General features: G+C 46.6%; 1 protein-coding gene and 1 pseudogene across 7 annotated transcripts; one reads left to right on the top strand and one right to left on the bottom strand.

The window, feature by feature from the left end:
- Positions 1-13,091: 13,091 nt before the first annotated feature.
- LOC311526066 lies at positions 13,092-20,293 on the bottom strand (annotated as a pseudogene). Its single transcript, XR_014714713.1, has 2 exons — positions 20,156-20,293; positions 13,092-16,746 (listed from the first exon to the last, which is right to left on the bottom strand). The product of XR_014714713.1 is annotated as an uncharacterized misc_RNA (transcript).
- On the top strand, positions 20,180-46,451 carry SCLY (selenocysteine lyase). 6 transcript variants are annotated; one of them, XM_084638727.1, is made up of 14 exons: positions 20,180-20,430; positions 26,905-27,022; positions 27,457-27,568; positions 28,069-28,181; positions 30,277-30,377; positions 32,522-32,705; positions 33,528-33,655; positions 34,367-34,531; positions 35,711-35,817; positions 38,006-38,042; positions 39,732-39,815; positions 40,897-40,999; positions 42,972-43,047; positions 43,983-46,451. In XM_084638727.1, the coding sequence occupies exons 3-14, from the start codon at positions 27,468-27,470 to the stop codon at positions 44,167-44,169; spliced, it is 1,386 nt and encodes a 461-aa protein (XP_084494853.1). In that variant the 5' UTR covers positions 20,180-20,430; positions 26,905-27,022; positions 27,457-27,467; the 3' UTR covers positions 44,170-46,451. The 6 variants fall into 6 exon arrangements, with proteins under 6 accessions (XP_084494853.1, XP_084494855.1, XP_084494856.1 ...); XM_084638729.1 differs by lacking the exon at positions 26,905-27,022 and having other exon boundaries at positions 20,181-20,430; positions 33,528-33,646; XM_084638726.1 differs by lacking the exon at positions 26,905-27,022 and having other exon boundaries at positions 20,183-20,430.
- The last annotated feature ends 25,138 nt before the right edge of the window (positions 46,452-71,589 follow it).

Raw genomic sequence — 71,589 nt, 5'->3', positions numbered from 1 at the left:
GCAAAAATTGGGGATTGGTCCTGCTTTGAGCAAGGGGTTGGACTAGATGACCTCCTGAAGTCCCTTCCAACTCTGATATTCTATGATTAGTGTCAGCTAATTGCTAGCTGTAGATAATTTTGTTTCAATATTAACCTTGATGAAAGAAATTCAGAGATTGCAGTTTATGCAAGGCAAAAGTAACCCAACCCTCAATATATTGGAGTTACTCACAATACGTTTCTTTGTTCTTGTAACGAACTAAGACTCACCTCAGAATTTATGTACTTTCCAGGGCATCTGTTTTTTTTCATCCAGAAACTCTCCTATGTAATTGTATCACTAGTGATTTGTCTCTTAACACTTGCTCCTGTTCTCAGTGAAGTCATTGGAGTCTTGCCATTGACTTCAGTGATGGTTGGATCAGGCCTGTATTGCACACAGCATGTAGTGCTAGAAGATGATGGCAGAGAAATTCAGCTCTGAGTTGAAAATCTAAGCAGCCCATGTTGGCTGAAATAAACTGACATCACATGTAGAGACACAATCTAGGAAGAAAAAGAAAACTGTTGCTTACTTAGGGCTACAGATTATCACAGGGTTGTACTGTAATTCACTGTAAAGCACTGTAATTCAAGGCTGAATATAGTCACTTGTTTATGACCTCTCTTGCCCCTTTAACAGTTGAAATGTGTTTACTTACCAACATTTTTTGTTCTTCTCCCATCCCCAGCTCTTCCTTACACTTCCTTTATACTGTAAGGCTGGTCATTATGTGTGTGCTGAGTTGTTGGCCTCTTCTGAGGAGTAGAAAATATTGTAGGATGCAATTCAGTAACCTAAATTTATAAAGTAAATTGCCTTTTCACAAAGTTTGTAGGCGTACAACATGACCCTTTAGTCTCCCCACCTCATACCTGCTCCACAATCCCTCTGAGCCCTGTCCTTGGCTAAGGACTCAGAAGACTCCCACAAAGTTTCTGGGAACAAGCTAGGCCCAGCTCCAGTTCTTTGGTGAAGGGTTTCAGGAAAAGGTTGTAAATGTTTATGGCAGCTCTGCTGATGAGTGCAATATGACAGTGGTGCTACTGCACCACTAGAGTTAAGGCTGCATCCTGACTTCTGTTTAAAGATTGCCCATTCAAAGTCCTCTAACATTAACATTCAGTCAGATTCCTTTGCAAATCTGTGTTGCTCAGGAGAGTGCAGGGCTTAGGCTTCAGGCCCCAGATTTGGGGTCACTTGAGTTTCTAGGTGGTTTTTATTTGTGTGGAGCTAGAGATCAAACTATTGATATGATGTGGGTCACAGTGGGCTCACTCTGGGCACATTTCCTCAGGTAATGCATAGTATACACTAAACCTTTGGAGATCTATGTTGAGAATGGTTCTAAGACAATGTGCATACTCAAAAAAAAAAAAAAAGGCAGCTAGAGGGTTTCCATTCCTGTTTTATATGCTTTAAAGCTTGACTCTTGTCAGTGCTCTAACATCCAAATGGTTAACCAGATTGCTTCCAAATTTGGTGTGCCTCATGCAGTCAGGGGGCAGCATTAGTGATCCAAAATTTGGGGCTATTTGCCCAAAGTATTCCAAGTTATAGGCCCCTACCAAAAATCAGTTCCCTTCTGCTGCCTTGTACTGTTAAACTGAGAGGTACAAATGACTATATCAGTGGTTCTCAGCCTATTTACCATTATGGGCCACATATGCAGCTCTCAAGCATTATGTGGGCCATATCCACACTATATATATTATACCTTTATGGCCTTGAGGATATCATATGGGCTGCAAGCAGTCCATGGGTTGAGAACCATTGGATTAGATGAATCACAGAGCTCACTGAGAATGCTGGTTATGAACTCGCCCTTCAATTAACAGAACTAAGGATAAGTTTCTCACAAGCCCCCACCTAAGACAAAAGGAGTTTTGCATAAAGTGGCTAAAAGATACTAGCATTTGTGAGTCTTGGGGGGCAGTTTTATTTTGAGGGGAATGTAATCAAAGTATTTGGGGAAGAAAAATTAGACACATGAATGCTTCCCCATAGGGGAGGAATATTAGGGGGTAGAACAGTAGCAGAATAAGGGAAGAGAGGAGGGAGTTATGGGGAGGGGAATCAATGGGAATGGATTGTAGGGAAAAGAACATAAGAATGGCCATACTGAGTCAGACCAAAAGTCCATCTAGCCCAGTATCCAGTCTTCTGACAGTGGCCAATGCCAGGTACCCCAGAGGGAATGAACAGAACAGGTAACCATCAAGTGATCCATTCTCTGTTGCTCATTCCCAGCTTCTGACAGAGGCTAGGGACACCATCCCTGCCCATCCTGGCTAATAACTATTGATGGACCTATCCTCCATGAATTCATCTAGTTCTTTTTTGACCTCTGTTATAATCTTGACCTTCAAAACATCCCCGGGCAAAGAGTTCCACAGCTTGACTGTGTATTGTGCGAAGAAATACTTCCTTTTGTTTGTTTTAAACCTGCTGCCAATTAATTTCATTTGGTGACCCCTAGTTCTTGTGTTATGAGAGGGCATAAACAACACTTCCTTATTCAGTTTCTTCACACCAGTCACGATTTTATAGGCCTCAATCATATCCCCACTTAGTCGTCTCTTTTCCAAACTGAAAAATCCCAGTTTTATTAATCTCTCCTCATACAGAAACCATTTCATACCCCTAATCATTTTTGTTGCCCTTCTCTGAACCTTTTCCAAGTCCTATAAATCTTTTTAGAGATGGGGTGACCACATCTGCACGCAACGTTACCATGGATTTACATAGAGGGAATATGATCTTTTCTGTCTTATCTATCCCTTTCCTAATGATTCCCAGCATTCTGTTCGTTTTTTTGACTGCTGCTGCACATTGAGTGAATGTTTTCAGAAAACTATTCACAATGACACCAAGATCTCTTGTGTGGTAACAGTTAATTTAGACCCCATCATTTATGTGTATAGTTGGGATTATGTTTTCAAATGTGCATTACTTCGCATTTATCAGCATTAAATTTCATCTGCCATTTTGTTGCCCAGTCACCTAGTTTTGAGAGATCCTTTAGTAGTTCTTCGCAGTCTGCCTGGGACTTAACTATCTTGAAAAGAAAAGGACCCACAAGTACTCCTTTTCTTTTTGCGAATACAGACTAACACGGCTGCTACTCTTAACTATCTTGAGTAATTTTGTATTGTCTGCAAATTTTGCCACCTGACTGTTTACCCCTTTTTCCAGATCATTTATGAATATGTTGAATAGGACTGGGCCCAGTACAGACCCCTGAGGGACACCACTATTTACCTCTCTCCATTCTGAAAACTGACCATTTATTCCCACCCTTTGTTTCATATCTTTTAACCAGTTACCAATCCATGAGAGGACCTTCCCTCTGATCACATGACAGCTTACTTTGTTGAAGAGCTGTTGGTGAGAGGCCTTGTCAAAGGCTTTCTGAAAATCCACTGGATTCCCCCTTGTCCACGTGCTTGTTGACCCCCTCAAAGAATTCTAATAGATTGGTGAGGCATGATTTTCCTTTACAAAAACCATGTTGACTCTTCCCCAACAAATTATGTTCATCTATGTGTCTGACAATTTTGTTCTTTACTATAGTTTCAACCAGTTTGCCCAGCACAAAAGTTAGGTTTACTGGCCTGTAATTGCTGGGATCACCTCTGGAGCCCTTTTTAAAAATTGGTGTCACATTAGCTATCCTCCAGTCATTTGGTACAGAAGCTAATTTAAATGATAGGTTACAGACTTACAATTAGTAATCCTGCAATTTCACATGTGAGTTCCTTCAAAACTCTTGGGTGAATACCATCTGGTCCTGGTGATTTATTACTGTTTAGTTTATCAGTTTGTTCCAAAACCTCCTCTAATGACACCTCAATCTGGGACAGTTCCTCAGATTTGTCACCTAAAAAGAATGGCTCAGGTTTGGGAATCTCCCTCACATCCTCAGCCATGAAGACCGATGCAAAGAATTCATTTACAGTAGTTTCTCTGCAATGGCCTTATTGTCTTTGAGTACTCCTTTAGCATCTCAATTGTCTAGTGGCCCCACTGGTTGTTTAGCAAGCTTCCTGCTTGTGATGTACTTATTTTTTTTTTATATTTGGCTAGCTGTTCTTCAAATTGTTTTTCGGCCTTCCTAATTATATTTTTACTCCTCATTTGCCAGAGTTTATGCTCCTTTTATTTTCCTCACTAGGATTTAACTTCCACTTTTTAAAGGATGCTTTTTTGCCTCTCACTGCTTGTTTTATTTTGTTGTTTAGCCATGGAGGCACTTTTTTGGTTCTCTTACTATGTTTTTTAATTTGGGGTATACATTTAAGTTGAACCTCTATTATGGTATCTTTAAAAAGTTTCCATGCAACTTACAGGGATTTCACTTCTCGTGCTGTACTTTTTACTTTCTGTTTAACTTCCTCATTTTTGTGTAGTTCCTCTTTCTGAACTTAAATTCTACAGTGTTAGGCTGCTGTGGTGTTTTCCCCGCCACAAGACGGACAAACTTTTCTTGGTGGCCAGTCAAGATTAGATCGTCCTGGGCTTCAGCACAGTATGATTGGCAGGATGTTGAGGTCTGGCAACTCTGATCTTGGGCTGTGTCCTGGAGTTAGGTTTCCAAAGAACTTCCTTTTGGACCCCAGTTTATATATAGTTAAAACCTGGGTCCTACTAAGCTGTACCTTAACCAATCATTTTAAACTGAAGTACTACAAAACCGTATTTTTCACCAATCCTAGACCATTATGAAACAATTCTTTAACCAATTAGACCCCACTAGTTGAATTTAATTTGTTTTTGTCAAAATTTAAGAATAGACAGTGATAACTATAGGTAAACAAATGGAAGTATTACAAATTAAAGAACATACAAAAGCAATCAATGGTATCTTTTCAACCAAAACTTCTGGTAAGTGGTTTTGCCAAACAGACTGTTATCATAGAATCATAGAATATCAGGGTTGGAAGGGACCCCAGAAGGTCATCTAGTCCAACCCCCTGCTCGAAGCAGGACCAATTCCCAGTTAAATCATCCCAGCCAGGGCTTTGTCAAGCCTGACCTTAAAAACCTCTAAGGAAGGAGATTCTACCACCTCCCTAGGTAACGCATTCCAGTGTTTCACCACCCTCTTAGTGAAAAAGTTTTTCCTAATATCCAATCTAAACCTCCCCCACTGCAACTTGAGACCATTACTCCTCGTTCTGTCATCTGCTACCATTGAGAACAGTCTAGAGCCATCCTCTTTGGAACCCCCTTTCAGGTAGTTGAAAGCAGCTATCAAATCCCCCCTCATTCTTCTCTTCTGCAGGCTAAACAATCCCAGTTCCCTCAGCCTCTCCTCATAACTCATGTGTTCCAGTCCCCTAATCATTTTTGTTGCCCTTCGCTGGACTCTCTCCAATTTATCCACATCCTTCTTGAAGTGTGGGGCCCAAAACTGGACACAGTACTCCAGATGAGGCCTCACCAATGTCGAATAGAGGGGAACGATCACGTCCCTCGATCTGCTGGCTATGCCCCTACTTATACCTCCCAAAATGCCATTGGCCTTCTTGGCAACAAGGGTACACTGCTGACTCATATCCAGCTTCTCGTCCACTGTCACCCCTAGGTCCTTTTCCGCAGAACTGCTGCCTAGCCATTCGGTCCCTAGTCTGTAGCTGTGCATTGGGTTCTTCCGTCCTAAGTGCAGGACCCTGCACTTATCCTTATTGAACCTCATCAGATTTCTTTTGGCCCAATCCTCCAATTTGTCTAGGTCCTTCTGTATCCTATCCCTCCCCTCCAGCGTATCTACCACTCCTCCCAGTTTAGTATCATCCGCAAATTTGCTGAGAGTGCAATCCACACCATCCTCCAGATCATTTATGAAGATATTGAACAAAACCGGCCCCAGGACCGACCCTTGGGGCACTCCACTTGATACCAGCTGCCAACTAGACATGGAGCCATTGATCACTACCCGTTGAGCCTGACAATCTAGCCAGCTTTCTACCCACCTTATAGTGCATTCATCCAGCCCATACTTCCTTAACTTGCTGACAAGAATACTGTTGGAGACCATGTCAAAAGCTTTGCTAAAATCAAGAAACAATACATCCACTGCTTTCCCTTCATCCACAGAACCAGTAATCTCATCATAGAAGGCGATTAGATTAGTCAGGCATGACCTTCCCTTGGTGAATCCATGCTGGCTGTTCCTGATCACTTTCCTCTCATGCAAGTGCTTCAGGATTGATTCTTTGAGGACCTGCTCCATGATTTTTCCAGGGACTGAGGTGAGGCTGACTGGCCTGTAGTTCCCAGGATCCTCCTTCTTCCCTTTTTTAAAGATTGGCACTACATTAGCCTTTTTCCAGTCATCCGGGACTTCCCCGGTTCGCCACGAGTTTTCAAAGATAATGGCCAATGGCTCTGCAATCACAGCCGCCAATTCCTTCAGCACTCTCGGATGCAACTCGTCCGGCCCCATGGACTCGTGCACGTCCAGCTTTTCTAAATAGTCCCTAACCACCTCTATCTCCACAGAGGGCTGGCCATCTCTTCCCCATTTTGTGATGCCCAGCGCAGCAGTCTGGGAGCTGACCTTGTTAGTGAAAACAGAGGCAAAAAAAGCATTGAGTACATTAGCTTTTTCCACATCCTCTGTCACTAGGTTGCCTCCCTCATTCAGTAAGGGGCCCACACATTCCTTGGCTTTCTTCTTGTTGCCAACATACCTGAAGAAACCCTTCTTGTTACTCTTGACATCTCTGGCTAGCTGCAGCTCCAGGTGCGATTTGGCCCTCCTGATTTCATTCCTACATGCCCGAGCAATATTTTTATACTCTTCCCTGCTCATATGTCCAACCTTCCACTTCTTGTAAGCTTCTTTTTTATGTTTAAGATCCGCTAGGATTTCACCATTAAGCCAAGCTGGTCGCCTGCCATATTTACTATTCTTTCGACTCATCGGGATGGTTTGTCCCTGTAACCTCAACAGGGATTCCTTGAAATACAGCCAGCTCTCCTGGACTCCTTTCCCCTTCAAGTTAGTCCCCCAGGGGATCCTGGCCATCCGTTCCCTGAGGGAGTCGAAGTCTGCTTTCCTGAAGTCCAGGGTCCGTATCCTGCTGCTTACCTTTCTTCCCTGCGTCAGGATCCTGAACTCAACCAACTCATGGTCACTGCCTCCCAGATTCCCATCCACTTTTGCTTCCCCCACTAATTCTACCCGGTTTGTGAGCAGCAGGTCAAGAAAAGCGCCCCCCCCCCCAGTTGGCTCCTCTAGCACTTGCGCCAGGAAATTGTCCCCTACGCTTTCCAAAAACTTCCTGGATTGTCTATGCACCGCTGTATTGCTCTCCCAGCAGATATCAGGAAAATTAAAGTCACCCATGAGAATCAGGGCATGCGATCTAGTAGCTTCCGTGAGCTGCCGGAAGAAAGCCTCATCTACCTCATCCCCCTGGTCCGGTGGTCTATAGCAGACTCCTACCACTACATCACTCTTGTTGCACACACTTCTAAACTTAATCCAGAGACACTCAGGTTTTTCTGCAGTTTCGTACCGGAGCTCTGAGCAGTCATACTGCTCCCTTACATACAGTGCTACTCCCCCACCTTTTCTGCCCTGCCTGTCCTTCCTGAACAGTTTATAACCATCCATGACAGTACTCCAGTCATGTGAGTTATCCCACCAAGTCTCTGTTATTCCGATCACGTCATAGTTCCTTGACATCACCAGGACCTCCAGTTCTCCCTGCTTGTTTCCAAGGCTTTGTGCATTTGTATATAAGCACTTGAGATAACCTGTTGATGGCCCCTCATTCCCAGTATGAGGCAGGAGCCCTCCCCTCACAGACATTCCTGCCTGTGCTTCCTCCCGGTATCCTGCTTTCCCACTTACCTCAGGGCTTTGGTCTCCTTCCCCCGGTGAACCTAGTTTAAAGCCCTCCTCACTAGGTTAGCCAGCCTGCTGGCAAAGATGCTCTTCCCTCTCTTCGTAAGATGGAGCCCGTCTCTGCCAAGTTCTTCTTACACATTTTAAGATTTGTCTGTTTGGTCACTATTGGTGCTATTAGGGCAGAAATGCTTCTTAAAAACCTAACATATTATTTTGGTGCAGTTTAGATGGGACATCATATGACTCCCTGCCTCTTACCCCTCATGGCTGCTGCTGCTTACTGCAGAAAGCCCTTCGCCTGCAACAATCACTCTATATTTGACCTCTCAGTTCTCATATCAAAGGAAACCTGCAAAACCCCTTGAATAGAGCCTGAGAGCTTAAATTCATAACTTAACTGGACACTAAAAATCATGGACACAATAAAAACACTGGGTTTATGGCTCATTACAACAATTTGTAACCCACTAACCCTCCTCTGTCCTATGACTGCGGAGGTGTTAACTGCACACTTCACATTGAATAGTCTCTTTGCAATGTGTTAACTCCTTATCGGCTCCACCTTGTCTTTAGCTGTGACACTGAAGGCAAGTATACAGTTAAAAGGCTGCATTGGTGCAGCTGCACCACTGTAGCGCTTTAATGAAGACACAGTGGTTTTCAAACTTTTTTTCTGGCAATCCAATTGAAGAAAATTGTTGATGCCCGTGACCCAACAGAGCTGGGGATAAGGGGTGGGAAGGGCTCAGGGCTGAGGCAAAGGGTTGGGGTGCAGGGGTGAGGGCTGTGGGGTGGGGCTAGGGGTCTGAGAGGGAGTCAGGGCTCTGGGGTGGGGCTGGTGATGAGGGGTTTGGGGGAGCTCCAGGCTGGGGCAGGGGATTGGGGCGTGGGCTTACCTCGGGCAGCTCCCGGTCAGCGGGGGTGCTAAGGCAGGCTTCCTGCCTGTCCTGGCACCGCAGACGACGCTACACCCCGGAAGCGGCCAGCAGCAGGTCCGGCTGCTAGGCAGAGGTGCGCAAGAGACTCTCGCTTGCAGGCACACACACACCCCATCTCCCATTGGCTGGGAACTGGCCAATGGGAGTGCCAGAACCAGTGCTCGGGGTGGGGACAGTGTGCAGAGCCCCGTGGCCCCCCTGCCTAGGAGTTGGACCTGCTGCCGGCCGCTTCCGGGGTGCAGCACGGTGTCAGAACAGGTAGGGACTAGCCTGCCTTAGCTGGGCAGTACCGCCAACGGGACTTTTAACGGCCCAGTCAGCAGTGCTGATCAGAGCCACTGCAACCCAATGCCTTACATTCCGCAACCCAGTACTGGGTCACGCCCCACACTTTGAAAACCACTGCTCTAAGCTGACAGGAGAGAGCTCTCCGGTCGGTGTAGTTAATCCACCTCTGCACCAACATAGTGTTGTCTACATGGGGGGGTTAAGTTAGTATAACTATGTCGCTCAGAGGTATGAAAATGTGGATTTTCACACCCCTGAGCAACATATTTATACCGATATAGGTCTGTAGTGTAGACCAGACCTGAGTACCTTTGCCTGACCTGAAGAAGAGCTCTGTATAAGAGCAAAAGCGTGTCTCTTTCACCAACAGAAGCTGGTCCAATAAACAATATTACCTCACCCACCTTGTCCCTCTAATATCCTGGGACCAACATGGCTATAGCAGGCAAATGGTAACTAATTGACATATATAATAATTATTGTGATGTAAGTGGCTAATAAACCAATTAGCAGTGGGACTCCTCAAGAGAAATGGGATTAAAAATACAGATAAGGAAAAGATGTTAAAACCATTAGAAATATGCGTAAGATAAAGTGGGTATTAGCATAACAAAATAGGCATTGAGTGCTCAGAGATGCCATGATAACGAATACATACTGACTCTTGGGTATCTCCTCAAAGGATCATGTAAATAATGCAAGCGCTGGACATCTGGCCTCTGATTTACAAGGGGTTAGATTAGATGATCTAATGGTCCCATCTAGCCTTAACCTCTACAAACTAGGAACATTATCAAAGCACTACACAACAGTGTTAAAAATCATATTCAAACCACGCTGGGTTCCTGTTTAATACATTTCAGTTTACATCACTTGCTGTATGTGTAGTGTGAAGTAGGTCTTACAGCAGGGATTGAAAATCATACTGTTCCAAGATCTAAGACTGGCCACATTTGTTGTTCAAGCAGTGCTGCTGCTGTTAATGCCCAGTGACTGGTTAAAGGTCTAATATATATCTCAGGTCTTGAAGGCAAGAAGTTTAAATGTGGCATGCAATCATTAAATTTAATTTGCTTTTAAACTTTGTTAATGACAGAGTAAAAACTATGTTTACTGAACTGAGTTTGGTTAATATTTTGGAATAAATCCTTAAGGGACTTCAGCAGTTATTTATGTGAAAGTTAACCAAGTAACCAATAAGAAAAGCTAAGTATATTATTCAGAGAGACAGACAGTTACATCCTTTGAGGGAGAGAGATAATGTAGATACATATACTTGAGCCTGAGAGGCAAGGCCATTCACAATACCTCCTTCACAATACCAGCAGTAGTTCTTTATTCCATATGAATCTGAAATGCAACATTAAAACTACTAATTTAAGTAGGTACTCCCTGGGACTGGGATTTCAAAGCAGTCGAAGGACAAAGATAATTAGTCCCAATTCTAAAAGGTACTGAGCATCCTCAATTCCCACTGAAATTAATGGGAGTTGTGACTGCTCAGCATCTGTACTTTAAATTAGCTTTATTAACAATTTTGTATTACTCCCCAGTAGTCAACTGGAGTCCTGTCGACACTATTGGCCCACCATTGTTATCACTGGTAGAGCTGCAATGGTGGGAGTTTTCCCCCCAAAAAGTCTAGTATAGACAGGGCCTTAGATGAAGAGACTTGTTGTGCTCCATAACCGCCAGATCTCTAAGCCTTCATATCATTAGTTAAGGACTTCTTTTTCCTTTGGAGTTCATAATCTTTTAGAGTTTCTCCCAATCTCATTACTTCAATGCTCTTCCCTCCAAGGTGGATATTTCTGAACGTTAGCCCTGGTCTACACTAGGACTTTAGGTCGAATTTAGCAGCATTAAATCGATGTAAACCTGCACCCGTCCACACGATGAAGCCCTTCATTTCGACTTAAAGGGCTCTTAAAATCGATTTCCTTACTCCACCCCTGACAAGTGGATTAGCACTTAAATCGGCCTTGCTGGCTCGAATTTGGGGTACTGTGGACACAATTCGACGGTATTGGCCTCCGGGAGCTATCCCAGAGTGCTCCATTGTGACCGCTCTGGACAGCACTCTCAACTCAGATGCACTGGCCAGGTAGACAGGAAAAGAACCGCAAACTTTTGAATCTCATTTCCTGTTTGGCCAGCGTGGCAAGCTGCAGGTGACCATGCAGAGCTCATCAGCAGAGGTGACCATGATGGAGTCCCAGAATCGCAAAAGAGCTCCAGCATGGACCGAACGGGAGGTACGGGATCTGATCGCTGTATGGGGAGAGGAATCTGTGCTATCAGAACTCCGTTCCAGTTTTCGAAATGCCAAAACCTTTGTCAAAATCTCCCAGGGCATGAAGGACAGAGGCCATAACAGGGACCCGAAGCAGTGCCGCGTGAAACTGAAGGAGCTGAGGCAAGCCTACCAGAAAACCAGAGAGGCGAATGACCGCTCCGGGTCAGAGCCCCAAACATGCCACTTCTATGATGAGCTGCATGCCATTTTAGGGGGTTCAGCCACCACTACCCCAGCTCTGTTGTTTGACTCCTTCAATAGAGATGGAGGCAATACGGAAGCAGGTTTTGGGGACGAAGAAGATGAGGAGGAGGAGGAGGTTGTAGATAGCTCACAGCAAGCAAGCGGAGAAACCGGTTTTCCCAACAGCCAGGAACTGTTTCTCACCCTGGACCTGGAGCCAGTACCCCCCGAATCCACCTAAGGCTGCCTCCTGGATCCAGCAGGCGGAGAAGGGACCTCCGGTGAGTGTACCTTTTAAAATACTATACATGGTTTAAAAGCAAGCATGTGAAAGGATTACTTTGTTCAGGCATTCACGGCTCTCCTGGATGTACTCCCAAAGCCTTTGCAAAAGGTTTCTGGGGAGGGCAGCCTTATTGCGTCCTTCATGGTAGGACACTTTACCACTCCAGGCCAGTAACACGTACTCGGGAATCATTGTACAACAAAGCATTGCAGTGTATGTTTGCTGGCGTTCAAACAACATCCGTTCTTTATCTCTCTGTGTTCTCCTCAGGAGAGTGAGATATAATTCATGGTCATCTGCTTGAAATAGAGTGCTTTTCTTCAGGGGACACTCAAAGGAGCCCATTCCTGCTGGGCTGTTTGCCTGTGGCTAAACAGAAATGTTCCCCGCTGTTAGCCACAGGGAGGGGGGAGGGTTGAGGGGGTAGCCACGTGGTGGGGGGAGGCAAAATGCCACCTTGTAACAAAAGCACATGTGCTATGTATGTAATGTTAACAGCAAGGTTTACCCTGAAAGAGTGTAGCCACTGTTTTATAAAATGTGTCTTTTTAAATACCGCTGTCCCTTTTTTTTTCTCCACCAGCTCCATGTGTTTCAATGATCACAGGATCTTCTTCCCAGAGGCTAGTGAAGCTTAGAAAGAAAAAAAAACGCACTCGAGATGAAATGTTCTCTGAGCTCAAGCTGTCGTCCCACACTGACAGAGCACAGACGAATGCGTGGAGGCAAATAATGTCAGAGTGCAGGAAAGCACAAAATGACCGGGAGGAGAGGTGGCGGGCTGAAGAGAGTAAGCGGTGGGCTGAAGACAGGGCTGAAGCTCAAATGTGACGGCACCGTGATGAGAGCACGCAGGATTCAATGCTGAGGCTGCTGCAGGACCAAACCAGTATGCTCCAGTGTATGGTTGAGCTGCAGCAAAGGCAGCTGGAGCACAGACTGCCACTGCTGCCCCTCTGTAACCAACCGCCCTCCTCCCCAAGTTCCATAGCCTCCACACCCAGACGCCCAAGAACGCGGTGGGGGGGCCTCCGGCCAACCAGCCACTCCACCCCAGAGGATTGCCCAAAAAGAAGAAGGCTGGCATTCAATAAATTTTAAAGTTGTAAACTTTTAAAGTGCTGTGTGGCATTTTCCTTCCCTCCTCCACCACCCCTCCTGGGCTACCTTGGTAGTCATCCCCCTATTTGTGTGATGAATGAATAAAGAATGCATGAATGTGAAGCAACAATGACTTTATTGCCTCTGCAAGCGGTGATTGAAGGGAGGAGGGGAGGGTGGTTAGCTTACAGGGAAGTAGAGTGAACCAAGGGGAGGGGGGTTTCATCAAGGAGAAACAAACAGAACTTTCACACCGTAGCCTGGCCAGTCACAAAACTGGTTTTCAAAGCTTCTCTGATGCATACCGCGCCCTCCTGTGCTCTTCTAACCGCCCTGGTGTCTGGCTGCGCGTAACCAGCAGCCAGGCGATTTGCCTCAACCTCCCACCCTGCCATAAACATCTCCCCCTTACTCTCACAGATATTGTGGAGCACACAGCAAGCAGGAATAACAGTGGGAATATTGGTTTCGCTGAGGTCTAAGCGAGTCAGTAAACTGTGCCAGCGCGCCTTTAAATGTCCAAATGCACATTCTACCACCATTCTGCACTTGCTCAGCCTGTAGCTGAACAGCTCCTGACTACTGTCCAGGCTGCCTGTGTACGGATTCATGAGCCATGGCATTAAGGGGTAGGCTGGGTCCCCAAAGATACATATAGGCATTTCAACATCCCCAACAGTTATTTTCTGGTCTGGGAATAAAGTCCCTTCCTGCAGCTTTTGAAACAGACCAGAGTTCCTGAAGATGCAGCGTCATGTACCTTTCCCGGCCATCCCACGTTGATGTTGGTGAAACGTCCCTTGTGATCCACCAGAGCTTGCAGCACTATTGAAAAGTACCCCTTGCGGTTTATGTACTCAGCGGCTTGGTGCTCCGGTGCCAAGATAGGGATATGGGTTCCGTCTATGGCCCCACCACAGTTAGGGAATCCCATTGCAGCAAAGCCATCCACTATGACCTGCACATTTCCCAGGGTCACTACCCTTGATATCAGCAGATCTTTGATTGCGTGGGCTACTTGCATCACAGCAGCCCCCACAGTAGATTTGCCCACTCCAAATTGATTCCCAACTGACTGGTAGCTGTCTGGCGTTGCAAGCTTCCACAGGCCTATCACAACTCGCTTCTCAACTGTGAGGGCTGCTCTCATCTTGGTATTCATGCACCTCAGGGCAGGGGAAAGCAAGTCACAAAGTTCCATGAAAGTGCCCTTACACATGCGAAAGTTTCGCAGCCACTGGGAATCGTCCCAGACCTGCAACACTATGCAGATCCACCAGTCTGTGCTTGTTTCCCGAGCCCAGAATCGGCATTCCACAGTATGAACCTGCCCCATTAGCACCACGATGCATGCATTGGCAGGGCCCATGCTTTCAGAGAAATCTGTGTCCATGTCCTGATCACTCACGTGACCGCGCTGACGTTGCCTCCTCGCCCGGTATCGCTTTGCCAGGTTCTGGTGCTGCATATAACTGCTGGATAATGCGTGTGGTGTTTAATGTGCTCCTAATTGCCAAAGTGAGCTGAGCGGCCTCCATGCTTGCCTTGGTACGGCGTCCACACAGAAAAAAGGCACGGAACGATTGTCTGCCGTTGCTCTGATGGAGGGAGGGGCGACTGAGGACACAGCTTACAGGGTTGGCTTCAGGGAGCTAAAATCAACAAAGGGGCTGGCTTTACATCAAGGAGTATTTCAGGCAGGACTTCACGGAGGGTTCCAATAAGAAATGGTGCACCTAAGTTATTGTTCTTATTGGAACAAGGAGGTTAGTCTGGCCTCTGATTGATACATGGCTAGATTTACCTCGCTGCACCTTCTCTGTGAGTGACTGCAGTGTGACCTAGAGGAATGAGTCCCCTAGACATGGGAAGGGGGGGAAGCAAATGAGTACAAAACAAATCTGGTCTATTTCTTGTTTTGATCCACTCCATCTATCTTTTACATCTTTGGCTGGCAGCAGACGGTGCAGGAGGACTGCATGCCATCCACATCTCATAGCTGCTCGGCAGAAGATGGTACAGTACGACTGCTAGTCATCCTCATCTCCTGCCTGCCCGGCAGAAGATGGTACAGTACGACTGCTAGCAATCCGTATCGCCTGCCTGCTCACCATAAGACGGTTCAATAGGACTGACTGCAGAACTAAAGAGAATGACCTCGTCAAGTCACTCTAAATTTAGTCCCTGCGCTCATGTCTGCCCAGGCGCTCCCAGCCAACGTGGCCAGGAGCACCTCGGACACGACGAGGACGGCTACCAGTCGTACTGCACCGTCTGCTGCCAGAAGGCAATGGGTTGCTGCTACTGTGTAGCAATGCCGTACCGCGTCTTCCAGCACCCAGGAGACATACGGTGACGGTTACCTGAGCGGGCTCCATGCTTGCCGTGGTATGGCATCTGCACAGGTAACTCAGGAAAAAAGGCGCGAAACGATTGTCTGCCCTTGCTTTCACGGAGGGAGGGAGGGAAGGGGGGCCTGATGATATGTACCCAGAACTACGCGCGACAATGTTTTAGCCCTATCAGGCATTGGGATCTCAACCCAGAATTCCAATGGGCAGCGGAGACTGCGGGAACTGTGGGATATGTATCCACAGTGCAACGCTCCGGAAGTCGACTCTAGCCTCGGTACTGTGGATGCACTCCACCGAGTTAATGCACTTAGAGCATTTTCTGTGGGGACACACACACTCGAATATATAAAACCGATTTCTAAAAAACCGACTTCTATAAATTCGACCTTATTCCGTAGTGTAGACATAATATTAGAGTATCTACATCAGTGACTTCCAAATGATCATGGTATTTCAAGATCTCCTACACATTTTGTTGCTAACTTCTACTACAGTAGCCTCGGCTTGAGACAGACATGTACTAGCAGTTTTTAAACTTGTCAACTGTCTCATAGAACCCAGGCCTAACTCTCCTGATGCTTATACGTATATGTTGACACTCAAGAGGCATACTATCACCAGCTGATGTTGGTGAGCTGGCAGTCCACGTGGAATACAGATGCTTTCTTTTCCCTTTAGATGAAAAATCTGGAACACCTTCATCATCCAACTCTTCTACAACATATGATTCATTTACACTTATGCCTTCATCTGACTTCTCATCAGTTTTGTAAGTCTCTTCTTTGACTTCACTTGCTTCTTTTTTTTCTGCAATTTTTCTCAAGTGCTCCAGGCACTGGAGTTTTCTTCTTTCCATCATCTTAATTTCTTTCTTGTCCATGATATCTTTATGGTACATTTTTCTTTCACTTCTTTGATCTTCAAGAAATTTCCACTCAACATCTGTCATTTTTATACCACTGCATTGTTCCATCTCATTTCTTATCACTGTGTCTGTACAAAATATGTCAAAGAGCTGTTCTGAACTCCTGTTGAATGTGTCTGCCTTTTCTGTAAATGACTGATTTTGTCTCTCCTTTCTAGTTTGATAGAGTTTTGTGAATTCTTCATACATTTTGAGAATATTAGTTCTTTATATTTTTTGTTGCTATGGTGTGTAAGTTGCAAAACAGCCAGTGTTCCTGCAGAAGTTCAGCAAGCAATTGGGCTGCATCTTCTTTTGACTGTTGTGCTTGCCCAACTCTTTTGGGTTGCAACAGATACAACATGTTCTGAATGACATCCTTATTTGTAGGCAGAATTCCTTGGGAAAATTCTGATGACTCTACATAGTCAATGTTTCCTAGAGTTTTCTTTGCTTTAGATCCTGTATCCAACGGCTCCATCACTATTCTTTATTGTCTTGTAATTTTGACAACCTGAAAGTAAAATGAAACTCAAAATTAGATTTTTGCAGCAAGAACAAACATCAGAACAGGCTGAGAAAAGGACAAAGTTTACATGAAAAAAGACATTCTAAGATATTATGGTATACACAGATACTGTTGGATAGCTACTCTCTTAGATCAGTCCATCTAGATGTCTGCACAATGAAACTGTCCTGCTGGTCTAACTTCTTTATATACTGTTAATATTTATTATTTGGTTAGTTTTGTCACTTTTTTGACTGAATTTCTTAAATATTAGCTTTTCAATATTACAAATGCTCAATCCATTGTGCTTCAACTTTTGAAACACAAAGAACTGAGTGTGTCCACACTAGCCACTCTGAAACAGTCTGAGCTTTACCCTGCATCCACACTAGGGCTGCCTTAAACTGATGCATCTGTAGAGTGGATGGGCTGTGATCTCAAAGAAGATCCAACCTCCTCACCCCACCCTTTAAAATGCATCCTGGCCACATCATCCAACTACTGCCCCTAAAGTATCCAATCCCCCTATAAACCTCAAAATACCCACAGGATCTGGTGCTGAACACTCTACAGCAGGGGTGGGGAAACTTTTTGGCTCGAGAGCCACATCAGGGTTGCAAAACTGTATGGAGGGCCGGGTAGGAAAGGCTGTGCCTCCCCAAACAGCCTGGCCCTCGCCCCCTCCAGAACTTCCAACTCATCGAAGCCCCCCTGCTCCTTGTCCTCTGACTGCCCCCTGGAACCCCTTACCCCTTATCCAACACCCCCCCCCCGCCATGCTGCTCAGAGCGGCAGGACTAGCAGCTGCGCCGCCCAGCCGGAGCCAGCTGTGCTACCCACACAACAGCATGGGAGGGAGGACAGCAGGGGAGGGCTGGGGCTAGCCTCCCTGGCCGGGAGCTCAAGGGCTGGGCAGGACGGTCCCAGGGGCCAGATGTGGCCCGCAGGCCGTGGTTTGCCCACCTCTGCTCAACAGTGACACTGTTGAATCCTTTGCAAAAAATTATTCATCGTCATCAAAAGATGATGTTGCTCTGTTAGACCTAAACAGCTCCGACAAAGCAGAGCCCTAATAAGGCACTTTCTTTTGGCCCCGGGGGGGGAGGGGGTATGGAGGTGTGGGGGACTGCTGTCAATGGAATCCAAGCATCTGTATTATTTGGTTCATCAGCCGTAAGTCATGATTTGGCACCTGTACTTGCAGCTGGTGAGCCACAGTTGGCTCAGTTTGGGACATCTGGTGGCCAGGACAAGAGGTATGACTGAAGTGGGGGCAGGGCATTTCAGGGATGAGGGTTAATGGGGTGGGTTCATGGGCAGAGGGGAACATTTAACAGGAGACTGTATACTCTGGAGGCCACTGCTAGGAGGGGGACCCCAGAGGGAAATGTGTCAGAAGTTCACACCTGGATTATTAGCTTAGAATGTCTATGCAGGAACCCTTAGTTGAACATGGAGCTTTTGGAGGGAGTGGGGGACCATTTCTGGGGAAGAGTACTCTGAGGAAGTCATGGTTTGAAAGGGGACTCTTAGCTGGCAACTAAGGAGGCTCACTGGCTGAAGGGCCTGTCACTTCTAAGCTGTGTCAGTCAGTAATGCACAATTGTGCCAATGTTCATGCTGGATTGATCCCCAATTGATTGAAGTATTACCCCTAAAAATTTCAGGCAGAGCATACTCTAATTGTTACATAACACTGGTTGAAGCACTTCTGTACATGGACACAAGGTGCTTTTCACTTTATTAAGGGGGAACAATCTACATTAACCCTGGTACATTTTTCTAAAGGTGACAAAACCCATGTGTGGGGTAGGGTTACCAACTTTCTACTCTCACAAAACCAAACAGCCTTGCCCCACCTTCTACCCCACTCCTCCTCCGAGGCCCAGCTCCCGCTCCCTCCATCCCCCCTCCCTCTGTCGCTCACTCTCCCCACCCTCACTGACTCGCTCATTTTCACTGGGCTGGCTCAGGGGGTTGGAAGGGGGTGAGGGCTCCATCTGGGGGTGCAGGCTCTAAGGTGGGGCCAGAAATGAGGAGTTTAGGGTGTCAGAGAGGGCTCTGGGCTGAGGCAGTAGATTGGGACATGGGAGGGGGTGAGGGCTCCAGCTGGGGGTGTGGGCTCCAGCTGGGGGTGTGGGCTCTGGGCTGGGGCTAGGGATGAGTGGTTTGGAGTGCAATCCGGGTTGGGGAGGGAGGGAGCCAAGCAGTTCGGAGTATGGGAGGGGGCTCCAGGCTGAAGTGTGGAAGGGAGTGTGGGCTCTGGGCTGGTGGTGCAGGTTCCAGGGTGGGGCCAAAAATATGGGGCTCTGGGCTGGGGTGCCGTAGGGAGCTCCAGGCTGGGACTGAGGGGTTCAGAGAGCTGGAGGGGCAGGGGGTTGAGGAGCTGGTGCTTGGGGCGGGGGCAGCACATGGAGCCCCCTGGCTGCCCCTACACCTAGGAGCCGGGGGCGGGGGAAAACAGGGGACATGCCGCTGCTTCTGGGAGCTGCACGGAGCCACCGCAGGCAGGGACCCTGCCTTAGCCCTGCTGCACCGCTGATTAGACTTTTAACAGCCGGGTCAGCAGGGTCCCTTTTCAACCAGGCATTCCGGTTGAAAACCACACACCTGGCAACCCTGGAGGGGGACGGAGAGAAAGGGTCAGCTGCCCTGGTTTTGGTGGAGCCAGGAGTTTGAGTAGGACCCCCTTGCTTCACAAACACTGTTAGCAACTACTGCAATTTTAGGTTTCAGAGTAACAGCCGTGTTAGTCTGTATTCGCAAAAAGAAAAGGAGTACCTGTGGCACCTTAGAGACTAACCAATTTATTAGAGCATAAGCTTTCGTGAGCTACAGCTCACTTCATCGGATGCATATCGTGGAAACTGCAATTTTAGTTAAAGTTTTGTGCCTTTTGATGTCCGTAAAGCCCCAGCTGCTCCCAGACTCTAGTGATTCCATGAGAATCTGCATTCATTACATGCCAAGAACGGTTCTAGAGTGCAGTGTGCAGAGAAAAATCTGACAGCATAACATGAAAGCACAAAACCCCGACATTCGGGGGGAAACCCATTTGTTACTAACATCCAGCTCCTGATCTGTAAAGCCTGGGAACTGGCCCTACGGTAGATTAGGTGGGTGGAAGCACAACCCAGGGCCCCTAGAGGCAGGAGAGCGCCTCAGGCCGGTCCTATGCCCCTGCCATCCATGCCCCCCCAGCGCGGCCCTGACACCTCCCCTCCGCCCCCGCATTGGCTGCTCAGCACGGACCCCGGAGGACGCTGTGGGCTCGACATGTTAAAGCCCCGCAGGTTCCTAGGCCCGAGCCGTGTGCCCTGACCCACCCCGACCCAGCCCCTCGGCAGATCTCGCCGCCATCTTAGAGACGGCTCTATGGAGTTTGCGCAGCTCTGGGGAGAGAGGGCGGAGATACCTGCGCCATCTTGGAGAGGGGCAGCGCGGGAGCAACACCCCCTTCCGGGAGTTCCGTCCTAGCCTGGCCTCTCTATGGCCTAAACCGGAACTGCTGCTCTTGCTGCGTCTTCTCCTATCGCGTCTGCCCGTCTTGTCTTTCCGTCCGGCCCGACTCTGTGACCGGCGTGGACAGAGCTTCTGCTCTAACGTACGGGAGCGAGTAATCACGGCTACTTGCGGCAGCTTCTGCCCGCCCCTGCGATCGGCCCAGGCTGCCTTCGGCGGGCGGCGCAGGTAAGGGGGAGAGGACTTTGCCAAAAGAGCAGCCCCTGCCCCTAGACAAGACGATGATTGGTCGGTGCCTGGATATTAACTGTTGGTAACCAATGACCACTCCCTGAGGGCCAGTGAGTTGATTGGTCAGTGCCTGGGTATTAGTGCTAGTAACCAATGGCTGAAGGACAGGGAGCGGATTGGTTGGTGCCTTGGTATTAATAGTTGGTAACCATTGACTGCTGCCTGAGGGGCAGTGTGCTGATTGGCCAGTGCCTGAGTATTAGTGCTGGTAACCAATGGCTGCTCTCTGAAGCATTGGGTGGGTTCGTTCCAGTACAACCCACCGATGAACCAGTACTGAGCTGGTGTCTGAAGGAGAAGTTGGCTGGGTAGAGTTGGACTGAATTAACTGTCCCTAAGCTAGGACCAAGGACTTGCTGCTCCAGGTCTTAACAGTGGGCTCAGCTGGACATATGCAGCTCTCTCTCACTACACTGTGATCAGACCCAATCTGAGGGCAGGAATTAACCACTGGTAGCCATATGGCTCATTGCAGCAGTAATAGTGGTGTTTGGTATCAGGGCTCTTTTTTCTGTTGCTGGTATTTCAAAGGCCTTCCTCATACTCTCAAGCCAGGCATTTGCTGACCATTGCAGCCTGGTCCAGCTGGATGAAACAGTAGAGCAGAGGTGGGCAAACTACGGCCCATGGGCTACATCCGGCCTGTGGGCCTGTCCTGCCCAGCCCTGAACTCCTGGCCTGGGAGGCTGTCCACCACCCCTGTAACCATGCCGCCATGCGGCGCAATGCTCGTGGGCAGTGCAGCTGCAGAGCCTGGCCTGACCCGGTGCTCTGTGCCGCGCGGCTGCCTGTCCTGGTGCAGCCGTGCTGCCAGCCACTGGTGCTCTAGGCAGCATGGTCAGGGAGCAGCGGGGGGGGGGGGGGGGGTTGGATAGGGGGCAGGGGAGTGCATATGGGTTGGGGCAGTCAGAGGGTGGGGAATGGAGGAGTTGAAAGGGGGCAGGGGTCCCGGGGGGCAGTCAGGAAGGAGAGGAGGGGTTGGATGGGGTGGGGGGGCAGTTAGGGACAAGGGGTCGTTAGAGACAAGGGGTCCGGGGGCAGTCAGGGAGAAGGAGTGGATGGATGGGGCAAGGGTCCCAGGGGGGCAGTCAGGAAGGAGAGGAGGGGTTGGATGGGGTGGTGGGAGCAGTTAGGGACAAGGGGTCTGGGGGCAGTCAGGGAGAAGGGGTGGATGGATGGGGCAGGGGTCCCGGGGGGGGGGCAGTCAGGAAGGAGGGGGGGTTGGATGGGGTGGCAGGGGGGCAGTTAGGGGCAGAGGGTCTGGGGGCGGTCAGGGGACCGAGAGCAGGGGGGGGTTGGATGGGGTGGCAGGGGGGCAGTTAGGGGCAGAGGGTCTGGGGGCGGTCAGGGGACCGAGAGCAGGGGGGGGTTGGATGGGGCAGGAGTCCCGGGGGGGGCCATTGGGGGTGAGAAGCCAGGGGGGTCGGGCCCTGGCTGGTTGGGGAGGCACAGCCTCCCCTAACCGGCCCTCTATACAATTTCAGAAACCCAATGCGGCCTTCAGGCAAAAAAGTTTGCCTGCCCCTGTAATAGAGCCTCAGAATTATGAACTGACCAGTCAACCATACGTCCCATTTGATACCAAAAGTACACAATCAGGCAACAGGGGGAGAGGCGGAAGCAAATACAGTATAGTACTGTGTTAAATGTAAACTACTAAAAAAATAAAGGGAAAGTTTTGAAAAATTTGATTTGGCAAGGTAAGGAAACTGTTTCTGTGCTTGTTTCATTTAAATTAAGATGGTTAAAAGCAGCATTTTTCTTCTGCATAGTAAAGTTTCAAAGCTGTGTTAAGTCAATGTTCAGTTGTAAACTTTTGAAAGAACTGTAATGTTTTGTTCAGAGTTACAAATATTTCAGCTTTACGAACAACCTTCATTCCTGAGGTGTTCGTAATTCTGAGGTTCTACTGTATATCTGATGCAATAACTAGGAATGTTTACAGAAGGATGGGATGAGTTTGGAATTAATAAAGACTATTAAAATGACCACTTCTGAAGGTATAAAGTACAAGACACAGAAGCACTAATTACATGAGTCTAGCAGGTAAAACATTAAACAAACACTATCACTATCACCACTTGTTTGGTGGCTGTAGTTTTTTCTTTTCCTTTGTGTGTCTGTAAAATGTTCTAGGTGTTTAATTCAAAAGGCCTTGGTCTACATTTCACAGAGAAATAAGAATCTTTTAAAACTACTTTAATTTGCTAAATCTTAGCTGGCACACTGTCTGCAGTCTAATTACAGATAGAACCATAAATGTTGATAAAGGAAGGTGAAAATGAGATAAAATGTAAAATCTGAGAAATGCCATAGAAGATTCTCTGTCAGTATTGGAGACAAGACTGCTGCTGTCTTCATGCTTAGATAAGGGAAGCTTTAGTCTCTCTACTGTGGATATGGTTTAATCAATTAATGATAAAAGCCAGTAAAAGAGAAGCAACTACTAATTTAGCAAATAATTAAAACAGCTGTTCATTTTCTCCAACGGAAGAATAAGATGCCACTCAGGGGTTTAAAATTGCCACTTTCAAAGTATTTTCTCTTTTAATATGTTTAGTACGGCTCACTGTTCCTATTTAACGTGATCAATCAGAGAATTTTTTTTCTCATCAGGACTGTCAAATGACTAAAAAAAAATCACAATTAATTGCAAGATTAAAAAAATAGTTACAATTAATCGCACTTTTAATTGCACTGTTAATAATAGAATACCAATTTAAGTTTATTATAAATATTTTGGATGTTTTTCTACATTTTCAAATATATTGATTTTAATTACAACACAGGATACAAAGTGTACAGTGATCTTTATACTATTATTTTTTATTATAAATATTTGCACTGTAAAAAAGATAAAAGAAATAGTATTAAGGTTTAAGAATCTGAAGTGCCTTCCAAAATCTGAGAAAGATGAGGTGTGGAATATAATGTCAGAAGTCTTGAAAGAGCAACACTAGAACCCGGATCATCAAAAAAGAAAATCAACCTTCTGTTGGTGACTCAGATGATGAAAATGAATGTGCGTAAATCGACACTGCTTTGGTTTGTTATTGAGCAGAACCTGTCATCAGCATGGAATCATGTCCTCTGGAATGGTGGTTGAAGCATGAAGGGGCATGGGCGGAGAGTATAATAGGCCGGGGGAGGCTCAGCCTCCTGTGGTGCTGCCGGGGCCACCGGACCCCCTGTTGCAGGGTTTTGGAGGGAAGTTTTTTATTTTTTATGCCCCATGCAGGTTCCGGGGCAGCTGAGGAGGTGGTATGTGCTATTCAGCTTCCCAGGTTCATCAGTAATCTCCCTGAACTCTGGAGCATACTAATGTTTAACACATCTGGCACGTAAATACCTTGTAACCCCAGCTACAAAAGTGCCATGTGAACTGTTCTCATTTTCAGATGACATTGTAAATCAGAAGCAGGCAGCGTTATCTCCTGTAAATGGATATAAACTTGTTTGTCTTAGCGATTGGCTGAACAAGAAATAGACTGACTGGACTTGTAGGCGCTAAAGTTTTCCAATGTTTTGTTTTTGAGTGCAGTTATGTTAAAACAAACAAAACCTACATTCGTAAGTTGCATTTTACAATAAAGAGATTTCACTATCATACTTGTATCAGGTAAATTGAAAAATACTGTTTCTTTTGTTTATCTTTTTTACAGTGCAAATATCTATAATAAAAATAATATAACGTGAGCACTTTGTAATTGAAAGCAGTATATTTGAAAATGTAGAAACATACACAAATATTTATAATACATTTAAATTGGTGTTGTATTATTGTTTAACAGTGCAATTAAAACTGTGAGCAGCCACTGCTCTCCAGCTGCCCAGCTCTGAAGACAGCGCTGCCACCACCACCAGCAGCAGCACAGAAGTAAGGGTAGCAGTACCACAATTCCCCTACAATAACCTTGCGACTCCCCCCCTCCCCAACTTCTTTTTGGGTCAGGACTAGGGTGACCAGCTGTCCAGTTTTCGACCGGAACACCCAGTCGAAAAGGGACCCTGGCGGCTCTGATCAGCACCGCCGACTAGGCTGTTAAAAGTCCTGTCAGCGATACTGCGATGCTAAGGCAGGCTAGTCCCTACCTGTCCTGGGGCACTGCTCTGCGCCCCAGAAGTGGTCAGCAGGCCCAGCTTCTAGGCAGGCGGGTCATGGGGCTCCACGCGCTGCTCCTGCCCCAAGCACCAGCTCTGCGCTCCCATTGGAAACCGGGGACCAGCCAATGGGAGCTGCTGGGGCGGTGCCTGCGAACAAGAGCAGTGTGTGCCATGGAGCCTCCTGCCCTTCCCCGCCTAGGTGCTGGGCCTGCTGGACACTTCCGGGGTGCAGCATGGAGCCAGGACAGACAGGGACTAGCCTGCCTTATCCCTGCTGCTCTGCTGACAGGGAGCCGCCCAAAGTAAGCTCCAGCCCTAACCCTCCCCCCCCAACCCAGAGCCCCCTCCTGCACTCCAAACCCCTCATCCCCGACCCCACCCCAGAGCCCGCACCTTGAGCTCAGAGCCCATACTCCCTCCTGCACCCCCGAACCTGCACCCCCAGCCCAGAACCCTCAGTGAAGATTTTATATATAGTCTTAGATGACAAGTGAAAGTATTTGGTACTCTTAACTGTATCCTTAGTGAATATTCATATCCTCACTCATTTTGCTTTAATCACTTCCTGTTTTAATACTGCCATTCCTCTTTTTTATATCCAAGTACAACTTAGTATCCACATGATATTATGGTAGCCAGACTATTCTCCTATTTAAAAAAGCCAGGATCACTCATTCTCTGATATCTCATTCAGATTTGGCCCTTGAAGTGTTTAACTGGTCTTGGGACAGATTCAGATTCTACAGAAAGGAAGCTTTCATGTTTTAAAGAAAAACTTCTGGTTCTTATGGTTATGAATAGAATTTGCCAAACGTGAAGCAAGTGTAACGGTTCTCAAAGTGATCTTGGAATCTGCAGAAAGCCTGAAACAAGGCTTTGAGAGGTGTGAACTGTTCCAGTCAACTCAGTGGCATTTTAACTCTTAAGACTGATTATGACCCTTTTAACAGCCAGATATTAAAACAGTGTAGGTGTGCAATTGCATGCTTAATTTACACAATTACTGCAATTATATGTGTCAAGGTTCCTTCCCCACTCTGAACTCTAGGGTACAGATGTGGGTACCTGCATGAAAACCTCCTAAGCTTACTTTTACAAGCTTAGGTTAAAACTTCCCCAAGGTACAAACTATTTTACCCTTTGCCCTTGGATTTTCGCTGCTACCACCAAACGTTTAACCAGTTACTGGGAAAGAGTTGTTTGGAAACATCTTTTCCCCCCAAAATCCTCCCAACCGTTGCACCCCACTTCCATGGGGAAGGTTCGGTAAAAATCCTCACCAAACTCTTGGATCTTAAGAACAATGAAAAAGCATTCTGTTTCTGAAAAGAAGAATTTTAATAGAAGTAAAAAGAATCATCTCTGTAAAATCAGGATGGTAAATACCTTACAGGGTAATTAGATTCAAAACAGAGAATCCCTCTAGGCAAAACCTTATGTTACAAAAAGACACTAAGACAGGATTATCCATTCCTTTCAGCACAGCGTATTTTCTCACCCATTTAAACAAACATAATCTAATGCATATCTAGCTAGATTACTTACTAAGTTCTGGTTTCAGAGTAGCAGCCGTGTTAGTCTGTATTCGCAAAAAGAAAAGGAGGACTTGTGGCACCTTAGAGACTAACCAATTTATTAGAGCATAAGCTTTCGTGAGCTACAGCTCACTTCCTCAGATGCATATCGTGGAAACTGCAGCAGGCTTTATATATACACAGAGAATATGAAACAATACCTATTCCCACCCCAAGACTCTATTCCTGTTCTGTCCCTGGCAAAAGCATCACCCAAACAGACCGAGACCCTTTGTTTCTCCCTTCCCCCAGCTTTTGAAAGTATCTTGTCTCCTCATTGGTCATTGTGGTCAGGTGCCAGCGAGGTTATCCTAGCTTCTTAACCCTTTACAGGTGAAAGGGTTTTTCCTTTGGCCAGGAGGGATTTTAAAGGTGTTTACTCTTCCCTTTATATTTATGACAGCATGCATCAAGAAATTGTAGACAAGTAAGTAGCCTGATAAATGAAGAACAGGTATACCAGGTACTTTTAGGGTCACTGCTGTCGTGTTTTCCTACTGAGTGATGCTGAATGAAACAGTAACTTTACTAACTAAAATCTGAGGTACATAAGACCCATATTGATCTTGGTACAAGCTTCCAGTTGTTACTGGTGGGAACTCTGCTGTAGACTGAGAGCAGTGTATGGCCCTTGATGTGCAGACTTGGCTTACAGACAATCCTTAAAAATATAGTTTAGCCTTCTGTATAGAATGAATAGACATCTTTATTTTGGTTAAACTCTGGTGCGTAGGTATTACACTACCCCACACCACAGACAAGGCTGCTACAGAGTGAAGGATCAGTGGATCGCAGAGTTCAATAGAAGCTCTCAAAGAATTGTGGAAAAGAATCAGAACCACTTTAGAAAGGTGAGGATATTTTCACAGATGGTATAGGAGAGATGTAGAATGAGAGGGAGGAGAGAGGGTTCCTGATAAAAACCTCCCCAGTCCTTTCTACTAGAGCATTCCTGAAAATACACATCATGTGCCAAGTATAAACAAACCTCTGAACCCTTTTATTAAAACTTCACTGGAAAGGAGAGGCATAAATAATATGCAGAAATGTTACTGTAGAGATATGTTTACTAGGTTACTAGAGAGAGTCAGCATTTCAGCATCTCATCAAGAATTCTGTGATTACGATAAGTTTGCATAGAAACTACAAAATGTTTAGGGAAGAATGAGACAAACTATAGACACTTGTGTTTTATGTAGAAATCATAATATGATCAGGAGACTCGTGTGTGTGTGTGTGTTTGTCAAGCTTAAACTTTTACTGTTCCTACTGATCTTGTATGTAGATTTTTGCAGAATGGAGGGGAATCAAGTGGAAAAAATGGTGCTAACAAAAGATGGGAGAAAAACTGCTGTGGATAAAAAGTGTGATAGGGAAGAAAATAAGTCAGTGGAAAGGTGAGTGAGTGGCTTCTCTATTTTTCCTGGGTTGTGGAGGGGGAGGGGAGAGTGGAGAGTGAGAGCATTTTTATAAAAAAGTAGAAGGTTGAAATTTTTCTGAGTTACTGGGAAATCTATGCTTAAAATTCATAAGAACAGTAACAGGTTTTAGGCCTAGATATTCGTGCAGGTCATGATTAAGACTCAGCTCAAAATGTCTGACTTAAGATCCAGTTGTGATCTCTTCTGACATGGTGATGGTCAGGGCTGGGATCTCTCAGTTTTTTTTGGAGGGGGGGTGGTCATTCTGCTCTAGTGCTATGATCTTATATGAAGGAGGAGGAGGTTAATGCTTGCTTCAAATGAAACTTGGTTAAAGCACTATTTTAGGTAAAAAAGACGTGTTCTCTCTGATGGAGCCGTAACGTTCATTGTTTGGGGATCCTGCTGAAAGCTGACTCTCTTCTCCTCTCCTATTCTAACTTTCTCTCTCTTTCTCTTTGCTTCCTTACCTACAGCAAGGTTTACATGGATTACAATGCAACCACCCCAATGGCACCAGAAGTGATCCAAACTGTAACAAAGGCCATGCATGAGGCCTGGGGCAATCCCAGCAGTTCTTACACAGCAGGTAAGAGCAGCTTTTGAAGGAAGGGAAAGAGGTGATCTCAGGAAGGAGAGGGGGAGTTGGGTTCACAGGCAGTCCTGATCATTATGAATAGAAGATTCCACTAGCTACTCGTGTGCAAATGTTTGCAGGATTAAAGCCTATTATTGTAGAAAATTTATAGTTACAAAGCTGAGCATATGCAGACATGAATTTTAATGCTTTATACATTGCATCGTATGTAAGATTTATGTCTACATATGGCTAGTGGCACATGCTACACTAAAGCTTACAGCTAGGGATGTCTGGAAGACAAGAATTCCATTTTGTGAAAAATTTGAAAGTTTCAATATTTGCTTCCATTCAAGTGCAGAATGAAACCAAGACTGTTCTAAGTTTTTTGTGGGACCGGGGGGGGGGGGGGGGGAATAGAGAAAGAGTAGCAAGAATAGTGAAAAGCAGGGATTTGACATTGGGTCTGCCACAACCCTGATGAGTGCCCTAAACACCAGGGTATTGGCTGTCTGGGGTGGGTTGGTCTCTCTCTCTCTTGCTTTCATCAGAAATTCCATCCTGGACCTGAGAAACCTTCCTGTCACAATTGATATGCTTCCACGACAGGTTTCAGTTTTGATAAATCAGCATTTTCTGACAAAAAAGTCTTTTGTTGAAAAGTTTCTGACCAGCTCTAATTGGAGCCATGCCAAATGTAAATGTTCTGCCATTTTTTAGTTATTTGCCAACAAAAACTTAGAATGTAAGCTTTTCAGGGTGGGAACTGCCTAGCACAACGGAAACCCTAGATGCTAATGCAATGCAAATAAATAATCATACTAATAATTAGTAATAAAGGCTGCACACTTTTTAAAAAGCTGGTGCAGTGTAATTTAACCCACTCCTGTAACTCAAAAATGGCAGAGCTGATTGAATTCAATCACTCTAAAGAGAATTTCACCTTGAACTGAGACCAAGCATGATGACTTTCATACAAAAATTAAAGTTTTTGACAGTGTTCATGAACAGTAGAAAAAAGGGTCATAAAAAAAAAGCTCACCTCAAGAGTCCAGGATTTTCAAAAATGGGTGCCTAAAGATAGGCTCCTAAATCTATATTTGGTTATCTAAATAAACATCCTGACTCTCAAAAAACAAAGAACAGTGCTTCCAGCAAGTCTCATTGGTGCTCAGCACTATTAAAAGTCAGGCCACTTATTTAGGTGCCTTAATATGGACTTCAGAGTCTAAACTTTAGGCATCCACTTTTGAAAATCTTGGCCCCTAGCTACAGAGTTCATGACCCAGAGAAATTAATAAAAATAAACTTCTAAATAAAAGAAAACTTTCTCATTCTTTCAGATTGGAGATCAGAGAGTTACAGCCTCTGCTTGGTTGTTCAGTGTAGGTGCTGTTAGGACACCCCTTAGTGAGAAACATAAAGTTCATTTAAATGTCAATTTAAAAAAACCAAACCAACGTTCAAAAAGAGTTCCAGGGAAACAAGTTCACCTACTGTGCTAGCTCGCTCTGACTCTGAAACATTCTAGATACCTCCTTTGTCTTTTCTCTCCCTGCTCCTGTCTGCTAACTGATTCTGTTTGAACTGTGATTTATTTTTAGTTTGTTTATATTTTCAGGTACTGAGCAACTGCACTGAACTTGCATGGAGGGGAAGAGCTTCCTCATAAGTCCCATGATTAATATATGGACAGTGCACATATGAAAGGAATATGTCTTTAGAAAGAAGTACATGAAATTTAAGGAGGCAATCCTTTTTTGCTGAGTGCAGCTTCTAACTGCAAATGATGGGGATTTCCTGTGTTTGTGATGTCATCTGTATGAAAGTGATTTTTGTTTGCTATCACTGTCACCCAAGGACACTCTCTTCTAAACACTCTATTACCTCTCCTTGATCTTTTAATCTTACAGAGAGAAAATCAAATAAATGTGGATAAGAATCCACCTCATACATTCAATCAAACATCTGTGGAAATACATTAAATCCCTTTTAAATGAACTTCTAGTACAAGAATAAACATCCAGTGTTGCATCCTGTCTAACAGTTTTCTACTGTAAATATGTAATAAAAACAACTTGATCAACTGTGTACATGGATCCCGCAGGTAGAAAGGCCAAGGAGATCATAAATGAAGCTCGGGAGAGCCTAGCCCAGATGGTGGGAGGAAGGCCCCAGGACATCATTTTCACCTCAGGGGGCACGGAGGTGAGCGTATGAATCCTAGCCCCAGCCTTTCCGAACAGGATGAGTGCTTATATTGTGGCATTTGAGAGAACAGACAGTAATGGCTCCTCTACATGCGGTGATGCACTCTGCAGGGCTGGGGGGAGAGTGGCATACTTAAGTGCACTAAAATGGTGCTCATTAGTTGATCCATGTAGAAATTGCTGGTGCACAATAATGGTTCCATGATACACTTTAACATCGTACTGTTTCAAACAGCACTGCGTGCTTTTACAAAGACCGATTAATGCCAACTATGCATGTAAATATGATGGGGGTCTAAATTAGCTGTTACCACTCAAGAAAGAGATCTTGGAGTCATTGTGGATAGTTCTCTGAAAACATCCACTCAATGTGCAGTCAAAAAAGCAAACAGAATGTTGGGAATCATTAAGAAAGGGATAGATAATAAGACAGAAAATATCATATTGTCTCTGTAAATCCATGGTACTCCCACATCTTGAATACTGCGTGCAGATGTGGTGACCCCATCTCAAAAAAGATATATTGGAATTGGAAAAGGTTCAGAAAAGGGCAACAAAAATTATTAGGCGTATGGAACAGCTTCCGTAGGAGGAATAAGACTGGGACTTTTCAGCTTGGAAAAGAGACGACTAAGGGGGGATATGATAGAGGTCTATAAAATAATGACTGGTGTGGAGCAAGTAAATAAGGAAGAGTTATTTATGCCTTCTCATAACACAAGAACTAGGAGCCACCAAATGAAATTAAGGGGCAGAAGGTTTAAAACAAAAGGAAGTATTTTTTCACACAGTGCACAGTCAACCTGTGGAACTCCTTGCCAGAGGATGTTGTGAAGGCCAAGACTATAACAGGGTTCAAAAAAGAACAAGATATACTCATGGAGGATAGGTCTATCAATGGCAATTAGCCAGGGTGGGCAGAGCTGGTGACCCTAGCCTCTGTTTGCCAGAAGCTGGGAATGGGCGACGGATGATGGATCACTTGATCCTCTAGGGCATGTGGCAGTCAGAAGACAGGATACTGGGCTAGATGGACCTTTGGTCTGACCCAGTATGGCCATTCTTATGTAATGCATAACACATTAGTGCACTTGAGAAATCCTGCCCCTCAATAGAGTGCATTACCCCACTGCATAGACAAGCCCCAAAACAATAACAAACATAGACTCATAGAAGATTAGGGTTGGAAGAGACCTCAGGAGGTCATCTAGTCCAACCCCCTGCTCAAAGCAGGACCAACACCAACTAAATCATCCCAGCCAGGGCTTTGTCAAGCTGGGCCTTAAAAACCTCTAAGGATGGAGATTCCACCACCTCCCTAGGTAACCTGTTCCAGTGCTTCACCACCTTCCTAATGAAATAGTTTTTCCTAATATCCAGCCTAGACCTCCCCCACTGCAACTTGAGACCATTGCTCCTTATTCTGTCATCTGCCACCACTGAGAACAGCCGAGCTCCATCCTCTTTGAAACCCCCCTTCAGGTAGTTGAAGGGTGCTATCAAATCCCCCCTCACTCTTCTTTTCTGCAGACTAAATATGCCCAGTTCTCTCAGCCTCTCCTCATAAGTCATGTGCCCCAGCCCCCTAATCATTTTCATTGCCCTCCGCTAGACTCTCTCCAATTTGTCCACATCCTTTCTGTAGTGGGGGGCCCAAAACTGGATGCAATACTCCCCCTTTAGTCTGTTTTTTATTTGAAAGACACAACAATGCAGTCTTTTTCCTCCTCTGTGTGGTAAGTTCCAATTCTCTATGAAGATATAACCACGAACCTGTTAAACTGACAGAAACTGTATACTGGCTTTATAGCATGACCTTTTCCCTTATTTATAACTTGTAAATGGATGTGTTTTGAAATGAGAGCCTGGAGTGAAAACTGTTACCCAGAGATGATGAGCACAAATGACCCCTCCTCTCACAGTCTGAAGATGGCCTAACGCCCTTGGTTAAAGGATCTGTTAGAGGAGTTCATTTCCCATTGACATTTTCAGTCTGCCCTAATGATTATGTTTTCACCAAAAGTATTTTAAGCTCTGACTTGCATACAGCTAAGTGAGAAATTGAAAGTAAGGGATTCTGTGCCCTACCCACTGCCCTTGGTTATACCCTCCTCTGGCGGTTTCCCTCTTACCTCTCTGCAGGCAAATAATTTAGTTATCCACACGGCACTGAGGCATTTTAGAGAGAGTCAGATGCTGGGACAGGATGGGCCTGGTGAGGATCACAAAAGAGCAGCCGGGGCCACTCCTCATTTCATTACATCTAATGTGGAACATGACTCAGTCCGTTTGCCATTGGAACACCTTGTGAAAGAGCACATGGCAGGTGAGTACATGGGGATTGCAAGGGAGTGTCATTGATATATACTCCCCACCTACAGGTCCTCTGTTGAGCTGCTTTTCACAGCAGCTTTTGTTTCAAAATAATATAAGTTTCAGTTCTTTCTTGCACACTGGACTTTTCCCAGTGCATGAAATGAAAGGTTCTGAATGGGGTGCTAGCAAAAGCAATCTCAAGCAGCGTAGTTACTGGAGTTACTTTGTCAGATCATTATGATCAAGGTCCTGCAGGGAGCACAGAGTTTGAGGTGCCGATGGTAGCACCAAGGGAATTTTCACTTCTTTTAAACTACAATGGAAAAGTCCAGTGTTTTGTGCTGTTTTCTTCAGCCTTCAGTGAAGGGAACATTGCACTCCCCCTCACCCTCTGACCTGGCCAAATGTTGCTTTCCCTGGGCAGTAAATGTAGAATTTTAATGGCAGCTATGAAGGCTTTAGCTCAATAATCTAGGCCCACCTTTTCTGTTTGTCCTCTCTATCCTGCATTCACTGTGTATGGTCAGGAAGGCAAGCAGCCACCACATCTGCAAGGACATCCCTCATGTGGCCACTAGCTGGTGTTACAGCATGTGTATTTCACCCATTGCTTAAAAGCTGGGAGCATAATCCTCATATCTAGTCAAATGTCTCCTTCCCCAAGATATGAAAGACCCTGAGTAGTTTCTGACATTCCACCCACCCTCCCTGTGCAATATGCAACCACTGTTTTATCACGCCAACTGCTAGACTATACTCTTTAAGTTCTTGTTGTTGTCTATGCGGTATTAGTCTGTATGATGAATCTAATTGCTCGTGTCTTGACATGCAGAAGCCACCTTTGTTCCAGTGTCCAAGATGACTGGACAAGTGGAAGTTGATGATACCATTGCAGCAATCCGTCCAACCACGTGCCTGGTTTCCATCATGCTGGCCAATAACGAGACTGGGGTAATCATGGTTAGTTGGTCCCTGGGTTTTATTTATCATGGGTTGGAGAGAAGGGGGGTTAAATCTGTGCTACATACTCTGTTTAACATTTGTTATTTTGGCATCTTCTGTGCACTGAGGTGCTTCTCCTGCCTGGTCTTTTGACCTGGTCTCTCTTTCCCTATCTCTCTTTTCTTTTCTCCCTCTTTGTCATCCCTTTCTCATATTCCTATCTTCTTCTTTGCTCCCCTCTGTCTGTCAGCCTAAAACAGTGGTTCCCAGATTGTGGTATCTGGAGCATTTTTTGGTGGCCTTCAAAGATTTGGCTGGTCACTTGCTACTGGTGTCTCCTCCTAGTTATTAGCTGCTAAATGTCATTAAAAATGGCTACACTTCAGGTTAGACAAACACCGGTCAGGGATGGTTTAGGTATACGTAATCCTGCCTCAGCCAGGGGATGGACTAGATGACATCTTGAGGATCCTTCCAGTCCTACATTTCTATGATTCTTTTATTACAAAAGTATTCAATGTCACTTTTCCATGCAAGCTCTTTCTTTATGGGGATGTTATGTGATAGTGAATGGAGGGAAGGTGGCCTGCAGGATAGTGAATAGGAAGGGAGACAGTCGCCAATAGAAGGGGAGGTGTTCATGAAACATTCTAACAAGATGTGTTACACAGTCTGAAGAGTTTGAGACCCCAGTCACCTGTCACCTGTGACAGTGTTCTCTCCCGCCAGCCCATCTCAGAGCTCAGCCAGCAGATTCAGATCCTGAATCAGAACAGAATGGCATCAGGGCTGCCCAGGATTTTGATGCACACAGACGCAGCCCAGATGATAGGGAAGGGGCGAGTGGATGGACAGGAGCTGGGAGTGGATTACCTCACCATTGTGGGACACAAGGTATGCCTCTATTCCCCTTGGATTTCTCTCTTCATGTCACACTGGAGCTGTCCATATATTTAAATTGCCTTTCAATATGAGAACCTTCTCTTCTGAATTGCTGCATCCTCTGAGTAGAGGCTTTGTATTCTCTGCCTTAGGCTGGCCAAAGAATGGCTGATGATGAAAAGCGGTTTTCTAATTTTTTACAAAAGGGAAAGGAAAAGCCAACTTTCTTAGTAGAAGTCTGGAGGACAAAAACCATGCCTGCAATGGCTACATCAGGGCTAAAACATGTTACCCCAACCAGTATTGTGGCAGGGGATTTGGGAATCCAAATGCTGTCCGCATGCTCTCTGCTTTTCTGACTCCAAACGAGGCATGTGGGTGAATGTTCTTCTCTTGTCAAGGTAGTAACTCAGGATTTGGGTTGATCTACTTGTGTATGGCTCACATAGACAGAGCATCCTCATCTCCCTGTGGCACAGAGAGAGAGAGGAAATAAGGCAGTCCAGCCAGTTTCTCTTTCTACTGTGGAGGATTTAGTGCATTAGACTTTTAAATATTAAAGCTTCTCACTAGATGGCACTCTGAAGACAGTCTTTACTGTACCCAGCTGTCTTTTGTACGTGTATATATACAGTGTGTGCATACAGGTGGATACAGTGATGTGAGGACATGGACAGTGGACAGTCAGTTATACACTACTTTACTTTTGTTAAACACTCTCAACCCTATGGCAGACTTGTGTCTACATAACTAGCCTTGGAGCAAGATGGTACAAAAGTTGAGAAGGTTCCATGGTTCCTAGGCCATCAGTAAGATGAAAATGGAGGATAAGGCTTTTATTCTTGTTCCAGAGGTATCCTGTTTGCAAAAGAACCACAATGAAGGAGGAACTGGAGTTTGCAACAGCAGGGAGTTGACTAGGATTGTGCAGGGCTGTTGTGAGGACTAACTGGAGAGAGATAGTAAATTGCTTGGAATGGGAAAAGAATACAGTATAGGGGAAGTGCTGAGTATTATTCGCAGAGGGCAAATTATTATTATAAATTGTTGGGAAAGTGAAAGTGAGAAGGATCAGGATCAGAACAGGTAGAATCCAGCAACCCTCTCCAAGAGGTGCAAAGTGAAGTGGGGAGGGGGAATTAAGAAGTTTCCTTGAGTTCCCTTTCTTAGAGGTGGTATTTGTCATTGCAGTTCTATGCCCCACGGATTGGAGCACTGTACGTGCGAGGGCCTGGGGTCACCACTCCTCTGCATCCCATGCTGTTTGGAGGGGGACAGGAGCGGAATTTCCGTCCTGGGTAAGATGGATGGCCTGATGGGTAAGCAGATGTTTCATGGGTCAGTACATTTAGAGGACTGGCTAAGTAAGCAGATGGCTTTGCTATTTAGTGAATGCACCCTGTGAGAAGCTTTGGAGTACTCACTTCCATTGGTCTTTCTGGGGTGACAAGTTGTAAAATGCTTAGAGAAAAAATGAGTTAGTGTGTTAATTGCACTGAAGATGTCAAGTGTCATATAAATACTAAACACAAAATTGTAAGCATTGAAGGCCACCAGGATTCCATCACTATACTCCACGACGCAGTTAGAGCCTCGCAGCAGCAATGGGCCTAGAACCCAGAACCTCCTGATCCTGCACTTGAGCTGAGAAACTCTGTTACTTGTTAGTTGTGTGGGGCCTGATGCTCAGCTGTGCAATTCTAATCTCTTCCAGTAGAGGGCGAAATGTCAGGTACATGTAGCTACATCCTCCATGAAAGACAGGCTGCATCAACACTTAGGGCGGTATGTACCTACACAGAGCCATGAAAGGGAAGCTGACGGAGCCTTTCCCCACTGCCTCTCCCCTCCCAGAACCTTTTCCTGCTGCTAGAGCCTTTCACTGTGGAGAGGAAAGGTGCTGGTGGAGGGCTGCCGATGGCTTTCTCTGCTTAAACAAAAGTCTCAGAGCCCTTCCCCATTGCCTTTCCCGTTGTTGGAGCCTTTCACCGCAACAGGGAGGTAATGGGACACTACATGGCTAAAAATTACAATGTAGACATGGGAGGCACTGCTTGGGCATGTAGATAGTCTTGTAGGTATACACCCTAGGATTCAGGAGTGTGGGGCACTCTACTTGCCTAAGCTGTGCCTCAGCATCTACATTATAGTTTATACCTGTGCTAGCTGGACATGTAGTGTCTGTACTCTATATGCCACCGCATCAGTAGATGTATCCTAAAAGTCCACATGGTTGGAAGTCTTTCCACATTGGAAAGAACAGTCTCATCAGTCAGCCAGTTTTAGGGTATAGTTAGATTGAAAATCAAACACATTTCATTTTATTCCCAGCCTGTGTCTCCTGTGAGAACTGTCCAAAGGACAGTAAGATTTCTTGTGGGTATGGGAGAACTGTGCTGCTGACACATTGGTGTCTGTTATGCTCTTGACTAAATGCATTCTGAATACAGTATTGTTGCTGGTACCCAGTGCCGAGAGGCTAAACAACAGCTGGAGTTGGTTCGCTACCCGGTGTGCTATACCCAATAATCACAACGAGGTGGGGAAGCAGAAAAGTTTATTTGCAGCTGCAAAAAAGTACAGGGAGAATAAAATCTCAAATCCTGCACACAGAGCAGGAAGTTACACAGGCTTTTATACATCCTTTTTCCCAGCATACTTATCCAATAGCAAGCTGCCCCAAGTATCCATATAGCCAGCTAATCCAATTCCCAGCTAGTTCCCGTGTTCTCTGTATCATTTCTTAAACCATACATAAAGCTGCTTTATTCAGAATTGTTCTTCCGTATCTGCCCTGTTTGGCCTTGCTTAGTTTCAGGCAGTCTGACTCTGCAACATATTGTTGCAGATTCTCAGCATAACTGCTGTGTGTGCCTCCAGGCGGGGGCGGCCAAGGACACTTGGGCCTAGTACGCAGAGCTGCTGCGAGTGCCTCCAGGTGGGAGGGGGAGCCAAGGACACTTGGGCCTAGTGCAAGGGGGCTTCATCGACACTCGTGGTCTTCCATCCCCTCGAATTACCTAGTGGCCATGCCCCAGTGTCCCCAACAGTATCACTGACTTTGTGGAAGCCACATGTCAAATTTCTTTGGAGTCACAAAGAGAAGACCATTTTGAAGTTCTCTTGGATTCCTAAAAGCCATCTGCAGACATCTCAGTGAGAGCTTCAAGCTAGTAACTGATTTTTGCAGCCAGAGGTAGAGTTTTCCATGTAGGAAAAGGAAACATTGATTCTCTTGACGAACTGAAAAATATCAGTTTCCCTTACCACAGCTGTGAACAAATAGGGAGTTAAGCACCAAACTGGCCATTTGTGCACACAGTTGTTTATTGTGGTAATTACCCCACATGTTGCCGTGCAGTTGTGCTCACATTACTTGTGTATGCAAGTGGGGCTACTGCCTTTTAAAAATGGGGCTCTCGGCGCCCATTGATTTCCCGGAGAAGGTGGAAATAGATAATTTCTGTACAAATGTTTCTCTTTCAGGACAGAGAATACGCCAATGATCGCTGGCCTTGGCAAGGTGAGTTCAGAAGGAATAAAGGGAGAAAAAGGAAGCATGTGAGTCAAACATTAGTGCTGCCTGATGGACAAGTATGTAACTTGTCTGCTGTACTGCAAGCTCTTTTAAAAGAAAACCTAACTAAAAAAGAAAAGTCAATTTGTAGCAAAACAAAACTGCAGTGTAAACCCTTGTTTTCTGTCATTAGCCAAAGGAAATTTTTCAAAGTGCGTCTGGGAGATTTAGCTGAACAACTTCCCATGCCAGTAAAGGGAGTCACCAAGCTAAATCTGCACAATGCTTTGAGAATGTTGGGATAAGTGTGTATTTCACAGGAAGAGGGGAAAGTTGTGTGTGGTGGATATGAGTCTTAGAAAGCATTAGTCTTGACCTTGAAAAATGGCCTCTGTAATTCATGAAAGATCAGTAATAAAGCACAGCACGATCTGCTCTTTCTTCTACTTCCCCCTCCTTTCCTCTTCTGAGAACTATACAGTCCTGTTCCCCAGCGCTCACGTCAAGGTTTGGGGGAAGATGGCTACAAAATGTTTGCATTCACTTGTGGAGTAATAGCATATTTGAAAACTATATCACCCAGAAGAGATTTTTTATAAAGAGGCCAAAACTACATAGTGGTTTTCAGTGTACGGAGCTCTGATTAGGAAAAGTTAGAGCTAGGGGACTTCCCCGCCCCTTGTGGAACTCTATACCAAGTTTGTTAGAGGGGCTGGGGGGAAAGCTGAGAGCCCATGCACAGTTTGATATCCAGGAAGCATTCTTCAGAGAAGATGAACAAACTACATAGTGCCTAGCACTGGTTTGGCAAGTCACCAGGAGCCTGAACGCTGCACCAAATTGTCCTATAAATGTGCCAAACTAGGGCCAGGACTTTGTAAGGAGCTTAGCTCCTGTTTAGGCATTGAAATAAGGGAACAGATTTTTGAAGTGCTCAGTATGCCGAATGCAGAGCTGTTGTGAAATCTGGCCCGACACCACACAAACAAATGTGCTGGTACTTGGGTTCTGAAAGTACCCCTTGGAGGAGAAACGCTTTGAGGGTCCAGAGTATGTGGAGTTTGGGATTCATTTCACCAGACTAGGATTTGTGCCCCACTGATGGTACCAGCATCCCCCTCAAGGTGGCTTCCTTCTCTGGATTGGGGGCTAGGCACCTTAAGAACATAAGAACAGCCATACTGGGTCAGTCCAAAGGTCCGTCCAGCGCAGTATCCTGTCTTCTGACAGTGACCAATGCAAATTCCACCTCGGTGGAATTAGTTCATGTATAAGCCTTTCCACCCCCAAGTGTGCCTCCTTTCAGGTCAGAAAAGTTGGCTTATATACAGGTACATGAGGCAGAGGAAATGATTCCATTCTGACTGGTTGTTAGTACTTGTACACCCATATCCATAGTTCCTGGTAAAGGCAAACATATTCCTACCTTGACTTAGACTCAGAAGCTGAGAGTGGACAACAGGGGATGGATCACTCTATGATTCCTGTTCTATTCATTCCCTCTGAAGCATATGGCATTGGCCACTGTCAGAAGACAGGATACTGGGCTAGATGGACCATTGGTCTGACTCAGTATGGCTGTTTTTATGGTACATTTCCAGGGGATTACTGTTCTTCTCACATGATTGTCACCAGGTCTTGTGTTACAATTGCTGAGAAATATAGCATCTGATTTGTTTTCTTCTCCCCACTCAGGCTGCTGAGCTGGTGAACAAAAACTGTGAGGATTATGAGGCTCACATGAGGGAGGTTCGGGATTACCTGGAGGAGAGGCTAGAAGTGAGCATACCTGGTTCATGTTACATTTATGCCCCTGCTGGAGTCTCTGATCTCTGGGCAGCCTGTATAGCAAGCTTCTTGGAGGAGGAGAAAAGGGCGTGTTTTTCAAGAGAACCAGCAATTTGGAAGGACTGTGACAAAAGCATCTGGCAGGGAGAGACACAGCCCACACCATCAGTGGGCTCTGAAATGGTGGGAGGAAGCAATTGAGATATAGCAAGCTGAGCAGGGGAGTGCATATGTGATCATAAAGAAAGGGGGGAGGAGGAAATGGACTGAGAAGGATAGCAGGAAGAAGGGTAGGTGCTCACACACTATATGAGCCAGGTAAGTACCTAGATAATAGATAAAAAAGGGCGTGAAATGGGACTCCCCCCTTTCAGGTTGTTCGGCTCCTCAGCCAACACTGGCCCTCCCCAGCTTTCTTGTAGAAGGAAGTCACAACCCTTTTCACTGGTTTTCTGTTTGTGGCCATGACTCCCTTCTAATTCGGTGGCATGCATCCCCCCTATTCAGTGATGCTGGATGCTGTTTTGCCCCTGGTGCCCCTAACTTGTAGCCCTTCTGCACTGGCCCTTAGGGCCCTCTGAAGGGGTGCAGGAATCATGGGGAAGCAGGGTTGTCCAGGTTACTTCCACAACATGCTACTCACCCACCCGGGAACTCTCCCTGCAGCAGGGCCTCTTTCAGTGGCAGTGGGAGTGTGGAGTCAGCAGAGCAGGGTCTTCAGCTTCCTTAGGGTGACTCCTATGCTGGTTTATTTCCTGTGGGGGCCTTGGATCCCCCTTGCACCGGGTGTGTAACCAGAGCAAAGTTGCCATGGCACAGTGGTGAATTCCCCAGAAACAGTCTAGAGCTTGTGTCCCAGCCTGTCAGCTCAGTGTTCAAATCACCAATCAGCCTGGGCTGTGTACATGTGAAGTCCCAGGAGGTCTCCCCAAAGCCCTAGTGGTGGGTGGGGATGAAGGCTTATAGGGGCTCTACGACATGTTCCTCATGCAGTCTTCCTGTCCAGCTGCGTCCTACCCAGGGGAGAGCAGTTTACATTCATGGAGCTGTTAATGTTTATTTTATTTTCCAGCTTTCGTTTGGAAAGCAGAGACTCCACCTTAACAGTCAATTTCCAGGCGCCAAGCGGCTCTGCAACACTTGTAACTTTTCTGTTTTGGGGCCAGGGCTGCAAGGTATCTCTCTTCTATCCTAGCCATGGTCATCCTTTACATCTCTGTCTGGGGCCATAATTCCCCTTCCTCTAGCATGCTGCTTCTCCTCTTGTACTATCAGACTCTGAAGGAGACGTATTGCATGGCCACCTCAGCCATGGAGCAGGATGCCAGAAGGCCTGCACAAGAGAGAGATCAGAGAGCCAGAGAGCAGCAGCTCATTGATCTTGCGGGAGGATGCCAGGCACAGGGCTGAATCACCAGAGTCCCCTCATCTGTGGAGAAGCATGTCAGGCCTGCCAGGGCCGTTGGCCATTATCTTTGAAAACTCATGGCGATTGGGCAAGGTCCCGGATGACTGGAAAAAGGCTAATGTAGTGCCCATCTTTAAAAAAGGGAAGAAGGAGGATTCAAGGAACTACAGGCTATCAGCCTCACCTCAGTCCCTGGAAAAATCATGGAGCAGGTCCTCAAGGAATCAATTCTGAAGCACTCGGAGGAGAGGAAAGTGATCAGCAACAGTCAGCATGGATTCACCAAGGGCAAGTCATGCCTGACTAATCTAATTGTCTTCTATGACGAGATAACTGGCTCTGTGGATGAGGGGAAAGCAGTGGACATGTTATTCCTTGACTTTAGCAAAGCTTTTAATACGGTCTCCCACAATATTCTTGCCAGCAAGTTAAAGAAGTATGGACTGGATGAATGGACTGTAAGGTGGATAGAAAGATGGCTAGATCATTGGGCTCAACGAGTAGTGATCAATGGCTCCATGTCTAGTTGGCAGCCAATATCAAGCGGAGTGCCCCAAGGGTCGGTCCCAGGGCCGGTTTTGTTCAATATCTTCATTAATGATCTGGTGGATGGTGTGGACTGCACCCGCAGCAAGTTTGCAGATGACACTAAACTGGGAGGAGTGGCAGATACGCAGAGCAGTGCTACTCAAAGTGGTGGTCTGCGGACTGGTGCTGGTCCGTGGGCCATCAGCTGCTGGTCTGCACACACATTGGAAAGAAAATTGCCAGTCCCCCATATCAGATAGCTTGAGAAGCACTGTGCTAGAGGGTAAGGATAGGATACAGAGGGACCTAGACAAATTAGAGGATTGGGCCAAAAGGAATCTGATGAGGTTCAACAAGGACAAGTGCAGAGTCCTGCACTTAGGACGGAAGAATCCCATGTACCGCTACAGACTAGGGACTGAATCGGTAGGCAGCTATTCTGCAGAAAAGGACCTAGGGGTTACAGGGGATAAGAAGCTGGATATGAGTCAACAGTGTGCACTTGTTGCCAAGAAGGCTAATGGCATTTTGGGCTGTATAAGTATGAGCATTGCCAGCAGATCAAGGGACGTGATCATTCCCCTCTGTTCGGCATTGGTGGGGCCTCATCTCGAGTACTGTGTCCAGTTTTGGGCCCCACACTACAAGAAGGATGTGGAAAAATTGGAAAGAGTCCAGCAGAGGGCAACAAAAATGATTAGGGGGCTGGAGCACATGACTTATGAGGAGAGGCTGAGGGAACTGGGATTATTTAGTCTGCAGAAGAGAAGAATGAGGGGGGATTTGATAGCTGTTTTCAACTGTCTGAAAGGGGGTTCCAAAGAGGATGGATCTAGACTGTTCTCAGTGGTACCAGATGATAGAACAAGGAGTAATGGTCTCAAGTTGCAGTGGGGGAGGTTTTGGTTGGATGTTAGGAAAAACATTTTCACGAGGAGGGTGGTGAAGCACTGGAATGGGTTACCTAGGGAGGTGGTGGAATCTCCTTCCTTAGAGGTCTCTTCCAACCCTGATATTCTATTATTCTTACCCTGAAAGCAGAGAGGAAAATGACCTTGCCAAAACATTGCTCAGAGGTTGTGCTGAAAGGGTTGTTTGAAGTTAAGGTTGGTCATTTGCATATGGGAGGTTTAAAGAAGGGTCCCTGTGCTGTCATTCTGCTTGGTAAGTATCCTGTGCTGAGCGGGGCCTGTGCTTTGTCTCTTCTGCAGGGCAGATGGTGCTGTCCCACTGCAAGACTCTACTCGCCAGTGTTGGTGCTGCATGCCACTCTGAGAAGGGTGACCAGTAAGCAATACATGTTGTGATACTGAGTTGTTCTCCTGGGACGAAAGAGGTCAGGTTGAAGGGGACTGAGTTTGCACCTTTATGAAATAGTTTCTCATAAAAAATTGCTCCTTCAAACTGCTCCTTTGGGATCACACAGGAAGAGTAGTGCTTTCCACATGGTCCTGAGTAACCCCCAGGAGTAGGTTGAGGATGTACAGTAAACAAATCGAGTCACTGAGTAACAGGGATTAGTGTGACATTGGGTAGTTTCTCACTGAATAGACAGGGCAGTGAGGTGCTCAGGTGGTGACTCGCTCTCCTGCTGTTATGTGCCATGTCACTGATGGTACGCTCAGAGCACTTGGAAAACAGGGAAGCTGACCTGAGGAGCTCAGCATTTGCAGGGTCAGAATGAGAGCAGTCAGACTGGAAAGATAGGACACCTCATGACCAGCTGAGCCATGAGGCTAGAAGATTCCAGATTGTCCAAAATCTGAGTAAGAAACCTTGGTGTTTTCATAGAATCATAAAGCTCGGGTACCCTGAGCGTCTTTATTTTTAGTGCTATAGACTGCCACGCGGAAGATGGGTTTGATCCCAGTTTGTGGCATGGGTCACTGGCTTACTCCTGCCTGGCTGAAATACTGCAGGCCAAAAGTACTGTGGAATCAGCGTGTTTAGCTCCAGTAGGCAGAGGCAAGAGCAAGTATCTCACATCATTGTCTTGACACCTCCAGCTGACTAGATTGAACAGCACTGACCAACTCCTAGAAGAATCCAGTGCCTTCCAGCCAGAATGACAGGGAGAGTGTATAATCTGCTGCGGAGGAGGGGGCTGCCACTGCTCAGATAATTATACTTGTTTTTACTATCCTAGTGAATTTTACAGGGGAGGAATGTGTTTCCATGATGTTTAAAGGGTTAAACCCTGCTTTCATTCTGTTGTTTTCCAGGCCCTCCTCTGTACTACTCAGCTGTGGGATTCCCTATGAAGTGGCTCAGAATGCCCTGCGGCTCAGTGTGGGGCGGGACACCACCAAGGAGGATGTGGACGTGATAGTGGAAGACCTGAAGCAGTCTGTGGCTCAGCTGGAAAAGAACAGAGTCACTGAGAGACAAGGGATCAGGAGGAGGAACTGAGAGGGGAGATCTCCTTGAAAGAAACAGATTTTTTGGGCGCGATTCTCCCCTGCCCTGTACCTGGTGTGTCATTTATTGAGTGTGACAAGCTGTCCAGTCAGAACAGTAATGTTTTACACCTGCCTTGCCTTGGTGTAAATGACTGCAGAAGGTGCAAGGCAACGGAGTGTCCAGTTTTGGGCCCCACACTACAAGAAGGATGTGGAAAAATTGGAAAGAGTCCAGCGGAGGGCAACAAAAATTATTAGGGGGCTGGAGCACATGACTTATGAGGAGAGGCTGAGGGAACTGGGATTGTTTAGTCTGCAGAAGAGAAGAATGAGGGGATTTGATAGCTGCTTTTAACTACCTGAAATGGGGTTCCAAAGAGGATGGCTCTAGACTGTTCTCAGTGGTACCAGATGACAGAACCAGGAGTAATGGTCTCAAGTTGCAGTGGGGGAGGTTTAAATTAGATGTTAGGAAAATCTTTTTTCTCTAGGAGGGTGGTGAAGCACTGGACTGCGTTACCTAGGGAGGTGGTGGAATCTCCTTCCTTAGAGGTTTTCAAGGTCAGGCTTGACAAAGCCCTGGCTGGGATGATTTAACTGGGAATTGGTCCTGCTTCGAGCAGGGGGTTGGACTAGATGACCTCCTGAGGTCCCTTCCAACCCTGATATTCTATGAATGAAGCATTTACCGAGTGACTACAGATTAGATCTGAGCATCCTGATAACATTTATCCTCCTGTGCCAATAACATTACTGGTGTCCTGTTTTAATTACTATGATTTTATAACCTTGTGACAGCAATCAAAGAAACTTTGTGAAACTGCACTATGTTAAAAAAGCCACCCCCATTCCTAAGCCCATGCCTTGTTACTGTGGAGTTCTGTGTCAAATACTACAGGGTCATAGTTGCATTCTGGGTGCCTGATTTTGCTGCTATTGAAATCAGTGGCCAAACTTCCACTGACTTCATTTGATCAGGATTGGGGTCAGGAAGGAGCTGGTGATCTTTCCTCTGGGGGAGCTGTAAGGAAAGGTAAATGTAAATGCTAGTAAGTGCTCAGTGCCCCTTGCCATTTGAAGGCCTGAGCCTATTACTACAGTTGCTGGATTTTTTTTTTCGGGTCACCTTTAAGAGCAGACTGTAGCTATAAATATCTGCTTATGTTTTTGTAAAAATGGCCTCTTGTGGTACCACAGGATAAATTCATAAATTGTCCACCGTCTATAACACTGATAGAGAAATACATGATGATCACAGACAGGAGCTGGCTGTAGACACCCTCTCCCGCAGGGACCTGCCTTGATGGTCTTGAGCATCCCTGCCCCCAACGGCCCATTTTCCACTGCTACAGAAGAATTAAAGAAGAAAAGGAGTACTTGTGGCATCTTAGAGACTAACCAATTTATTTGAGCATAAGCTTTCGTGAGCTACAGCCCAGCAGCCCATGTGACTTCACCCTCCTCTCTGGGGCTTTCAGCACAAGATTCCTTCTTGCTGCTAACAAACCCTGGGACAGACTCTGCTGCATCAAAAAAATCATTTCCCAGAAGAAACAGTGCAAAATTGTGTGCCACTGCTGCGACAGTCAGTTCAACCTGCAAATCACCAGTTTCCATGTGTACCTTAGCTAAAGGTGCAAGGACTTTAATCTCCCAACAGTTCTAATTCTGCCATTTTTCCTGGTAATAAATCCTTCTCATGGATCAGGTCCCTCTTGACAACAGAAATTTCTATACCAGTATCCCTCCAACCTTGGCATACTTTGCCATTAAGCTTAACAGCACGCATATGCTCACTGCTTGGTTGCATAGAAGCAACCTTTACAAATCCTGTGTGGTAAGAGGCAGCAGCCTGGGATACCCCGGTGCTCGGAGAAGCAGCAGGTTCATGTGTTACCTGCTCAGTTCCCCACTGCATCCACCTTTTTGTCCCACAAATACTCTTTTACCTCATTGTAGCATTCATTCAAGGTTCATGCACTTGGCAACATTCAGGGCACACCCGGAGTGTTGTGTAGGAGCAGTGCACACACGGCTCCTCTCAAGGGCATGAACCTTGGAATCTCGCCCAGATGACATGAACCGTGGGAAGCCTCCCAGGACTGGGCTCAAGGCCCGAGAGCAAGGAATGCGGTAGATAGATATCGGTAAATAAGAATAAGAACAAAGCCAGTGTATTCCTTTTATCTGTTGGAGTATGTAATGCGCGGGGGGAGAGAAAGAATAAAAGAGAGGGTGGAAAGCTGACAGGAGACCAGCCTGTCGGCAGACCAGCCTGCTTGCTTGCTTAAAGCCTTGTTCTGTCTGGTATTTGAACCGCAACACATCATCACTGCACATATTTAGGAACTGCCCCTGAGGAACCAAATTGCACATTTCTTCAAAGCCTGTAATGCCTTTTCCCCTCACCTACTTGACTCACAAATCCTTCATTTCATTTCATAAAGTACATTACTTAGTCCAGTTCCCCTCTTAAGGCTCCTTAATTTAACCCTGTAGGTTCCAGGTGTAATCTGAAAATGTTTCAAAACCAATTCCTTAACGGTACCATAGTTTGAAGCATCAGCAGTAGGCATCTTATTGAATAAATCCAGAGCTCTTCCAATCAATTTTGCTACCAAAGTAGTCATCTTTTGATCCTCGGGAATTGCATGGAGAGTGCAGTCTCTCAAAGGTGATGACATTTTGGGCAGTATCACTGAATTCATCATATGGTGGGAATAACCGTTCCCATTTGTGGACTTTTGGGGAAGTGGAGCAAGCTGCTGAAGGTTTTTGATTCTTCCACTCCATTACAGCAAGCTCATGCTTCTGGGTCTCAATATGGGCCTGTATTTCTTTGACTCTTAACTCCAGGAATTGCTTCCTCTCTCTTTTCTTTTTCTCCTGGGCAGCTTTCTGTGCTTCAATCTCAGCCTGTTTCTGGGCCTCAATTTCTTTGTCTTTTAAGTCCAGGGCTTGCTGGTGGGCTGCCTTTTGTCAGCCTCCAGCTTCCTGAGTTCCAGGGCTTGCTGGTGGGCAGACTTCTTTTTCCAGGAGAGATTTTTATGCTTCAATTTGGACCTGTTTCTGGGCCTCAAGTTCTTTGCCTTTTAACTCCGTGACTCTTTCATGAGCAGCTTTCTCCCTGGCAATTTTCACATCAATTTCCATTTGTCTTAATTCCATCTGCCTTTTGTGTTCATTTTCCTTCTCAGCAATCTGCAGCCTCTGAAGTTCTAGCTTCTTCTGAGCTTCACTCTCACTCATTTTGCTTATTTTTCTGTCCTTATTTCCCTAACCCAAAATAAGCAAACAGAAAGTAACAAACCAGTAACTCTTTTGTCTGTTCTCCAGCCACCACACTTAAAACTCACTCAAACTCACTACCAGTGTCTCAAAGCAATCAGCTGTGCACATATCCTGTTTGATTACACCACTGTGATGGGTTCTGTCTCAGAGACCCCCTTGAGACTGCCCCCTGATGTGCTGAGACTATCTCTGAGCCCATTTTCCCTGCCCGCCTGGGGCTTCCACAACCCTGTCTTGTTGAACCAGACAAGGTAGCCTGCTGCAACACAGACCCAAAGTTTGGTTAATGCCCTCAAATCTGAAGACTAAACAAAAGAGCTCAGCAAGTACTCCTGTCTCCAGCACCCAGACACCCAGCTCCCAATGGGATCCAAACCTCAAATAAATCTATTTTACTCTGTATAAAGCGTATAAATCTATTTTACTCTGTATAAAGCGCTGTATAAAGCTCCAACCCCTTGCCCCATAAATTTTCCACCCTCTATAACACTGATAGATATGCACAGCTGTTTGCTCCTCCAGTAGTTTATTTGAGGTTTGGAGTTAGTATTCTGCGCTACCCTGCGCATGGAGGTCCTGGTGGGTGCGGAGGTCTATCGGAGGGGGACCCAATACTGCAGTGCCTGCCACCGCCTCATCGGATGAGGGGGAGGAGGTGGGTTGTCTGGGGCCTCTTGGAGAGCTGGGCCCAGTTGCCCTGTGCCAGCGACCTCAGTGCCTGGACCAAGAACTGGAGTTGGAGGGGGACCTGAAGCAGGGAGAGAAGCCATCATGGGGTGGGTCAGCTGGCGGTAGCCTCTGGTACTCGTGGCTCAGATGGGGCTGATTGAGAAGTCCCAGACAGAGCACCCTGGGCTATTGAGTAGACCCTTGAGTGGGACCTTGCTCCTGTGCCTGCCAGTGTCCAGCCCCTTAGTCCATGTGGCTGTGGTCCAAATGGCAGCGTTCTGAGAAGTATGAGCCCGCCTCCGATCCTTTAGAATGAGAGGAAGAACGAGATGGCCATGGTGGTGCTGAGTGGATCTGCGCCAAGTCACGTCGATGAGGCGATAGAGAGTGGTGTCACGATGCTGGGGAGCGGTGCTGGGACCTGGACAGTACTAAGATCTGGAACCGTGACTGGATCTGTACCTGGGCCAAAATGATGAGCAGCATCAGGTCTGGGATTGGCTTCTCAACGGCGACTGGCACACAGAGCGGTGCTGAGACAAGTGCTGCGAGTATGAGCAGTGTCGCGATGGAGAGGGGTGCCAGGATTACGAGCAGCATCAGGAGTGGGAACAGGGCCGAGAACGGAATCAGTGCCACAGCTCAACCAACGGTGCCAGCAGGTGGATGAGTTCTGGCTTGCCTCAGGGTGGTGCCACATGTACAGGTGCCGGCGCCTTGGTCTGAGCTGAGTGGATGCCGATACTGTCAAGATAATAAGATCCCTTGCAGCCGCAGAGGTATCTGGTGTAGGAGGCAACTGGACCTCAACTAAGCTGCAAGTCAGGGAGTCGGGGGGCACCTGACTCAACGGCACTGCCCCTGGGGCCTGAGTCAGTGGTGCCAAAGCTGCAGATTATGCTCCTAGTTTGTAAGGATGTATTAAATTAGAGGAATTTTGGAGGGCCAGGACCCAATATGGGAAAGGATAGTTACAAAATTTAGTAGGGTCTAATTTATGATGCCTTTCTTGTTCAACATAAAACACTGCTATTTGTTAGGACTCTGCAAAAACCTGTAAATAAGGAATATATGCATAGGAAAAAAATAAAATGTGAAGGCCATTTTTGAAGCCAAATGGTCAAGGGAGAAGGAGTAAAAAAACTAAAGAGACTGAAGACTCAGAGAGAGCAGAGAACCATCAACACCCATCCATGGTTGAGGAGGGGCAGATTGACAACCCTGAGGTGAAGGCTGGCAACCTTAAACCACAAAATAAAAATTAAATCAAAACCAGACAGAATGACCCTCAGATGTCACCAAAAAATAACACCAAATTAAGAAGTAACCGGTCACAAACTGACACAGAAAAATCCATAGACTTCAACAACAACAAAAAAAGACTATAAGAACAGAGTGCTTTGTCATGGGACTTTGGGTTCGTCTTGACACTACTCCAGGAGCATCGGATTGTGACCAACAGAGCCCGGCTCCACTCTGTGACCAATCTGGCTGGCCACTAGATTGATCCAGACTCTGGATTGGTAACTATAAACATCAACTGGCAGGACTGTGTGCATGGACTGTGCGCATGGGGTGCGGGGGGTGACTAAAAAGAATATGCTAGCTGTATTCTCAATAAATGCGTGTTGCCTTCTCCCCTATAAAAAGATCTCGTGTGCTTTGTTTAAGGATAACATTTTTGGTGGAGAATTGTGAAAGGGGGCAGAATTGTAATTGTTGAGAATACTGCTAAAAGGTATATCATACACTCAAAAGCGATTGGTCATTCAGGTGTGCACACCCCCTGGTCATAGAGATAAACAGTAAAGAGGAAACTATTTGTGGTTAATATTAGTTAATTGTTGGTATTCTGTGAACTAAGAATTTTAATGATTCAAAGGTTTAGCATTCCTCTCTCCACCCCAAACTGCTAGGGGAGAAATAATTGAAGGTGGGTATACTCCCGATCGTAGCAGGGCTAGGCAATAGGGGAAAACTATACAAATAAAATATATACAAACTGTCTAGGTATAAAGAAAAGGAGTACTTGTGGCACCTTAGAGACTAGCAAATTTATTTGAGCATAAGCGCTCGTGAGCTACAGCTCACTTCATCAGATGTGGCTCACGAAAACTTATGCTCAAATAAATTTGTTAGTCTCTAAGGTGCCACAAGTCCTCCTTCTATTTTTGCGAATACACGGCTGCTACTCTGAAACAAACTTTAAAACTGGTGCTTTAAGAGCTAAAGATAAAAAGTGCTAGGTAAACATTAGGTGTTGTTCGCATCATCTCCATTTTACAGATGGGGAATGGGAGGACAGATTTCAAAGGCACTTGGTGTAAAGATGCAGAGAGGAACCTAGTGCCTAGCTGCATCTTTAGGTACCTAAACACCTTTAAAAAATTGGCCATAAGTGACTTGCCCAAGGTCACACAAACGTACGGTGGAGCAGGAAATTGAGCCAGGTTCACTTGAGCCTTGAGTCTACACTACAGTTAGGTCGACATAAGACAGTGGTCAGCAACCCATGGATCATGATCAACTGGTCGATCCTGAAGCCTCTGCTAGTCAGTCATGATCTCTGGGCCACTAAAAGTCCGGTGGTGGAGCGGGGCTCAGTCAGACTGCCCTGGCCCCACACTGCTCCCAGAAGCAGCTGGCTGCTAGCATGTCTTCACAGCCCCTGGAGGGAGGAGGTGAGGGGGAGGCAGCTCCTCATCCTGCCCTCTCCCCACCCAGCAGCATCCCCGCAGCTCCCACTGGTCGGTTCCTGGCAGAGACCCGCTGCCCCCTCTCCCACAGGGGCCGCAGAGATTTGCCAGCAGCAAGCCACTTCCGGGAGTGGCATGGGGCCAGGACAGGCAGGCAGGCTGCCTGAGCCCCACTGTGTCGCTGACTTGGAGTCACCTGTGTTAAGCGCCTCCTGGCTGGAGCCTACACCTCGCATCCACTCCCACACCCCAACCCCCTGCCCCATCCCGGAGCCTCTCCTGCACCCAAACTCCCTTCCAGAGCTTGCACCCCCTCACTCCTGCACTCCAACCCCTTGCCCCAGGTTCAAGCAATGCACACACCACAGTTGAGAATGTGACAATCCCCGAAGGATTTTGGAGCTCAAAACTACAAATGACACGAATAAAAAGTAAAGCTCAGTGTAAAATTGTGCTCTACTCTGGGGGATCGATCTAAGATATGCAACTTCAGCTACAAGACTAGCGTAGCTGAAGTCGATGTATCTTAGATCAACTTAGAATCATAGACTTCACATCCTTGCAGCACGGGATCGATGGTGGCCACTCCCACGTCGACTCTGCTTCCGCCTCTCGCAGTGGTGGCGTTCCAGAGTCGATGGCAGAAAAGATCGGGGATTGATTTTTCGCTTCTACATTAGTGTATAGAATCATAGAATATCAGGGTTGGAAGGGACCTCAGGAGGTCATCTAGTCCAACCCCCTGCTCAAAAGCAGGACCCATCCGCAATTAAATCATCCCAGCCAGGGCTTTGTCAAGCCTGACCTTAAAAACTTCTAAGGAAGGAGATTCCACCACCTCCCTAGGCAACGCATTCCAGTGTTTCACCACCCTCCTAGTGAAAAAGTTTTTCCTAATATCCAACCTAAACCTCCCCCACTGCAACTTGAGACCATTACTCCTTGTCCTGTCCTCTTCCACCACTGAGACTAGTCTAGAACCATCCTCTCTGAAACCACCTCTTAGATAGTTGAAAGCGGCTATCAAATCCCCCCTCAGTCTTCTCTTCCGCAAACTAAACAATCCCAGTTCCCTCAGCCTCTCCTCATAAGTCGTGTGTTCCAGACCCCTAATCATTTTTGTTGCCCTTCGCTGGACTCTTTCCAATTTATCCACATCCGTGTAGACCAGTGTTCAGTGGATTCTATGACATTAGGTGCAGTGTGACTATATGACCCCTGCACCAAAACACCCTTCCAGAGCTTGCACCTCTCACACCTGCCCCCAACCTGCTACCCCAGGCTCAGGCCGGAGTTCCCTCCCACACTCCAAACCCCTGTCCCAGCCCCATGAAAGTGAATGAGGCTGGGGGAGAGCAAGCGAAGGAGGGAGGGGGAATGGAGGCGGGGGCCTTGGGGAACGATCATGGCCTTGGAGAAGAAGCAAGGTTGATCTATCCTGGGTTGATCGTAAATTTAAAAAGTGATCTTGTGCATAAAAACATTAGAGACCATAACAGAGGGCATCTTACATCGACCTAGTTATGTCAGTGTACATACTACGGCCTTGCTCCTGCCGATGTACATGCCCCAGTACAGCGGCATAATAGTTTCACCTCCTTGAGAGCCGTAGGGCTTATGTCCTGTTGTGTAGTTAGGGCAAAACAAAGTCTACGTAGACACTGCGTTACTGACATTGTCAAGGTTCCTTCCCCACTCCAAACTCTAGCGTGCAGATGTGGGGACCTGCATGAAAAAGCTCCTAAGTTTATTTTTACCACCTTAGGTTAAAACTTCCCCAAAGTACAAACTATTCTACCTTTTGCCCTTGGACTTTCGCTGCCACTACCAAATGTCTAACCGGGTTTATTTTATTAGGAAAGAGCCTGTTTGGAAACGTCTTTCCCCCCAAAATCCTCACCAAAACCTTGCACCCCCCCCCGCTTCCTGGGGAAAGTTTGATAAAAATCCTCACCAATTTGCATAGGTGACCACATACCTAAACCCTTAGATCTTATGAACAATGAAAAAGCATTCAGTTTCTGAAAAGAAGAATTTTAATAGAAGAAAAAAATAAAAAGAATCACCTCTGTAAAATCAGGATGGTAAATACCATACAGGGTAAGTAGATTCAAAACACAGAGAATCCCTCTAGGCAAAACCTTAAGTTACAAAAAGATACAAAAACAGGAATATCCATTCCATTCGGTACAGCATATTTTCTCACCCATTTAAACAAACATAATCTAACGCATATCTAGCTAGATTACTTACTAAGTTATAGTGACAGGTTTCAGAGTAACAGCCGTGTTAGTCTGTATTCGCAAAAAGAAAAGGAGTACTTGTGGCACCTTAGAGACTAACCAATTTATTAGAGCATAAGCTTTCGTGAGCTACAGCTCACTTCCTCAGATGCATATCGTGGAAACTGCAGCAGGCTTTATATATACACAGAGAATATGAAACAATACCTCCTCCCACCCCACTGTCCTGCTGGTAATAGCTTATCTAAAGTGATCATCAGGTGGGCCATTTCCAGCACAAATCCAGGTTTTCTCACCCTCCACCCCCCCCACACAAATTTCTCTGGGGTGTGTTTGTGGGGGGAGGGGAATGATCCATCCTATCCCATCAAGGTGCAAGATTGTGTACGGGTCCACCTCCAATTCTGGAGAGTGAATTTGTGGGGGGGGGGTGGAGGGTGAGAAAACCTGGATTTGTGCTGGAAATGGCCCACCTGATGATCACTTTAGATAAGCTATTACCAGCAGGACAGTGGGGTGGGAGGAGGTATTGTTTCATATTCTCTGTGTATATATAAAGCCTGCTGCAGTTTCCCCGATATGCATCTGAGGAAGTGAGCTGTCGCTCATGAAAGCTTATGCTCTAATAAATTGGTTAGTCTCTAAGGTGCCACAAGTCCTCCTTTTCTTTTTACTAAGTTATAAGACTCCATTCCTGTTCTGTCCCCAGCAAAACCATCACCCAGACAGACCCAGACCCTTTGTTTCTCCCTGCCTCTAGCTTTGAAAGTATCTTGTCTCCTCATTGGTCATTGTGGTCAGGTGCCAGCGAGGTTATCCTAGCTTCTTAACCCTTTACAGGTGAAAGGGTTTTTCCTCTGGCTAGGAGGGATTTTAAAGGTGTTTACCCTTCCCTTTATATTTATGACCGACATCAGCTCTTGGCTGCTGCCGTGTCTCCGTTCCAAGCTGGGCTGCCATCCAGTTTCCCAGCTACGGCTGTCGCTGGGGTTCCCCACTCCCTACAGAGAGCTCTGCTGCGCTGCAACCCCCCCGGCAGGAAGCCCGATGCTTGGAGCACAGTTCTCCCGCCTCCAGCTCTCGGTTCTCCCCACTGGACGCGAGAGACGGCTTCCGTGCCACCCACTCCCGGCTGGGAGCAGGAAGGCAAGAACCCCGAAGAAACAGCTGGGCTCCGGGCTGGGAGTTCCGTGGTGTTGAGAGTTAAGTCTGAGGCTACTGCTCTAACCCTGAGCCCTCCTTTCCCTCTCATGTGCCTCCTTGTCCTATCTGCTATGTATTATTATTGTTACCGAGAGCTAGAACAATGCTAACTGGTCAGATTCCATATGCAGTTTATCTGCTGACATCCAGTTTTGGGGGAGCACGTCCAGAGGCTAAGAGGCACCATCACCATACAAACAAATAACAGTACCTACTTCTTATATAGCACTGCTCATCACTAGTTCTTACAAAGCATTTTTACAGTGAATTGTGCAGGTAGCGAAACTGAGGTATACAATGGCAATGTAACGTGTCCCATGTCATGCAGCAGGCCAGGATCAGAACAGAGCCCAGATCTGAGAGTCCTACCTAGGTGATCTATCCCCTAGACAATGCTGGTCTGTTAAATATATAATAATAGCAAGATGTATTGACACAAGAGGGGCTACAAGAGGGAATTTGTTAGCAGCTTTCAACTACCTGAAGCGGGGTGGGGAGGTTTCAAAGAGGATGGCGCTAAACTGTTCAAAATAGTGGTAGATGACCAAACAAAGAGCAATAGTCTCAAGTTGCAGTGCGGGAGATCTAGGCTGCTTGTGTTCCAGGACATAAACATTCAGGATATGAGTTAGTTAACATGTGTTCACTCTTTAGTTACAGCAGAACAGAAAAGGCTAGTCTAGACATGGCCTCAGAAGAGAAAGTCTCCAGTCTTTTAATTTTTTCTTATGCATATTTCTCAAGTGTCTGAAAAAAACAAACAACCTCCCAATATCCTAAATTCCTAAGGGATTTAAAGGGGACAGCTGGGATTTTATCTAAGGGGGAACAGAAATTGGGCCTTTTCAAATCTCGAGTCACTGAAATAAATCCGGTGAGAGGACAGTCGTGCTTCTATAATGAGTGGCTGAGGAGAAGGGGGGAAATCTGTCAAGTGAAATTTGGATTAAGTAAAGTTAGCTGGGAATATAATGGAAATTTAGTACACGTATTGGAGATGATGAAAAACAAGTGGCAGCCAAAGGAAGAGAAAAGCAGCATTGCTAGCCCCAGGCGTTCATAAATCAAGTCAGGCTCCGAAAAATGAGTCCCGTAGTAACTCACGCGATTCAAAGGATGCGTTTGCCTTCAAGTCTTTAAACCTTAGACCCACAAGGGCAAGAAATTAACTTTTTTTAAAAAATGGAAGCTGAGAGTTTCCCATAATCACATCATTCCAGGAGTTGGGGCTTTAAGAAGAAAAAGCCCAAATATCCTTTGACGTGATAAAAAAATCCACAAGAGTTGACAATGCTGGGAAATGGGGGAAAGAGAGATCAAAAACACAAATACAGTTGCTTCATGTGCTAGAAGCAGGAGGGGGGTCACCTGCGGAAAAAATATTTTTTAAAAAAACGCCGTAGGCTATTGAGAGCGCTCAGCTGCCATATTACTGTCTCCTCTGTGTGACTCCTTGGGCAGCAGCTGTGTGGCATTGCCAGCACTCAGCACCTCCTGTTGTTCTGCAGCAATATGTCCGGCCTGGCTGTAGCAAGAAGAGTGTTGATAGGTCCTTGAGGGAGCCATTGCAGTAGTCCTCGGATCGTCACTGTGAGGGACCTGGCGGAATATAATGGACATAGGCAGTGTTCTGAGTAGCTGCAGGATATGGCGAAGCTGGTAATAAACGATCTTTCATCACAATCACAAAGTCACAAAGAGTTTGCATTCTGGGTGACTGGAAATGGGGAAAGGGTGTGTGTGCGCGATTCAGTCAGGTGCTTTTGAACCTTACTGTATGATTTCTTTCGGCGCATCAGATGCTCTGACGAGGGACGAGATAAACACAAGCTAAACTATGGTTAACCTCCTCTCCAGGAAGGGAATAACATTGTAGCAGGGACCACGTCACTGAGGCGCTGAACACTGTTCATTCAGGAGCTAATGGGATGACAGTCTTGAGCCTGAGGACGTGGAAGGGGCTTGAGGAGGTGAGTGAACAGGGGCAGACCTGCCTCAGTAAATGGGAGAGGCTTGGGGTCAGCCAGGGTCTGCATAGGGGAGGATTCCCAACACCCTAACAATTCCGCCTCCCGAAAGAAAACACCATCCAAGGCTCCTTCCTTCTCCCTCAGCTCTTCCCGTTACTCCCCCAAACCTGTGCACTGCTTCTAATAGGTGCAGAAAATACAGTTCTGTATTGTAATTTAAATGAATTACACAAAGTTCTGTATTAGGCTTTGTAAGGAATGTATTTGGCGAAAAAAATAATTACCAACATCTTTTTATTTTTTTTTTTTGGTCTGTAGTGTTAGACATACTTGTTGACAGATATTTTGAAATAAATTACCAAAATAATTATAACTGGCATGATTATATTGTGTTATTTTGACAACCAAAATATGGGGGAGGAATGATGCACCATGGTCTTGTTTGAATTAAATTCTGCATAACGCAACAACAAAGGATGATGGAGCTGGTGTGGTTGTCTCCAAAGAGAAGTAAATTGTATTGGCTGTAATGATAACAAGGATGGAAAAGGTATTTTACACAACAAACACTGGGGTGTGTTTGTGGGGGGAGGGGAATGATCCATCCTATCCCATCAAGGTGCAAGATTGTGTACGGGTCCACCTCCAATACAAAGAGGGAAAGGGGACTTAATACAATAATAATGTACTAGCTAGGCCTGAAGGCTGTGTGGGTTTTTACTGCATCTTTCTTTTCCCCATCTCTCTCCTCCTCCTCTCCCCACAAGATCCAAATCTTTCTTTTTGCTCAGGGTTTCCCCACATCTCCTTGTACAGCTTTCCTCTTCATGCCCTGTTTTCCTCTCTACCGTAGCACATTGGCAGGGACTGGCGTACATGTGGACACCAGTCTGCCTACTTGAGCCCTCACTGCCACTTGTTATCTTTGCATAGCCAGAGACAGATGTTTGTGTGCGGGCCTGAGCGAAAGGCTGGGTAGACATCTGCTTTTTCAAGTTCCATCTATCACTGCCCCAGGTGGTGACACAGGTACTCAGGGAGCCATTAGCAGCATGTTGATACAGAGGTGACAAGGAGTCTTTCTGAAGGCCTTGGTGTCACGATAGATGGTAAAAAATTATCTCGTTTTGCACAGATTTCCATGGGCTCTGTTCTTTGGCATCAGGAGAGAATGGCAGCTGCAGAACTGGCATTATGATCTCGCAGCAAGGAGACCTGAGAAGCCAGGTCTGAAATTCTGATTGGGCTCTCGGATTTCCTCTAAATAGTTCATTGAACATACTCTGGAAAATAGTTGCCACGGCCTGAGATTTGGAGTGGGCACTTCTGCAAATGGAGCCCTGTGTCACTTCTGAATTTCCAGCTGAAATATTGATGGGAAAAATGTCTCCACCAAACTCTCCAACACTGAGTGATTACCACTGGGCTGTGCACATGCCTTTGCTTCGGCCTTCCTGCAATGACTCTGGCTCACTGTAGCGTATCCTCCTTCTCGGATTTGTGCTGATTCCTTCCCTGCGGAGCCCCTCCTACTGGCTGGAGTTTATTCCTTACAGCGTAACCAGGGAAGTGAGCTGCCTTATCACAGACACACCTCACTGCTTTGTAAATAGGCCGGTAGGAAACACCTTTCCAACAATGAGCGGTCACGTTCCAGTCTCCTCTTCACCTGGCCACACAGAGCTGACGCATGTTACTTTTACAATGCAGTGTATCGAACAGAACCGCTCTCCGACCTGCAATTGAAAAAACATTGTATGAAAAAATTAAGGTGGAAATTGTTTCACTGAAGTCCAACGAAAACCCAAAACAGTAAATTTCTACCCCAAGCACCGGAAAGCCTGACAATGAATGGGTCAGGTGTCCAGCCAGTCTCCTCAAGTTATTTGAGGCACTCTGGCTTGTAATGGTGAACTAGGTGCAACATTAATAACTACTGAGCCATTCCATAATAAACAGGTGTTTCTTCTTCGACAACTTTACTCTGTCCTCAGCTTACCTTCCTGGCACACACTCGATAGTAGCCAGTTTTAGTCACGAATTCCCACATGACCATAAGTAAGAGATAGATCCGACAGTACTTCATGATGTATTCCACAGACTTGTTCACCACTCACCTGAACAAAGACATGTCCATGCTATGCTCATTTCATTCCCTGGAACAAGGACTTTTTCTATGATTTTCCTCCATTTCGCCAAGTTTTGAAGGTGTTGATAAAAAGAAAGGAAGCCCATGGCATTCTGATTGCTCTTACTTGGCCAAGACAGACCTCATACTCTTTCTTATCTGTCACAGCTCGCGACATGCCTACCAATCCGTCTACCGACCATTTTACATCTCCTTTCACACTACAGAGGCCGTGCCCTGCATCTGAACTTGGAGATTCTCCACCTCAAGGCATGGCTTCTGCTTGGTTCCATAGAAGGCTCCGGTTAAAAGGAGGTACTAGCAGAAAGTTCTGCACAGTAGAAAATCCTCGACGTACTTTTACCTTCAAAAAGTGGACCAGGTTTCAGATTTTGTATTCGTACCAACAAATCTCCCCAACATCCACGACTCTTTCATATATTCTAGACTCTAACTCTATCTCTAAGATCTCCCAGGGTCCACCTAGCAGCTATTACTACGTTCCCTCTGTGACGGGGTTCGATCACAGAGACCGTTTGTCGACTGTCACCTGAGGGGCAGAGATTACCTTTGAGTCCGTTTTCCCTGGGAGCTTGGAACTCCAGAACCCTGCCTTTTGAGACAGACACACTAGCCTGCTGCAACCCACACCCAGGATCTGGGCCAACCGATGCCTCCTAAATTGGTTTGTGAGTGCATCTTCACACTCATACAGTGCAGAGCAGCTGGTCCTTAACCAGATACACGCTGCACATTAACCTCTTAGAGCTACGAGCAGTCCGCAATGCCTGCAGACACTTTATCCCAGGGATCGCTCACTGCACCAGAGTCATGATGGACAATACCGCCTGCATGTTCTACCTCAACAGGCGACGTCCCACTCTCTGCTCTGAGGCACCAAAAGTATGCAACGATGTATCCAAAACGGCATCGCCATCTCAGCCGCATACCTCCCTGGACACCAAAACATCACTGCAAACTGGAGGGGATTTTTCCCACGATCATGAATGGGAACTCGACACGTGAGTCCTTCATTACATCTTCATCTGCTTGGGATTCCCCACCATAGACATCATTGCCACTCCGGAGAGCATTTGCCCTCAAAATTGTGCTCTAGAGCGCGCCTGGGACATGGATTCCTAGGAGATGCATTCCGCATCACATGGGATGCTCTATTAGAAGTGTGAGCAACCAGAGTGATGTAGTGGTGGGAGTCTGCTACAGACCACGGGACCAGAGGGATGAGGTGGACCAGGCTTTCTTCCGGCAACTCGCAGAAGCTACTAGCTCGCAAGCCCTGGTTCTCATGGGTGACTTTAATTTTCCTGATGTCCGCTGGGAAAGCAATACAGCGGTGCATAGACAATCTAGGAAGTTTTTGGAAAATGTAGGGGACAATGTGCAAGTGCTAGAGGAGCCAACTACGGGGGAAGCTTTTCTTGACCTGCTGCTCACAAACCAGGAAGAATTAGCGAGGGAAGCAAAAGTGGATGGGAATTTGGGAGGCAGTGACCATGAGTTGGTTGAGTTCAGGATCCTGACACAGGGAAGAAAGGTAAGCAGCAGGATAGCTTCCATCCATGCTGCCAAATCCAACGCTAAAGAGCTTCGTTTCATCAATCCCAAGTGCCTACAGCCTGCAACAAAACTCAGCAAAAAGCATCATGGATCTGCCCCCCCCCCAAACCCACCAAACTAAGCGAGTACAAGCACATTAAAGCAGTCCTGGCTATGCTAAAAGAGTCTCAACCCTGCAGCTGTGGCTCTGACCCATTCCCATACTCGCTGGTGAAAGTTATAAGTAAGGCTACAATTTAGTCACGGGTTACAAGCAATAAACAAAAAGTCTTGGCCTGTCCATGACTTTTACTAAAACTACCCCTAGTTATGCGTTAGGTACTGGGCGCGGGGGGTGAGGGGGTGCACTTCTCGGACAGCGCTGTTCCTGGGAGGGCGGCATCAGTATATGCTTCTGCTTCTCGGCTGCAGGTGGCCCCTACTGCTTCGGGTGGAGGGAGGCATGGGGCCCCGCTGCTGCTCCTGGACTACTGTTCTGGGACAGTTCCCGGGACCAGCTGCCTGGGGCCACCCAAGCAGTGACCGGTACGTCTGCCCTGGGGTCACCCTGCACCGGCTGCTCTGGAAGTCACAGACTTCCAGGAAAGTCAAAGACTCCATGACTCCTGTGACTTACATGAACGACTGGCAGCCTTAGTTATAAGCAGTTGAAGCCACTCGTGAAGAAATGGTCAACTGATCATTAGGGAGGGACTCGTCCCTTCCTGCTTCAAACATGCAGTGAAATCCGACCGACACTGACGAAATCTGGATACATTGGTTCTAGCCAACTGCCTCCTAATGTCAAAAGTTTCATTCCTGACCACGCTGATATGGAAGCTAACAAAAGGTCAGTAGCAAGTCCATCTAATGAGGCCAACATTCTAGTCGCAGCACACTCCGGAGTCAGGCACTGATATGGGATGGAAACAGCTCTAAGGGCACTGATGTATGAAGTATGTAAATGGATAAAGAGAGACATTCATTCTAATTCTCCTGGATATTTCTGCAGCTTTCAACACTGTTGTCTATGTACTGCCCGAGAGAGGTGGCAGACATCCAGGAGTTTAAGCACGGTCAGCGAGTGAAGCATCCTCTCGCGGAGCTAGCTCCCCATCCTGCCTCTTCCAACTGGGAGTTGAGCTACAGAATGGCGACAAGCTCAGTCTAATACATTTGTCAAGTAATGATTCATGTGTTTTAAAATATCTATAACTACATTGCTATGAGGATGGATTGCATTTTGCCAATTTTATTTAGACAGCAAGTACATTTAGGCTGGCTAATACTGAGATAGTATCCTGAATTCATACAGGTCGTACTGAACGTATGCCTCCTGAGCTGGGTTGGCACCAGCCCAAGCAGGGCATCCCAGAGATGTAGTGAACCAGTGCAGCTTCCAGCCAGTGTCAGTATGCGGTGCTCCTGTGGTGCCCCAAGCATAAATTTCCAGTGGAATGGCAAGAGAAAGGGAGAGGGTGAAGTCTACCCTAATGTTAGAACTGCCCTGGTGGTGCAGGATGGTGCAGATTGCAGCCCCTACTGCACTGGAGGGAGTCAAACCCATAATGTCCTAATCTCAGAGGGTTACTACACTAGTAGATAACTGCTCACGGTTTGGAGTACTCCTGATACAGCTTGTATAGACTTTTTACAATCAAACAGTTCACTTGATCAAGTTTAAATCCACCTTTTGTGATGGTGGACTAGATGCAGAGAAGAGATACCAGGTGATCAAGGGAAGAGAGCCATAGTGCTTTTTAGAACTTAGACTCAGGGATGACAAAACCCAAGGTTTTTTAACTTTCTCTCCTTGACTGCGATCTGTGCCTGACTGCCCAAATTCAGGAAGCTTCCGATTAGGAAGGAGATGTTTTGTTCAGTCAGCTGTTTTGAGTAAAAAGCTTTGCTTTCTTCTTTTCGTTTGTAAGATATGTTAGTTTCTTAACAACGATGGAATGAAGTTTAACCTTTTGGAGATAACTAGGTACTTTCAGTGGAGGCAAACATTTAATAAACATATGATAATGCTTTTATACTCTTTTTCTAATTCATCCGCATACGATGATGACTAATATGTAAGGAGACAAACTCCCAATATTGACGACTAACAATTACATCCTAATTATGTATGTCTAGCTTTAAATATTTCATTTATCGGCCTATTTGCCAAAGTATATGAGATGCGTCATTAGCAAGAGATACGGAGCCTAAGGGTATGCAGTAAAAGAAAATGGACGCTGTAGTAAGAGGACATATTATAACTGGGTCAAGACTTATATTTTTCGTTGGTTTTTAAATTACAGAACCCGATACTATAACAGCCTACACGTGCAAAAGAATCAGTAGAAAATATGTGTTTGTAGCTTTTAGGACATTCCCACATTTATCTTTCCTCTTCACATTTGATGAAGCATTTTCTTGATAGAGGTTTTGATGTTGCGATTCATTTCGAGCAATTTTTGGTTTAGACTCAAGATGTCGCTGTTGTCTACAGTTACGGACAAGGATCGCGGATGATTTTCCCCTTTCACAGTGCAGTCAGCAAAGCAAGTCACTAAAGACAACGGTCACCACACGAGTAAACAGGCAAAGGTAAAAGAAAGGTATTTTCAAAGGAATGTATCTGTATATTTTAATTATTTCTTTATTTTGTTGCACAACATCGTGAACCACAGCGAGGCAGAGACAAGAAATGATCTTATTGCCAAGCCTTTATGAAGCGGTTACTATGAAGAACAGAAGCAAACTAAGATGTCGGACTCAGGGCTGGTACTTAAGAGACCTATTTACTGCATGCTGGTTCTGTGTGTCTGTCTCTGAAGAGGCTCGTTACTGAGTGTCTGAAGCGCTAGCCTGGTGCTTTTATGGGGAATATGGCCGAGGATCTAGAACTGGATAATATCAGAAACCTGCCAGCTCGCAGGCTGCGGACTGTGTCAGGAAAGGAGAATTTGTGGAGCTGAAAATGCAGAATGGAGCCCTGATCGTCACTGTGAAAATGGACAGAGCAGAGCTGCGTGGGCGGACAGGACGTTGTGCACTGAAATTTAAGATTGTGGTTGAAAATCTTGCAATGTAGTATGTGGAACTAGAAATCCTGGATGATTTCCCCACGTGGCTGAATCTGTTTTAGTGGGCAGTGTACTTCCTATAGTAGGGCTCAAGATCCTCTTGGTACTGATTCTTTGGTCACATATGAGATTTGGGCAAATGCACACTTTGCTTTGAAAGTAGAGCCTCGTGGCGGACATAATAAAGTGCCAATTTTAATACTGGAAGAGTCATTGGACAGAGAAAAAGGATCGACTCAGACTCGAATAACAGCAGCTAAACACAATGGGGCTCCCCAAAGATCTGGCACCCGCCGGATGAGTATCACTGTGCTGGAGTCTAACAATAACGCCCCTGCATTTCATGGAAACATCTACACTATCTGCCTAGTGGAGATTGTGGACAAAGGCATCCTGGTTAGTGACTGAATGGCACCGATTTAAATGAAGGAGGAAATGGAAGGCTAGAGGAAATTGTTGGCAGCAACACGACAATCAATGTTCAGAAAATGTTTTCTATCGATCCTGATAACGGGGAGTTAGGGGTGGAAGGTGAAGTGAATTGTGGAGAATATAATGTGGGAGTGCAGGCGCGGGAGGGAAGTCAGTTAGCGTTGCACAGTTCTTGTAAATGTTGTGAATGGCAATTACAATGTCCCAGCAGTGACGGTAAATTCCCTTTCCGATCCTATCGGGGAAGACACTGCAGCTGGGACGATGGTCGGTCTGCTCAGCGTCATAGACCAGGGCTCCGAAGACAACGGGAAGATCAGCGGCCACATTCTGCAGAACGTACCGTTTCAGCTGCTGTCCCTGCGGAAAACACATTCTCCTTGGTGACCAGCGGCGTCTTGGGCAGAGGGGCGGCCACCTACAACATCACTATAGTTGCCTGTGATTGCGGCTCCCCTCCCCTGCCTCGCAGGGAATCCCTCCGAGTGAGACTTTCCTATGTAAATGACAAGGTCCCCTGCTTCGAATCGGCCTCGTACACGGTCTGTGTGCCAGCGAATCACTCTGAGTCTGGCCGCCTCCATTTTCTCGGTGGCCGGCGTGTGGCCCCTGATGGCTGGAAATGGCCGATTGTCCTACGCCATCTTGAGCGGCGAGGCGCTGGGGGACCGCTGGTTTCCATCAGCTCCCGGGGCGGGGATATTTACGCGCTGGGCACCTGGGCCTGCGGGCGAACGAAGAACTTCAGTGTCCATGTCCCGGCGGCGGACGCTGGGGTCCCCTCCCTGAGCGGCACAGCCTCTGTGCACATCTTCATTCTCGACGAGGATAACAACGTTTGTTGCCTGCTGCCAGCTGGGGAGCCGCGGGTGTTGCGGGAAAGTGCCCCGCGCTGCGAGCTGCGGGCACTTGGCTCACAGGCTGCGGGTTTCTGACGGCGATCTGGGCTGTCACACGTGGCTCTCCTTCCAGCGGGCCGCTGACCGCAGCCTGTTCCGGGTGGGGCTGCACATGGGGAATCAGAACGCTGCGGCTGGGGAGCGAGGCCGGTGACTGTGGTGAAAGATCAGGGAGACCCAGTGCTTTCTACAGCCATAACCGTCACCCTGAACTGATCGAGCAGCTCACCGAGGGTTTGTCTTATATGACAGTGTGACTGATAGTCACCCTGGGGTGCATTTCCTTTATTTTCTTCTTCAAACTAAGACAGACTCCAGAACCCTGCCTTTTGAGACAGACACACTAGCCTGCTGCAACCCACACCCAGGATCTGGGCCAACCGATGCCTCCTAAATTGGTTTGTGAGTGCATCTTCACACTCATACAGTGCAGAGCAGCTGGTCCTTAACCAGATACACGCTGCACATTAACCTCCTAGAGCTACGAGCAGTCCGCAATGCCTGCAGACACTTTATCCCAGGGATCGCTCACTGCACCAGAGTCATGATGGACAATACCGCCTGCATGTTCTACCTCAACAGGCGACGTCCCACTCTCTGCTCTGAGGCACCAAAAGTATGCAACGATGTATCCAAAACGGCATCGCCATCTCAGCCGCATACCTCCCTGGACACCAAAACATCACTGCAAACTGGAGGGGATTTTTCCCACGATCATGAATGGGAACTCGACACGTGAGTCCTTCATTACATCTTCATCTGCTTGGGATTCCCCACCATAGACATCATTGCCACTCCGGAGAGCATTTGCCCTCAAAATTGTGCTCTAGAGCGCGCCTGGGACATGGATTCCTAGGAGATGCATTCCGCATCACATGGGATGCTCTATTAGAAGTGTGAGCAACCAGAGTGATGTAGTGGTGGGAGTCTGCTATAGACCACGGGACCAGAGGGATGAGGTGGACCAGGCTTTCTTCCGGCAACTCGCAGAAGCTACTAGCTCGCAAGCCCTGGTTCTCATGGGTGACTTTAATTTTCCTGATGTCCGCTGGGAAAGCAATACAGCGGTGCATAGACAATCTAGGAAGTTTTTGGAAAATGTAGGGGACAATGTGCAAGTGCTAGAGGAGCCAACTACGGGGGAAGCTTTTCTTGACCTGCTGCTCACAAACCAGGAAGAATTAGCGAGGGAAGCAAAAGTGGATGGGAATTTGGGAGGCAGTGACCATGAGTTGGTTGAGTTCAGGATCCTGACACAGGGAAGAAAGGTAAGCAGCAGGATAGCTTCCATCCATGCTGCCAAATCCAACGCTAAAGAGCTTCGTTTCATCAATCCCAAGTGCCTACAGCCTGCAACAAAACTCAGCAAAAAGCATCATGGATCTGCCCCCCCCCAAACCCACCAAACTAAGCGAGTACAAGCACATTAAAGCAGTCCTGGCTATGCTAAAAGAGTCTCAACCCTACAGCTGTGGCTCTGACCCATTCCCATACTCGCTGGTGAAAGTTATAAGTAAGGCTACAATTTAGTCACGGGTTACAAGCAATAAACAAAAAGTCTTGGCCTGTCCATGACTTTTACTAAAACTACCCCTAGTTATGCGTTAGGTACTGGGCGCGGGGGGTGAGGGGGTGCACTTCTCGGACAGCGCTGTTCCTGGGAGGGCGGCATCAGTATATGCTTCTGCTTCTCGGCTGCAGGTGGCCCCTACTGCTTCGGGTGGAGGGAGGCATGGGGCCCCGCTGCTGCTCCTGGACTACTGTTCTGGGACAGTTCCCGGGACCAGCTGCCTGGGGCCACCCAAGCAGTGACCGGTACGTCTGCCCTGGGGTCACCCTGCACCGGCTGCTCTGGAAGTCACAGACTTCCAGGAAAGTCAAAGACTCCATGACTCCTGTGACTTACATGAACGACTGGCAGCCTTAGTTATAAGCAGTTGAAGCCACTCGTGAAGAAATGGTCAACTGATCATTAGGGAGGGACTCGTCCCTTCCTGCTTCAAACATGCAGTGAAATCCGACCGACACTGACGAAATCTGGATACATTGGTTCTAGCCAACTGCCTCCTAATGTCAAAAGTTTCATTCCTGACCACGCTGATATGGAAGCTAACAAAAGGTCAGTAGCAAGTCCATCTAATGAGGCCAACATTCTAGTCGCAGCACACTCCGGAGTCAGGCACTGATATGGGATGGAAACAGCTCTAAGGGCACTGATGTATGAAGTATGTAAATGGATAAAGAGAGACATTCATTCTAATTCTCCTGGATATTTCTGCAGCTTTCAACACTGTTGTCTATGTACTGCCCGAGAGAGGTGGCAGACATCCAGGAGTTTAAGCACGGTCAGCGAGTGAAGCATCCTCTCGCGGAGCTAGCTCCCCATCCTGCCTCTTCCAACTGGGAGTTGAGCTACAGAATGGCGACAAGCTCAGTCTAATACATTTGTCAAGTAATGATTCATGTGTTTTAAAATATCTATAACTACATTGCTATGAGGATGGATTGCATTTTGCCAATTTTATTTAGACAGCAAGTACATTTAGGCTGGCTAATACTGAGATAGTATCCTGAATTCATACAGGTCGTACTGAACGTATGCCTCCTGAGCTGGGTTGGCACCAGCCCAAGCAGGGCATCCCAGAGATGTAGTGAACCAAAGTGCAGCTTCCAGCCAGTGTCAGTATGCGGTGCTCCTGTGGTGCCCCAAGCATAAATTTCCAGTGGAATGGCAAGAGAAAGGGAGAGGGTGAAGTCTACCCTAATGTTAGAACTGCCCTGGTGGTGCAGGATGGTGCAGATTGCAGCCCCTACTGCACTGGAGGGAGTCAAACCCATAATGTCCTAATCTCAGAGGGTTACTACACTAGTAGATAACTGCTCACGGTTTGGAGTACTCCTGATACAGCTTGTATAGACTTTTTACAATCAAACAGTTCACTTGATCAAGTTTAAATCCACCTTTTGTGATGGTGGACTAGATGCAGAGAAGAGATACCAGGTGATCAAGGGAAGAGAGCCATAGTGCTTTTTAGAACTTAGACTCAGGGATGACAAAACCCAAGGTTTTTTAACTTTCTCTCCTTGACTGCGATCTGTGCCTGACAGCCCAAATTCAGGAAGCTTCCGATTAGGAAGGAGATGTTTTGTTCAGTCAGCTGTTTTGAGTAAAAAGCTTTGCTTTCTTCTTTTCGTTTGTAAGATATGTTAGTTTCTTAACAAAGATGGAATGAAGTTTAACCTTTTGGAGATAACTAGGTACTTTCAGTGGAGGCAAACATTTAATAAACATATGATAATGCTTTTATACTCTTTTTCTAATTCATCCGCATACGATGATGACTAATATGTAAGGAGACAAACTCCCAATATTGACGACTAACAATTACATCCTAATTATGTATGTCTAGCTTTAAATATTTCATTTATCGGCCTATTTGCCAAAGTATATGAGATGCGTCATTAGCAAGAGATACGGAGCCTAAGGGTATGCAGTAAAAGAAAATGGACGCTGTAGTAAGAGGACATATTATAACTGGGTCAAGACTTATATTTTTCGTTGGTTTTTAAATTACAGAACCCGATACTATAACAGCCTACACGTGCAAAAGAATCAGTAGAAAATATGTGTTTGTAGCTTTTAGGACATTCCCACATTTATCTTTCCTCTTCACATTTGATGAAGCATTTTCTTGATAGAGGTTTTGATGTTGCGATTCATTTCGAGCAATTTTTGGTTTAGACTCAAGATGTCGCTGTTGTCTACAGTTACGGACAAGGATCGCGGATGATTTTCCCCTTTCACAGTGCAGTCAGCAAAGCAAGTCACTAAAGACAACGGTCACCACACGAGTAAACAGGCAAAGGTAAAAGAAAGGTATTTTCAAAGGAATGTATCTGTATATTTTAATTATTTCTTTATTTTGTTGCACAACATCGTGAACCACAGCGAGGCAGAGACAAGAAATGATCTTATTGCCAAGCCTTTATGAAGCGGTTACTATGAAGAACAGAAGCAAACTAAGATGTCGGACTCAGGGCTGGTACTTAAGAGACCTATTTACTGCATGCTGGTTCTGTGTGTCTGTCTCTGAAGAGGCTCGTTACTGAGTGTCTGAAGCGCTAGCCTGGTGCTTTTATGGGGAATATGGCCGAGGATCTAGAACTGGATAATATCAGAAACCTGCCAGCTCGCAGGCTGCGGACTGTGTCAGGAAAGGAGAATTTGTGGAGCTGAAAATGCAGAATGGAGCCCTGATCGTCACTGTGAAAATGGACAGAGCAGAGCTGCGTGGGCGGACAGGACGTTGTGCACTGAAATTTAAGATTGTGGTTGAAAATCTTGCAATGTAGTATGTGGAACTAGAAATCCTGGATGATTTCCCCACGTGGCTGAATCTGTTTTAGTGGGCAGTGTACTTCCTATAGTAGGGCTCAAGATCCTCTTGGTACTGATTCTTTGGTCACATATGAGATTTGGGCAAATGCACACTTTGCTTTGAAAGTAGAGCCTCGTGGCGGACATAATAAAGTGCCAATTTTAATACTGGAAGAGTCATTGGACAGAGAAAAAGGATCGACTCAGACTCGAATAACAGCAGCTAAACACAATGGGGCTCCCCAAAGATCTGGCACCCGCCGGATGAGTATCACTGTGCTGGAGTCTAACAATAACGCCCCTGCATTTCATGGAAACATCTACACTATCTGCCTAGTGGAGATTGTGGACAAAGGCATCCTGGTTAGTGACTGAATGGCACCGATTTAAATGAAGGAGGAAATGGAAGGCTAGAGGAAATTGTTGGCAGCAACACGACAATCAATGTTCAGAAAATGTTTTCTATCGATCCTGATAACGGGGAGTTAGGGGTGGAAGGTGAAGTGAATTGTGGAGAATATAATGTGGGAGTGCAGGCGCGGGAGGGAAGTCAGTTAGCGTTGCACAGTTCTTGTAAATGTTGTGAATGGCAATTACAATGTCCCAGCAGTGACGGTAAATTCCCTTTCCGATCCTATCGGGGAAGACACTGCAGCTGGGACGATGGTCGGTCTGCTCAGCGTCATAGACCAGGGCTCCGAAGACAACGGGAAGAACAGCGGCCACATTCTGCAGAACGTACCGTTTCAGCTGCTGTCCCTGCGGAAAACACATTCTCCTTGGTGACCAGCGGCGTCTTGGGCAGAGGGGCGGCCACCTACAACATCACTATAGTTGCCTGTGATTGCGGCTCCCCTCCCCTGCCTCGCAGGGAATCCCTCCGAGTGAGACTTTCCTATGTAAATGACAAGGTCCCCTGCTTCGAATCGGCCTCGTACACGGTCTGTGTGCCAGCGAATCACTCTGAGTCTGGCCGCCTCCATTTTCTCGGTGGCCGGCGTGTGGCCCCTGATGGCTGGAAATGGCCGATTGTCCTACGCCATCTTGAGCGGCGAGGCGCTGGGGGACCGCTGGTTTCCATCAGCTCCCGGGGCGGGGATATTTACGCGCTGGGCACCTGGGCCTGCGGGCGAACGAAGAACTTCAGTGTCCATGTCCCGGCGGCGGACGCTGGGGTCCCCTCCCTGAGCGGCACAGCCTCTGTGCACATCTTCATTCTCGACGAGGATAACAACGTTTGTTGCCTGCTGCCAGCTGGGGAGCCGCGGGTGTTGCGGGAAAGTGCCCCGCGCTGCGAGCTGCGGGCACTTGGCTCACAGGCTGCGGGTTTCTGACGGCGATCTGGGCTGTCACACGTGGCTCTCCTTCCAGCGGGCCGCTGACCGCAGCCTGTTCCGGGTGGGGCTGCACATGGGGAATCAGAACGCTGCGGCTGGGGAGCGAGGCCGGTGACTGTGGTGAAAGATCAGGGAGACCCAGTGCTTTCTACAGCCATAACCGTCACCCTGAACTGATGGAGCAGCTCACCGAGGGTTTGTCTTATATGACAGTGTGACTGATAGTCACCCTGGGGTGCATTTCCTTTATTTTCTTCTTCAAACTAAGACAGACTCCAGAACCCTGCCTTTTGAGACAGACACACTAGCCTGCTGCAACCCACACCCAGGATCTGGGCCAACCGATGCCTCCTAAATTGGTTTGTGAGTGCATCTTCACACTCATACAGTGCAGAGCAGCTGGTCCTTAACCAGATACACGCTGCACATTAACCTCCTAGAGCTACGAGCAGTCCGCAATGCCTGCAGACACTTTATCCCAGGGATCGCTCACTGCACCAGAGTCATGATGGACAATACCGCCTGCATGTTCTACCTCAACAGGCGACGTCCCACTCTCTGCTCTGAGGCACCAAAAGTATGCAACGATGTATCCAAAACGGCATCGCCATCTCAGCCGCATACCTCCCTGGACACCAAAACATCACTGCAAACTGGAGGGGATTTTTCCCACGATCATGAATGGGAACTCGACACGTGAGTCCTTCATTACATCTTCATCTGCTTGGGATTCCCCACCATAGACATCATTGCCACTCCGGAGAGCATTTGCCCTCAAAATTGTGCTCTAGAGCGCGCCTGGGACATGGATTCCTAGGAGATGCATTCCGCATCACATGGGATGCTCTATTAGAAGTGTGAGCAACCAGAGTGATGTAGTGGTGGGAGTCTGCTATAGACCACGGGACCAGAGGGATGAGGTGGACCAGGCTTTCTTCCGGCAACTCGCAGAAGCTACTAGCTCGCAAGCCCTGGTTCTCATGGGTGACTTTAATTTTCCTGATGTCCGCTGGGAAAGCAATACAGCGGTGCATAGACAATCTAGGAAGTTTTTGGAAAATGTAGGGGACAATGTGCAAGTGCTAGAGGAGCCAACTACGGGGGAAGCTTTTCTTGACCTGCTGCTCACAAACCAGGAAGAATTAGCGAGGGAAGCAAAAGTGGATGGGAATTTGGGAGGCAGTGACCATGAGTTGGTTGAGTTCAGGATCCTGACACAGGGAAGAAAGGTAAGCAGCAGGATAGCTTCCATCCATGCTGCCAAATCCAACGCTAAAGAGCTTCGTTTCATCAATCCCAAGTGCCTACAGCCTGCAAGAAAACTCAGCAAAAAGCATCATGGATCTGCCCCCCCCCCCAAACCCACCAAACTAAGCGAGTACAAGCACATTAAAGCAGTCCTGGCTATGCTAAAAGAGTCTCAACCCTACAGCTGTGGCTCTGACCCATTCCCATACTCGCTGGTGAAAGTTATAAGTAAGGCTACAATTTAGTCACGGGTTACAAGCAATAAACAAAAAGTCTTGGCCTGTCCATGACTTTTACTAAAACTA

This window comes from Lepidochelys olivacea (assembly GCF_965140295.1).
Source record: "Lepidochelys olivacea isolate rLepOli2 genome assembly, chromosome: 9".
Lineage (NCBI taxonomy): Eukaryota > Metazoa > Chordata > Testudines > Cheloniidae > Lepidochelys > Lepidochelys olivacea.
Note: the sequence above shows the minus strand (reverse complement) of the source record. Positions and strands in the feature narration are given on the sequence as shown.

Coding starts and splice junctions, on each gene's coding strand:
- SCLY (XM_084638727.1), top strand. CDS start 27,468: ATGGAGGGGAATCAAGTGGAAAAAATGGTGCTAACAAAAGATGGGAGA. Junction 35,818..38,005: donor GAGCGGAATTTCCGTCCTGG/GTAAGATGGATG, acceptor TTTCTCTTTCAG/GACAGAGAATACGCCAATGA. Junction 38,043..39,731: donor TGATCGCTGGCCTTGGCAAG/GTGAGTTCAGAA, acceptor CTCCCCACTCAG/GCTGCTGAGCTGGTGAACAA.